Raw genomic sequence first — 70,683 nt, forward strand, 5'->3', positions numbered from 1 at the left:
GAAGGTTTCGTGGTCGAAAAGATCGAACAACACAAAATGTGTTAGCTGGCATTACTTTTGATGTAAAATTCACATATGTGTTAGCTGGTTGGGAAGGCAGTGCACATGATTCTCGTGTTTTAAACAATGCACTCACTAGGCCAGGAGGATTCAAAATTCCTGAAGGTAAGTATTATCTTGGTGATGCTGGTTATGGAAATCGAAATGGAATTCTCTCTCCCTATCGTGCTGTTCGGTACCATTTGAAAGAGTTTAGTGATCATTCACCTGAAAATGAAAATGAATTATTCAATCTTCGTCATTCGTCCTTAAGAACCACAATTGAACGAGGATTTGAAATTTTGAAGAGACATTTCCGTGTGTTGGATGCAGAACCATTTTGGTCGTTCGAAACACAAGTGGAAGTAGTTTTATCATGTTGTGCCATTCACAATCACATTATGGGTGTTGATCCTAATGACTCAATTATGGAAGAAGCTGTTTGTGATGTTGAATCTCAAAGTCAAAGTGGTAGAGTCTACCAAATAAGAAGGGAAGTTCAAGAGGAAAATAGAGAATGGACAATCAAAAGGGATGTAATATGTCATACTATGTGGGATGATTATAAAAATAGGAAAAATGTGTAGATTTTTTTTTTCTCGTATGGTTGATATTGTAATGTTTATTTCTTGAACTAGTCATGTTTAAAGACAATTATGTTTTTATTTTTAATGATTTGATTGTATGATATACATTTGATATTTAATCCAGCTTATGATATGAGTTTATTTCTATATTGCATTATGTTTTTATCTTTCATGAGATATTGTATATTGTTATCTTGCATTACCATTCATATGTTTGTGATTGTAGCAATGGGCAAAGGTAAGGAGAAGAACGTTGCAAACAAGCAATTTAGGTGGTCAAAACTTATGCATACTTTGTTACTTGAAATTCTTGTTGATGAGGCTGCTAAAGTAAATAAGCCTTCAAACACATTCAAACATGCGTCATTTGCACTAGTTGCGAAGTCAATTAGCGAGAAATTCGGAGTTGAATGTGTACCTGACCATGTTGACAACTGCCTTCAAACCATAAAGAGCATGTGGAATATCATCGGCACCCTCCATAAAAAGAGTGGCTTTGGATGGGATGAAAATTTGAGGATGATAACTTGTGACAAGAAGGTGTATGATGAGGAAGTGGTGGTATGAGACTTATTTTATTTATTATAGCAATTATATAGTCTTGAAGTTTTATTGAAATTCTATTATTTCTTTTAACAGGCGAATCCTAAGCATGAGCAATATTTAAATAAAAAAAATTGAAATGTACGATGAGATGGCCATAGTTGTTGGTAAGGATATGGCGACTGGGAGTTTTGCAAAGTCTTTTACTGATGTAGTGCAGCATGATAACATTCTTGATTGGGATTTGGATTTGGATTTTGATGATGTGTCATCAAAAGGAAAATATGTTGCTTCCTCCGATTCAGGTTCAACCAAAAGGTCACATAGGAAAAGAAGTCGTGATGATAGTGAAGATGGATATAATTTGATATCTGAAAAGTTGGGAGAGGTTGCATTAGCGCTTCAAGCTCTTAATGAGGGAGTCGACGCAGATCATCTTTATCAGGAGGTGATGAAGGTGGAAGGGTATGATGAGTTTATGCTTGCAACTGCATTCGACCATTTGAATGGAGATGAGAAGCTTGCAAGAGGATTTCTTGTAAAGAATGCTAAGCTTAGAAAGTTTTAGTTGGACAACTTCTTCAAAAACCATGGAAATTAGAATTTGCGTATTATCAATATGTAGTAAGATACTAATGAACTTGGATGGTAGTTTTTTAGCCAAAGTATTGTAATATTTGTGGTTGAATTTTAGAATTCATGGTATTTTTTTTTTTTTTTTTTTTCTTTCAAGCAAGATGAAAGCAATGTACTTGCCCTTTCATATATATCAATCTTCCTAGATGTGGAATATTCGTAATATTTATGGTATTATATTTTATAGGTAAATATAAAATATTTTAAAAAAAATTAAAAAATTGATTTTCAGTACAGTTGAATAGCTAATATTAAAATTAATAGTTTTTTAAAAATATTTTTAAAAAATAAAAAAATTGTTTTTGAAAATATTTTTTTAAAAAATTGATTTTCCGTGCACGTGGTAAACACCGTAAAATGTTTTAGGTGGAAAACATTTTTAGGAAAAATGACTTCCCTGAAAATATTTTCCAACGGAAACCATTTTACGTCGAAGTAAACGGAGCCTTAATTAGAACAAGTCCAGAACTGATTTTACAAGTTAAAACTTTTAGCAATATCTCTCAACTTGAGAATTTTCCTCCAGCCCCAAGAACTATTTTGAGGCACACCAAAAACTTTTCCCTTTTAGCAGATTTTCTTTAACCCAAGCCACCCAAATGGAATTTGTAAGCCTAGCATTCATCTATTATTTATAATGACTTAAAAAAAAACACGCTAGCTACAATTACGTTATCACCTCAAAACGAATGTAAAACTTACTATCCATGAATATCTTTATAAATCATTCATTTTATATGGGCTACTCATCTTTTCAATAAAGGACGACTGGGTGTTACACTATTACATTACATGAGTTTAACTCCATTTCAATTAAAATTGTCCACGTGTAGGAAGATATTTTAATATTTTTTTAAATTTCTAATTTCTGTACTTCTCTTAACTTTTACCGTATAAAATCTTTGACTTTTACCTTATAACACTTGGCTTGTCCCAAAAAGTTTCATTTTGCACCGTAACAAAGAATAAAATTCAATTTGATAATTGCAAACTCATTATGGTTAAGCCATCAAGCTCATTATTGGTGGCTGACGTTAAATTGGTTGAACAAGAAAGTTGTAAATCATGCCACTTGTGTGTATATATATATTGTTATTTATCTCGTTAACGTTATAAAAGAAATTAAAATACAAAAATAGCCGAGACCAGTCTCGTTGAAAAGTAAAGTTAATCTCAAATAGTATTAAGAGTTTTGTTTTTAGAAAGTTATAAAATATAGAAGAATGAAAAGAACATATTCGGGAGCATCCAATTAAGCTGTACCTGGTCTCTTCACATTCCATGCATAAACGAAAGCATTAAAAAATAAATAAATAAAAAAGAGGTTAACTTTCTAATGTAATTATTTATTTGACTTTCTTTCAAATAAAAAAAAAAAAAATTATTTATTTGACTTGCTTGTAATTTAATAACTATAGCCTATAGGGCATAAAAAATGACAAAAAATAAAAATAAAATATAAACCTGTACGGCCTCATATATATATTAATTTTAGGGTTGGACCCATGTCTTAGACGACAGAGAATTAATATATTAAACATATGCATGCGTCCTTTATGGTGGTACCACTACATGCATATATGTTCTATAAATTCCAAACAACTCCCCTCAAATCTTTACTCCTATATCACACAAACACAAACACACCAACTTCGCTCAAATTAATGGCGGAATCGGTCCCTTCTTCGCTTCAGGTGAGCACGGCTGGAGATGTCACAAAAATGGCGTCCGATGTACTCCCTGTGAATGGCGGCCATGGCAGTTACAGCTACTCCAAATATTCCTACTATCAGGTTTGCTTAACCCTACTTGTCTGTCCGATCTATCGATGAACACAAATTTTTTTAAAAAAAAAAAAGAAAAAAGAAAAAGAAAGAAATATATATATATGTATATATATCCCATATGATATTTTTTCAAACATCTTGATTCAGAAAAAGAAAAAGAAGTCTATCTCTGCTTTCTATCCAAAGTGTTCTTCTTTGGTTAGTGTCTTAATCGTATGCATGTTCATAATTAATCCTAGTGATCTATTTATGATATGATTAATGCTGAGAGATTTGCAGGCTCGAGATTGGAAATAATGATATTTTCAGACGAATTAATTTCCATGAATCTTTTCTCTCGTTATTTTTAATTTTTTAATTATTGATATGCTCATTTTTACTTTTATGTTTGTGGGCTACAAGAAGACATCTAGATCTACAGAGCTAAAAAGCTCTTAAGATCAGGCCAAGTACCAATTAAACACCTCAGAGTCTTCATGAGTCAATATTCATTGCAACTACAGTTAGAGTGAAAAGAATCTAGCTTGGAAGAATGGAATCTAGCCCCCTAAATTCTAATTTTTAAAATTATGTACAGGCTGTTTGGACAAATCTCTCTCTCTTAAGAAAATAATAATGAAATGACTAAATCTAACCCTTTTTTTTTTATTATTTTATATATATATATATATATATATATATATATAAGTTTAAATTTTTAGGGCAAGTACTAGTGATTTAACATGATATCAGAGCAAAAGCTATAAATTCAAACTTTCATCTTTTGTTTTAACTACTTACTTGTTTCTTTCTCTCTTGTAATAAAGTATTAATTAAATTACTAAATTAAGCAATTTTTATAAGCTTAAATTTTTGAGATAACTGATGATTGAATATGATATTAGAAAAAATATTCTAATTAAGCTTGAAACTTGTGTCCATCATTCATTTTCCATTTCAACCACGTATTACTTCACTTATTAAGAGTATTAGAATATTAATTACATTACTAAATCAATTATTTCTTATATATTAACTTAGACTTTTGAGACAACCGGTGATTTAACACTTTATTCTCGACCAAAGCTAACTATATGCTAAGGTGACTTGACCTCTAGACCTTATCTAGAAGCTACTCTACTCTTTTTGCCAGAACAAAAGTTCAAAGGTCTAGTCTTCGATTTGCCTAGATGGTTTGAACCAAAAAAAAAAAAAAAAACTCAACATGCATCATCGATAATTTTTGGTGAGAAAAATAAAATCAGACAAATCTGTGTATAAAATAAAAAGAAGATCTATTCAATTCAAAAGAAATGACTTTTTCTCGAAAATATTATCCGCTAACTTCTCGATTTGCTTCCTTTCTTGATGTATTTTTTCTTTGAGGTACGTAATCCCATACTTTTAGATTGTTTCCTTGGTAGCCTTGTTTTGATTTACTTCCTTCTTTCTCTCTTCCCTTAAAAAAAGTACAGAAAAAAGAAAATGGAAATAGCTAATTGTTTGATTTCGGCCCATAGGCATTTCAACCATGACAAACAAAGTTTGGATTTAAAAAAACCACTACAAAAAAATAAAATAAAATTATAAAGGATCTTATTATTAAGAGAAATGATAAAAATCATTTTTCATACAATCTTTCATCCACCTCCATATAATAGGTGAGTAAGAGAATGAATTCACCATGCACCTTCAGATCAAGAATGTGACTCATTTGAATTCAATCGATATTGAGAAAACAAAGATTTTTTTTTTTTTTTTTTGCTGGTAAATTTCTTAAATGTGACTCTCAGTAATTATAACGCTCTACCATTTTTCCTCAAATTAATTACCATCTTATTACTTCATTATGCTCCCCCTTGCACACCAATTCTAAAGGTGCATTTGACATTGTAATTTCATAGATAAAAAGTGTAATTTTAAACTGAATCGTAAAAAATTGATTGTTTGGAATTACTTTTTTAAAAATTACGATTTGAAAAAGCACGTACATAATCGGTTTTTTCATATTGTAGGTAAGGAGATATTTTTTTGAAAACACACAATTTGAAATGCTAAACTACGATTTTCGTGGCCAAATCGCGATTTTGCTAAACGCTTAACTGCATTTTTAAAAATCACATTTTCAAATCACACATTTTAAAATCACTATTTTTGAATCTCATTTTTTGAAATCACAACCCCAAATGAACATTTAAAGAATGTTAGATCACTATTTATCTCAAAAGATCTCATAAGTCATAGGAATGATAGACTCATTTAAGGAAAAAAAAAAATTTCAAATTAAATTGTAGGTGTTTCCTACAAACAAGCCTCTAAAAGTGACATGTATCATTTAAGCATATGATAAACACGTACTTTTTTACTAATGTTGTTAAAATAATGTTAAATCACAACTTATACAAAAAGCGTAAACATATAAAAATGATAAATCTTATCATTTAAATTATATTCCAACAAATAAAAATTTTAAATCTTGAACCATCACTTCATGTGTCACTACAAAAAATGGAATTTTTTTTGACAGGGTGTTTTTGATGTGTTAGGTAGTCTGACACGTCACTAAACTTTACTGGCGTATCAATATTGACATGTGTCGGGCGTTAAAAGTGAGGGTGTCAAAAACGGGAATTTTTTTGACGTGTAGTGAAATTTAAAGACTTTTTTTAAAAAATTTTGTAGAGGGAATAAGAACTACGTACGTACTGATTGATGTGATATAAATGTGAAATAATATTTAAATGTTTTTGAGAGAAATGAGGAAAGACCCTTTTCTTGTGAGTAAATGCTGGAAAGACATAAAATAACAATCTCAACTATTTTGCAGAGACTATCTGCAAGTGTGGAAAACACAAAGATTGATGAGGAAATTGCTGAGAAGCTTGATGTGTTAAACTTCTGTTCTACCACCAAAACGATTCGTATTGCAGATTTGGGATGTGCAACTGGACCAAACACATTTTTTGCCGTGCAAAATGTAATCAAAGCTATAATTCAAAAGCATCAATCCCTGTGCCCCACTTCTCCACCGCCAGAATTCCAAGTGTTTTTCAACGACCAAATCTCAAATGACTTCAACACTCTCTTCACTGCTCTCCCACCAGAGAGAAAATACTTTGCAGCAGGAGTGGCAGGTTCTTTTCACAACAGGCTGTTTCCAGAATCCTCTCTTCATTTTGTGCACAGCAGCTATTCTCTGCAGTGGCTCTCTGCGTTGCCTGAGGAGTTGAGTGACAAGAACTCTCCGGCGTGGAACAAGGGGAGAGTTCACTACACCAGTGCTCCTTACGAAGTGTTTCAGGCTTATTCAACTCAATTTGCTGAGGACATGAAGAAGTTTTTGAATGCTAGAGCAAAAGAGCTTGTACCTGGAGGAATGATGGTGCTAATCTTATCTGGCATTCCTAAAGGGATGCCTTATTCTCAGCTCCCTGCTGGTACCATGTATGACTTGCTTGCATTGATCCTCATGGATATGGCTGCAGAGGTAAGTTTGTTTGTCCTCTTATATGAAATTGAAGAACATTAAAGATTGTCTACGGAAAACAAGGAAGTTATTAATATAAGGATAGGAAAATTCTTCAAATCCGGTCTCTAAAAATGACATATATTCCTTAACATGTGAGAAACACTTGTTTTTCTTATATGCTCAACAAACACGTAGAATTTCTAATGATGGGGGTTGTTGAATTTCTACGACCAAATTCATCGAGAACATGTTTGGCAATTATTCATACAAATTTAACAAAAGATAATAAAAATAATGTGTGTGTATATATATATTGGATGAATTTTTATTTAAACACAAACAAAACACCCAAACACACCAGCAAGAAAGCTGAAACTTAGTTTTTTACATCAAACAACGAAAAACCAAACTTAACTCAAACAATTACAAATGATCTCCTATAAAAAAATCACAAGCTAAAAAAAAATACTACCACCCTTCAAAAGAGAAAATATATATATATATATATATATATATATATATATAATAAAAAATAAAAATAAAAAATAAAAAGAAAAAGAAGAGCTTCACCGCCCACTTTGAACCAAGATACTCAAAAGAATGCTTCAATTCTCACAAATCTTGACATTTTCAACATACTACAAGAATTTTATTTTTTTGTAACGGACCGTTAGTAACGTGTCAATGACGTGTCAAGGCTATTGGCACGTTACTAACGGGTAGTGACATGTCATTAATAACATGTCTGGCAGGTTAAAAAATTTGTCGTAACCACTGGGGATTTAGTAACATGTCAGGTTCTGACACATTACCCTTTGGTAATGTGTCAGAATTTGACACGTTACTACATGTATGGTAACGTGTTAATTTTAACACGTCACCCTTTAGTGACATGTCATATTTTAACATATTACCAAAGATTTAGTAACGTGTTAAATTCACACGTCACTACAAGGTGTTTGACACGTCACCACAAGGAAACGTGTCAGTATGACACGTTACTAAATCTTTGGTAACGTGTCCATCTAACACGTCACCAAAGTCGAGACGTGTCAACTATGACACGTCACCAGAGTAGTAACATGTCATATTAGACACGTTACCACTAGGGTAATGTGTTAAATGTTAACACGTCACCAATGGGGTGATGTGTGAAATTTAACACGTCACCATGTGGTGACATGTCACATTGTTGACACGTCACCAAATCTGACAGTATGCTTGAAATTTCCTTTACCCAGTTTTCCCATGATTCTTGTATTTATCTCCCAACAAGTAATTAAACTGTAATATTTGCTCATCAGAACTCACCCTGCTACAAAATTTAATACTATTCCGGTGCTTTCATATATGATACACAGTTGCCCCAAAAGCCAATTTACACACCGTGCATTGTAATTTTTTCCCCTTCCATGCCTTCATGCCTTCCCCCACCACCTCATCCCAATCCAGCCAAATAGGACTATCCAAACTTTTAAGCATCACTTCTCTCCATAACCTCTTACTCCAATCACACTCAAAAAATAAATGCTCCCTACTTACAATAGTATGGTGACAAAATAAGCATTTCATATCCCCCACCATACCCCAACTTAGCAACCTATCCCCAATATATAAACCCCCTCTAATATATAGCCAGTCATAGGAAGAAAGAGTGTCTAGGAATAGCAAAAGAAAACCATACCAATTTATGCCAACCAACTTTAGGAAACTTCTCTCTAAGAGCCTCCCATGTATCCCTACAAGAATATTTGCAGTTCTTTGAAATATTTTCTAAAGTAGGAAATAAGGGATATTGTTATTTCAGTCTTTAGAGTTGTCTTTCATAAAATGTATATATATATATATATATATATATATATATATATACACACACATTACATATATATCAACAATATCTATCTCGATAAATTGTGTCGTCTCTTAGGGCCTTATTGATGAAGATCAAGTGGACTCCTTCAACTTGCCTTTTTATGCTGCTTCACCGGAGGAGATGGCAGGGTTGATAGAGGGAAATGGATATTTCAGCATAGAGAGGATGGAGTTGACGAACCCAGCAACATGGTTGAAAGGCCCGGTTGACATAAGAACATGGATTATGCACGTCAGGGCTGCCATGGAGGGAATGTTCATCAAACACTTTGGAAGGGAGATTATGGATGAAATGTTCGAACGTTTGATAGCTAAACTTGCTGACTTTTCTGCCCACCTTGAGTCAAGATCCCAGGAAAGAGTTCAACTTTTTCTTGTATTAAAGCGTATATGACTTTGCTTTCTACTTCTTTGTGAGATGATCACCAGGTTTGGGACTTGAATAATAAATTAATGTTTATTTTTATTTTCATTTGTGTTTGGTAAAACCCAGATTATTTCAAGTGTAATTTGTTCGAGCATTTTCATTTGTTGCATCATAGTGAGAAATTAGTGTGGATTACTGTGTTTGGGTGAATAGATACATGCTCTATATTTATAGCAGCGGATTTGGTTTACAGGAGACCAGATTAAAAAGATAGATTTGAAAACAAAATCGATTAAAACTAATCAACTACTAAGCAATATAACTTTTTGATTAAAATTAATTCATATGGTAAAATTGTCATTTTAAGAAACTTAGGGGAGGGCTTTTTGATAAAGCTGCAAACTACGTGTGGTTGTAACTTAAAATTGTTTTCTATGGTAAAATTAAAACAAGAATAAAAAAATAATAATTAATTAACAACTCTAAAAATAAAATGAAAATGTTCAAACAAATCAATAAATTGAATGGAAAGAAAGCAATCACAACTTGAATCTAGCATGTTTTCTGTCCATAAAGATCTTATTTTGATCAAATTTTACTAAGAATTGAGTCATAGTTACGTTCTAGAGGAAAATACACTTTACCCCCCTCTGAACTATCCACTCATTTGCACTTTTAATATTAATGTTTAAAAAGTGACACTTTACTCCCCTCCCCCCCAAAAAAAGTACCTAACATTGACACTTTACCCTCATGAAGTACATTTTACCTCTTGAAGTATTTTGACCCCTCGAAGTAACTAAGTTTTGGGGGGGTAAAGCGTCAATTCAAAATATTTCAAGAGAGTAAAGTGTATTTCATGGGGGTCAAGTGCCAATGTTAGATACTTTGAAAGGGTAAAGTATTACTTTTTAAACATTGAGGTTAAAAGTGTAAATGAGTGAATAATTCAGGAGGGTAAAGTATCTTTTCCCCTATATTCTAAGCATATTGTTAGGCAAGGTTGGTTAAGTATGGTAACTTAGTTTAGGCCTATTATAGGAGTTTAGGACCTTAAGTGGTAAACCTAATTAGTAGAAGGTCTAAGTGGACTATTTTGAACCTTATAATTTATTAACAAATTTAATTAAGGGATTTTCCAAACAAAACAACAAGATTGATCGTTCATTCTCACATTTTGTGGGGGAATGGAGATCACCATCTGCTAGCAATTTTTCATCTTCTTCAACAATTTTCTTAGTTTTATTTATTTATTTATTTATTTTTTGAGCTATTTTCTCTTATATCCTCAAGCTTTCTTCTTGTTTTTCTTTGTTGCAAATGAGAAATACCATGCCTCTAGCTCGAACCAAGTTGAGCCACTCGAGTACTCTGCTCGCAATTGCCCTTGTAGCTAGGGTTGTAAATAAACTAATTCGTCTGACAACTTGCTCAGTTAAGCTCGACCCGAACCTGAGCTTGGCACTGTAGCAACCCACTCGTTATTGTAGACACCCCCTCGATTAGTTAGTGATATATATTCGACTCACTCGACAAAACTCGATATGAGCTTTCGAGCCTAGCTCATTTAAAACTCGATCGACCTGCTCGCCTGACTTGTTTATGGGCTTGCGAGCCTAGCTCGTTTAACGCTTGACTAACCCGCTCGCCCAGCTCACGAGCCTAATGACAACTCAAATTAAAAACATAAGTTATGTGTTATATGTTAGAACTAAATGATCAAATTATGCCATTAATCATATGGTATGATCTAATGACAATTTATATAATATAACATTATGACATATGATCAAATTATTATATAGTTATTAGATAAGATGATCTTATGATATAACTTATGTCATATAATTAATAATCATATATGGCATTGTACCATATCATAATTCATAAATTATAAATATATAATAACAAATTAAGCAATAACTTGAAATCTACAAGGATCGTGTTCTACCTCTAATCACCAAATAATAAAAACAATGAACTAAGCAAATATCAACTTAAAACAAGCATAGTGAAATATAAACAGCATCACAAACCTAACACAAGATTTGTTTACAAAGTGGAAAACCCTTTAAGCACCTCATGGCATTTTCTTGAGCATTCTTTAGGTTCCCACAATCAGCCCTGATGTGACCAAAACCTTGACACTAATAGCATCGAGGAAAACGAGTCTTCTTGTCTCTGTTGGATTAATCTCTGGAATCCTTCTGAGATTCTCCTTTGATAGCCCACTCCGATGATATTCTTCCAGTCCGCTTAGCATTTCTCAAATATTTCTGAAAGTTTCTAGTTAGCATAGCTATAGACTTTGGGTCAAATGATTCATCATCACTTGATTCTTCATGAACTAACTTCCTTTTCCTTCTTAGTGGTTTTCAATGCTATGCTTTTGGGTTTAGGGGAGAATCTCCTGCTCTCATAGGTTATGAGAGATCCCACCAATTCATCAATATCCAATGATTCCACATCCTTGTTTTCCTCAATAGTAGTTATTTTAGGATCAAAACGAGAAGGAAGTGACCGAAGATTTTTTTTCAATCACTTTATCTTGAAAAATTCTCTCCCCAAGTCCTCGCATGGAGTTCACAATCTCACTCAAATTGGTGTAGAATTCACCAAATGTTTCATCTTCCTTCATGTTCACAGTCTCAAATCGAGATGTCAACATTTGAAGTTTGGCCTTCCTCACTCCTTTAAATCCTTCATGGATCTTCTCAAGAATATCTCATGCCTCTTTTGTACTTGGTAGTTAAGCACGATATCTTTCATGTCTTTATATTGAGGTTCAAAGATTTTATTCGTATGGTTAATTTCTTTTGTCTTTGGATTGTACGCCTATTTGTTACGGTGGTGAGTAACGGTTGCATTTGGATTATCTAAAAGTAGTCAATTAAGATAAGTGTACTTCCGGCTAGGAAGTATAGCATCATGTCAAAGATACATATAGGCATGACTCCATGTGGAGCTACTTGTTTTGGTGAATTTAGGGGTCGTCGAGTTTGACGATGATGATATAGTGTGGGTAACATTGACTATGACACCCTTGGTGACTTACAAGTGGATTTGCTACAAATTTTGAGGATGCCGACGTGGATCACTTTATATTGGACGAAGGGGCCCAATGCCAAAAGAACGGATGGGATAAGATTTTTCCCAAGGATGAGCTGAGCACGAACCTTGTAAAACTACGAACGTTAAGGTGATGTTACTATTTCTTCTTGTATTTTGAGGCTACAAAATTTTGAGGATGAAATTTTTATAAGGAGGAGAAAATGTAGTGACCCAAATAATTAACTAAGCTTATATAGCTTAGTTAGAAAGTTAATTTGAACTTTGGGTCACTAGGAATAGTTGGAAGTGCATTTTAGAAATTTTGGACTTTCGGACTCAACGTACGCCCTGGGACCACCGTATGTACACTCTTGTTTTCAGTAAGGACGTACGTAGGGGGGACCACCGTACGTACGCTCTTGTGTGTAAGTGAGGACGTACGTGGGGGGACCACTGTACGTATGCTCTTGTCTTTAATTTGACGACGTACGCATGGGGAGCACCGGATGTACTCTGCCAGTAGTATGCCGTACTCTGCAATAGTACCGATCGTACGCTACAGCCTTTGGACCGCTGGATAAATAGTACCAGACGTACGTCCCAATAATACTGAACGTCTGCTACTTTTCTGAATAGTTGGTAGCGCCCTCTGCTTTTCTCACCTATAAATACCCCCTACCCTCAATGTTTAAGCTTCATTCTTGCCCCAAGGCTCTCCAAAAATTCTCTGTGTGAGTGCCTTTGTGAGTTTTGTGAGTCTTGGAGAAGGAGAGGTGATTTTTGAAGGTTTTTGGCTTCAAGGAGGTAATCTTCTAAGCTTAGCTTGTTCCTTAGTCGTTATGTTGTTTAAGTGCTTTTCATAGTTAGCTTAGTTGGTAGTTTGTAGCTTCTAATTATGTTGTTGCCCTTAATCTTGGTTTAAGCATGGGTTAGCGTTTAATTCTTGTTGGGCATATTTTCTTTTGCATGGGGGGGTTGTTTTGAGATAGGAGGTCTTAGGAATCCTTCTGGGTTGGTTGAACCAAATGAGGTTTTACCTAAACCTTCTGGGCGGACGTATAGCCATGAGACTGGACGTACGAGCCTTCTGGGCAAACGTACGGCCATGAGCCCGGACGTACGGTCAGAAGTGTTCCAAGGAGCGCCACTTTGGCCAGTCGTCCGATAGCCTCTGTTTTCATGTTCTAGGTACGTTTTTGTTAGATTTAGTTCTAATAATAGGTTTTTTCTCAGTATTTGAGGTTATGGAGCCTCAAGAGAATTTTGTGGAGGAGTCTTACGACCTGGGTGAGTACAAACTCACATAAATGCTTGTTGTAACTTTTCCCACATTGCACGTCAATTTTATATATATCAAACATGCATATTTTGCAATTTTTATGAAATACATTTTGGAACTACTATGAACCCTCTTTTGTGAAAACGTGTGTTGATTAATAAGATAACAATGAGGCTTGTAAAACTATGCATGTAAAAAACTAATAAGATTAATTGCATCGTATGACATAGTACACCGTACGTGCGGGATCTATCAACTTACTATACAGTTAACTTTATGGTCAAATGTGTGTGTGTGTGTGGGTTTTGAATCCAGTGGTTTCGTGACTAGGTGTAACCATTCCTTAATTGATGGTAACTATAGGACGTACATCATTAGCGGTGTAGGCTACCCGAGGTTGGACTCAATCGTGCCACTAATGGGATGGATGGTAGTGTACAATATCCGAGGCACCGGTATTGTATTACAAGTCCCTCGGGACAACGCCAATCCTGCTGAGAAGAGGTAATATCTCGGGTAAACAATACGGTTGAACAGTACTGTTACTCATGATTATAAGCATATATTATATCTATATTACATCCATGATAAACTGTCATCTCATAATGTTGCATGTACTTTATAAACAACTGAGATCACTATTTAATGACGGGTACGTCATGTGTATTTATACTCACTAAGTCATAAGACTTACCCTTATATTATTTCACTTTTTTTTTTTTCTCCATGTGTGCAATTATGCGGTTATAGATAGTTTAGCAGGGATGGATACTGTGAAACTTTTGGTTATTGTGGAGGATTTGACTCGGGAGATGCTTGAGAACTTATTATGAGCTTAGGCCGGTGCTCATGGTAATTAGTATGTTGCATTATGTTGTAGACTTAGAGCTTTTATGCATGTCTGCATAGTGACTTGTATAGTGTGCTTTTAGCTACTTTGATGTTCCTTGGTAGATGCTCTGGTTGTAATGATTAATATTTATAAAATCTTTTTTTTGTTTTCGCTGTTTAATATCCTCTTTTTTGAGGATTTGAGGTTCCTGAGTCTTGTCCCATGATGAATAAGGTTGGGAAACAAACTATAGAATTAATTACCAGGTAATTAATTTTCAGGGCGTTACAATTGACCCATGGTGGGTCATTGTCGTGGGTAATTTTTTTATTTTTTTTTAATTTGAAATAAATGGTAAATTTTTAATTTTATAAAAAAGTAAAGGGTATAAACATCATTGTATCACTTTCAACGTTTTAAATTTGACGGAGGGGTCAATTGACTCAAATTGAAAGTTTGGAGAGTTAAATTGAGAGTTTATAAAATTTAGAAGAAACTTCTCAAAACAAAGCGTACTTCGGGGGTCAAAAGTGATTTTTTTTTTGGTGAAGTATATACATGTATAGTAATATTATACATGAGACCATGGAGTAACCCAAGTCCCCAACCCCTTTATCAAACTCAGACGGCGCAAAACCCTTCCCATTCCCCCCGGACCCGTCCTTGCCGAACTGCCATCGCCGTTAACTTCTTCGCCGATCTGCATCGTCGCCGTCAAGCATCATCTCGTTCAGGGTGGGTTGTATCGTCGCTGTCTCACCTCTGTATCTGTCTCACCTCGTCTCTGCCTCGAGCTCGCCACATTGTATTTGGGGAGCTCGAGCTGAGTTTTTGTCTGACGAGCCGAGGCTTTTTCTTTTCTTTTCTTCCGTTTGTTTATTGATTCAGGGATCAGTTTAGGGCAAATGGGTTAAAGTAGTTCTACTTATAATTTTTACAAATTGTGGCGTTGTTGATAGCTATAAACGTTGCGAAATTTAGTATATAAAGAGAAACAAGTTTCTTTCTTTACAGTATGCATTCTTCTTCTTGTTCTGTTTTTCTTATTTCTAATTCTATATTTTCTTACATTCCTCAAAATGAGTGAATTTTGCATTTTACTGCAAAATGGGTGGTTTTGATGGGATTTTCTCTGTTTCTGAATATTCTTAAACAAATTGGTTATGGATTTTGGGGGGTTTCTAAATTTCTGCAATTAGAGTAAATGTAGATATTTTACAAGGATCTTACTATTAGAAGTTTTGACTCAGTTGATCTTACTTTGTTGGGCATTCCCTAGACCCAGGGCTGGCATCCATGTAGAGCTAAGCTTGAGTTAACAATTATGGCCAACCAAATAATTTTCTTTTGCTTTACTGCTGTCTCTGATAATAGCTGCTAATTTTTATTTTGGACTTGGATTCCTCTTTTTTTTGTTTTTGTTTTTCATCTCATTTAAAATTTTGGTCTCGACCATTCTCGGAGACAGTTTTGAAGTATCTCAATGCTTATCCATCATTTTCTCGTGCTGGAATAGTTTCTGATTTTTCTTCTACGTGTTCCTGTTTCTGCTGTTTTATTGTTTGCTGCTTGGAGCTGCTGCGTTTGTTTTTTCTTTTTCCTGTATTCGTAGAAGCCTTTGTTTATGTTTCTGCTACTTTTGTCTTTGCTGCTTGGATCTGCTTGGTTTTTGTGCAGTCAAATGATGGAAGAATACCTTGCATAAATGTGATAATGTATCTACTGCCCTAGTTTTGTAAAATTCCTTTGTTTTTTTATCATTAAAAAGTTCAAGTTCCATATTAATGCATATGCTTTTGAAGGCAGATGGCTTTGAGAGGTGCATGGCAACTTCAAAAGCTGATTGTGAGCTATTGTGATTGGGGGGGCAGTAGTAGGGGCATCAGGTATGCCTTTTTTAGCCTATCATTTCCTATATATTTTTTTATTCTTGCAAAATTTATTTCCCAAGATATACTGATTGAACCAAAAGATGATGCTTGAGGATGCTTTAGCTTTTAGTGCATAATCATTTGCAAGGGGATGCTGTAACTTGTTCTGTTATAAAATAAGATTGTTCAAAATTTTGTTAATGGATTGATCTATTGCGCTTGCTAGAAGAAGTTTATGCTGTGTTCCTTGCTTGCTTAAAAGCCATATGCTCAAATGGATGATTGTAATGGAAGTTTTTACTAGAAACAAAGAGATTTGTGTGACAATTCTTCTTCGTGACAGTGGATGTGTACCAATCAAACTTAATTATGTCGGATACATATAACTGCTCTGTTTTTGGTAGGGAAGGCTGTTTTAAAAAAAAAAGATTTATGCAATAGAAATTCAGCAACAACGACTATTTTTTTTTATTTTTTGTCTTTGGAAGTTAATTAGATCTACTTACTAGGGCTTTAAATGCGGGTGGATATTAACAGCATCTATCCGCATATAGAATGCAGATGCAATTAGCAAAAGCCACTGCAGATAGTGGTTTTAGGGTATACAACTGCAGTTAATAACCGCTATATTTAATAATAAATTCACCAAAATGACATCGTTTGGTGTTTAATTCCAAAATGATTTCGTTTTGGATTTGTTAAGGGCTGGCTGTTTAGGTTATGTTTAGGGTTTTTTTCTTTACCTAAAAAATAATGCTAAAAAAATAATCAATAGAGACCCAAAGAATGCCCAAAAGTCCAATTACCTCATATATAGATAGCAGATAATAACTGCAATAAATTGTGCGGATGCGGATAGTAATCGCATTATGCAAATGCGGATGTGGATATTGCTAATAATTGAATCCGCATCCTCATTTATGGCCCTACTACTTACTATCAGTGTGTTTAATGCAGGCTAAAAAAGGGAACCTAGGGGTGGTCTGAAAGTTGGTCAAGGAAAATGGCATAGACTTTATAACTCTCTCCCTGTATACTTCCTAGCAGATCACATTTGCATTCTTAGGGTAATGGGCTGAGTATTGTATGTTGCCGATGGCAGCTTTGCGGATAGTCCCAATTTATGGTATGTCAGAACTCATTGGGCTACATGCAGGGTTTTCACAGTTGCTCTTTTCTCTTTTCTAGAATCATGAGTGCTTCAGTTGACCTTCTGATAAGAATATTTGGTTAGAATATGAAGTTCCTTTAGTTTTGCGTCTGCTATTTGCAGGTAGAAATCCATAGACTTACAATGTTGAGTGGGGCAATAGCTATGTATCCCGTATAACTTCCTTATGGTGGGACCATCATGAAGTTATATTGGGATTGTAGATGGATGGATTGCAAATAACCTCCTTATATGCTTTGACGCTCTCTTTGAATTTTCTTGGAGTTATAAGTAGTACTTGGTTTTTAGGCGGTAAATTCACAGCATATTCTTTTAGATCACCCCTGTTCACCTTTTCTCAAGCTTCACTGCATTACAGTTTGTGACGACATAGTGATAATGATGGCATAATGGAGGCAATACTTATTTACCCAATTTCCCAATTCCAGCCATTTTCCTTGCAAAAGAGAAAGAAACTAGCTTGGGTCTTAGTGCCAAAAGTTGTGTCCCATCTGTTAATTGTGCCCATCTCAACAAAGTTGCTAGTACCCCTGTTACTTTTGAAGCATCTAGCTCTTTCCAGTTCCTAGACAAAACATAACAGGTTTATCATTTGTTTCAGGTAGTGGAGATCAATAATTGAATGCGTTGTGTGATTCTTTTTTATTTATTTTTGTTTGTTTGTTTTAGTGGGCTGGGTTGGTTATGCAAATTCTGCAAACTATTGATGGGAGCACGGTTTACTAGTATAATCACTTTCTTACTGACTATTCTTTGTAGGTTAGTTATTTTTGCTGACTACTTTTTGGTCAAGATCTCTGAATAATGCTGCTACAAGCACCATTGAGAACAATAGTAATGCCTAGAACCTGAGATGAGTCATTGGTTAAGATCTCTCTCAAGATAAAACTGGACGTTGGACAGGGTTCATTTTAATGAAATGGAACTAGATGCGGAAGATGGTCTACTTTTTGATTTGTATATTGCATTATTGTAGTCTCGAATTGGGGTTTTCCAAATTGTTTCGTATATATTATAAATCTGACATGCTTGAGAAGATGTATATTTTAACCAGTCCCCCCCTCTTGCAATTAGAGACCCCCTTTGTTTTAGTCTTGCCAGGGGTTGATGAATCTTATGTTGTATCATATATTTAGGCAAACTTCTCAAGTCCTATATTATTTTGTGAGCATTGGTATATATATATATATATATATATATATATATATATATATTTGTGTGTGTGTGTGTGTATCTATGTATGTATGGGTAGATGGTGTTTCCATTCCATTTTCTTGTTTAACGATTAACAATGAAGCAATCGATTTGCCAGGGCATTTATGGAGTTGCACCTGCCAGCATTTAGAGAAAAAAATCCTCAGCTAGAAGTTGTTGATGAACTCATTCGTGGTCAACATCCGCATTTGCAAGGCTTTTACCGTAAGACTCCCTCTCTCTGCGTTTACTGCAAAATGTCTTGTAAAGTTTAAATAAGGATTTATTTTGCCAAATGCACAGGGAACAAAAACCAACGGACGATATGTGTGAAGAATATGGATCCAGAAGACATACTTCTACATGCAACCAGGCTAAGGAATGCATTGGGAAGAAAGGTGGTGAAATTAAAGACAAGACATGTAACCAAACATCCTAGCGTTCAGGGCACATGGACAACAGCTGTGAAATTTTGAGGCACTAGAAATTGCTCCATGAGGATCTTCTATTTGTGTGTTCTTGTAATTCTGTTTAGTCTTAATTACAGGCCTAGTGGAACCTTGTAAGAGCTAATGATGATGATCATATGTGCAATATGGCTAATACTGCTGAATAATGACATGCAGAAGGGTATTCAGGATCTCGTGTTGTGGAGCACGTGTTGTGGATCGTATTTGTCCAAATAAATTTTGGGTTGTTTGGGGTTTGGCTACTTATTCGAACATGTGAGTCTTACATGTTTTCACACAATAACTAGCAATTTGGACAGTTAATTGTTATGAATCTTAATTAACTTAGAGGTGCTTATTGGACTTCTAGGCCCATATCGAGCACACAAGTGCAACTAGTTTCCCATGCTGTTGGATGTGTTTGCCCACATGGAGGTCATTAAGTAGTTCGAATGTCTATGACCAAGAAAGGGACAACTAGTCTAGTTCTCTTTGAGAAGAAAAAAAAATAATAATAATAATTTGGTGATATTATCCAATTCAGAGTTTTTGGCTGATTTGAACGGGTTCAATTACTAGGGTTGTAAATGAAATGAGTTGTTTATAACTAGTTTAACTTTGGCTCGTATAAGCTTGACTCGAGTTTGTTTCATTTCATAAACGAGTCAATTTTTTATAATAATTTAAACTTGGATGCTAAATGTGCCAAATTTCGATAAATTCAATTCGATTTGGTATAGGTTTGTGATCAATACTCATATAAACTCGACTTTTGACTCAATAAGTTTGTTTAAAACATGTTAATATGTATATGTTGGTACAATTGATAGCGTTACTTGAATCCAGCCAAGTGCACCTGCAAAGACAAATGAAAAGAAACAGGTAACTCAATAGAGAATACTAGCACAACAGGAAATACTATGAAAAGGGGGAGAAGGGAAGATCTAAATCTATAACTTCTCTCTTCTTGAAGTTCTTCTTGATTTTGTCTAGAAGAAAAAAGAGATGAATTATAGAGAGAAGGCACTTTTGCCTGAAAATTTGATCAATAACACAAACCCCTAATTCTCTGCTTGGTCAGTCTTCTTAATCGCTAATTATGACACAAGTAATAATAGCTTGAATGTGTTTTTTTTTTTTTTTTATTAAAAATAAGCACTATCATGTTATGTTATGTTCAATCTTGTATTTTATAGTTAATTTTGAAATATTTTGTAATTAGTGAAAAAAAAAAAAAAACAAATGGAAAATTAGTCTATTGGAAGACGGCTGGAACGGCTAAAGTAAAGCTAGAAGACAACAATTTCTCTATCGGAGCAAAGTGTGGACAATTCTTCAGCCAATTCAAAGGAGACTTTTTCTAAAAAAATCATTCGTCTAGCTTTTGTTAATGTAAAATTACCAATAAGAAATAGGAGTTGGTGTAAATTTATCCAAGTGCTGTCCCACATGTGAATGACTCAAAAAAGTCGTGCAATTTATCTTTTCTAATAAAACTCCTGAGACCATACACCATACCTTGCTAAGAACAGAATCACAGGGAAAGAAAGAGTTGAAAGATGATCAAAAATAGTGGCTCAGTCTCTGAATCTCATCCGATGAATGGCGGAGATGGCACTTACAGTTACACCAAAAACTCCTACTTACAGGTTTCGTCAACTCTTGCCTTTATTTTCCTATTTTCTCCATTACATGATCCTCCTCTTTTTTTATTTTTTATTTTTATTTTTTATGTTCAAGCCAATTTTCATAGCCTAGACCATACCAGTCATGGGTATGGCGAAAAAGATGGTAATGAAAACAGGGAAGACAAGATTCACATAGTTAATTAACCTATTATGTGCAGAGAGCAGCTACAAATGTTGCCAAGGCAAAGATGGAGGATGCAATTGCAGAGAAGCTTGATGTTAGTTCAGAGTGCACATTTCGTATAGCAGATTTGGGATGTTCAGTTGGACCAAATACTTTGATTGCTGTGCAGAATATAATAGATGCTGTGCAGCATAAATACCAATTATCCCAAGCTCCTGCTTCTCACACACCAGAATTCCAAGTGTTTTTCAATGACCATGCCTCCAATGATTTCAACACCCTCTTTGCCTCTCTCCCACCCAAAAGGCCATACTTTGCAGCCGCCGCGCCGGGGTCTTTCCACTTCCGGTTATTCCCGGAATCCTCCCTGCACTTTGTGCATTCATCTTATGCACTCCAATGGCTGTCCAAGGTGCCTGAAGAGTTGCTGAACAAGAACTCTGCATCATGGAACAAGGGGAGGGTTCACTACACAAGTGCCCCAGATGAAGTAGCTCATGCTTATACAACCCAATTTGCTGAGGACATGGTAGCCTTTTTAGATGCTAGAGCTAAAGAGCTTGTGATGGGTGGGCTCATGGTGATTATCATGCCAGCTATCTCAAATGGGATCCCTCATTCTAGGAGACCAGCAGGATTGATGGTTGATCTCCTAGGGTTCAGCCTGATGGATATGGCGAAGGAGGTAATATTGTCACCAATTAGGTGTTACTTTTTTGCATTGAGACTTGAGAGGTTTATAAGCTCAACTAAATTCATATATTCAGCTTCACTAAAAGTTAGCATACAAAAGATTAGTTCAAACCTTACAAATATCCACAATTATATAGAAACAAAATCTTTTTCATAGTCATCTTATTGTTTTACTGAATTGAATAGAAATTATAACGACCTAAGAAAAGCTCTACAACTTATATAGAAATGAATTTTAATAATTTAATTTATATTCTAATGCTTTCTCTTACATGTCGGCTCAAACTTTCGTTAGTCATTTAATCTATATTCTAAACAAATGTGACTAGCGCTTTTCTTGAGTCGTGTAATTGGCATCAAAGCCACCTAATAACTTAATGTGGTACTGGAGCATTACATGATGTGGCCCTGATAGGATGTTAGGGGTTTATGGGGAGCAAATTTTAACACTTTGGTCTCATATTGAGAAGATGAATAGTCCACATAGAGCGAGTGGTTTATAAACACACTTATGAGTAGTGCTAAATTCCACATTACTTACTATGTGAAACAGGGCTATATAAGTTATTCTAGAAAAGCTTAAAATTGACTAGTCATTTTAGGATAATAGTGCAGATGTGACTAACATTTTCTCTGGGTGTTATAGAAATTTGAAAAATAATGGTGGAATGTTCTCATCTCTCATAGTTCTGCATTGTGCATGTTCATGAACAAATTTTCATTGATGCATTTGAAGAAACCAAAGGGGCTCATCATCCTTTTTTGCAGGGATTAATAAGTGAAGCTCAGGTGGACTCCTTCAACTTGCCTGTGTATGCTCCCTCGGCCAAGGAGATAACAGAGCTTGTGGAAAGAAATGGGTGTTTCAGCATTGAGAGAATGGAGATAACAACCCTTACGTCGAGCATTGATGGGCCAGCCAGTGGGCAGGCATGCACGATGCACATGAGAGCTAGCACGGAGGGTACAATCACCAAACACTTTGGAGCTGAGATTATTGATCAACTCTTTCATCGATTCCATAAGAAAACTGAAGAGTTTTCGGCCATGCTGGAGTCCGTACACAAGGAAGGAACTCAGATCTTCATTGTTTTGAAACGAGTATGATGCATCCATTGAAGCAGACATAATACTCCTTTTTCTCACAAGTTTGCTTGTGTATTTCTTTTCTCCAGTTATGTTAATGTCGAAAGAAACTTAAAACACAAATGTTTTTTAAGTCGATAAATAGAGGTCTTAAGCTGAAATGAAGGGTATGGCAACAGTTATACCTCTGCCTGAGTCCTCTATTTTGGTGTTAGTACCGCTAGGGGTGCAAAGGCGGGCGGTTTTTAACCGACCGCTAACCGCTAACCACTATAACCGCCAACTGCCTAACCGTCTAACCGCCTAACTGCATTAACCGCCTAACCGCTATAACCGCCTAGCGGTTATTGGGTCTACTAACCGTAACCGCTAACCGCTAACTGCCTTTTTATATAATATATTTTCATAATTATAATTATAAAAATATTTATACATATAACATAATCACTTGATCATTAAATCACAATTTTTTTTTAAAATAATTAAATCACAATTTGAGTATTAATATATTATCACTATAATTTATATGATTATATCATATAATCACTTGATCATTAAATCACAATTTGTTTTAAAAAATAATTAAATCACAATTTGAGTATTAATATATTATCACTATAATTTATATGATTATATCACATGAGATTGATCATTAAATCATTTGATTATATAATAACAAATTATACATATATAATATGACATAACTCAAAAGTATAGCAATTCATACTAATACAACAATTAAATATCTAGAGACTTATTTCCAATGTATGTTATAAACTTATAAGTCTATATATGTTATAAGTCTATATAAGTCTACATATGTATATGAATAATATAAATGTATAATATCAATATTTAATTATATGATTCAATGACAATTCAAATACTTTATTCAAGACTTCAAGTGAATCATATTATTAATGTACAATGATGATATGATTCGTATAATATCAAATTAAGTAATTGACATTGGATTAAACAATGACCAATGTGTTACTTATAAACACAATTTAAGTATTAATGTATTATCGTTATAATTTTAGTAATTTATATATTACACTATAATTGATATGATTATATCACATGATGACTTGATCATTAAATCATATGATTATATAATAATAAATAATACATATATAATATGACATAACTCATAAGTCATAAGTCTACAAGTTAATCATATGATTCATGTACAATGATAATCACAATTGATTCAATTGAATTAAACAATATATTACATATAACTACAAGTCTACAATTTAATTAAAGCATTATTAGATACTTTAGGAATTTAGGATTTAGGAGTTTGAACATTACCATTTACCATTAGATATTAAGTTCCTAAACGGGCGGAAGGCATAGTGAAAATAGTAAAATCCCTTATAAAACGTTTGATGGACCAATACAATAAGTTTAATGCTAGTGAGTCGTCTACCATTCAGGCAAATATAGGAAGTTCAAGTGATAATTTGAATGTTGGTTGTGATGTCTTGGAAGATAGCGACTACCAATTTAGGAAGATGTTTTCCCAACACGTTGAGAAAGAGGATGATTTGGTATGTAAGTCTGAGTTTGATTGGTATTCATTGGATAAGTGTGAAAAAACAATAAAAGATTTTGATATTTTAGGTTGGTGGAAGGTTAATGCGTCTAAATACTCTATCACCGCAGAGATAGCTCGTGATGTATTTGCCATTCTTATTTTCACTGTTGCTTCTGAATCCGTATTTAGTACCGGTGGACGTGTATTGGATTGCTTTAGGAGTTCATTGTCTCCACTTACCGCTGAAACCTTGATTTACACACACGACTGGATAAAGAACCGCCTAAGCGATGCCGAGTTGGAGCAGTTTTTGGCAGAATTTGATGAGCTAGGTAAATGTTTATAAATTAGTTATTTGCAACTTCGTTTAATTTTCATTATTTATTAATTTATTATAATTATTTATTCATAGATGTGACTCAACCTTCAAGTTCAAGTGCTGCTTCATCTTTTGCCTAGAGGTTTGTTAATAACGAAGGTTATTATTTTTTGAATTGTCATAGTATTTTAATTACAATACAATTATATTAAGCACGTTTTGATATATGTACATACTTGTGCCTTAATATTATTATGTTTAATATTATAACTTTTCTTCTTTTGATGTCCACAGGATTTGCTAGAGGACCAAATGAGAGGATTGATGAAGTTTTAATGTTTTATTTGTATCATTTAATGTTTTATTTGAACTTATTTTATATGCTTTGTGTTGAACTTTTTTTATATATTTTTTTATATGTTGTGACAGTTGTCTGAATTTTGAACTTTTTTTTGTATGTTGTGTTGAATTTTTTTTTTTTTCTTTAAAAAAAAAGTTAACCGGTTATGATTTAATATTTAAGGAAATTTTTTTAAAGTACAAGTAAATGTAAATTTTGGGTCAAATATTTTTGATTTTTCAATATGGGCTCTTTTTATAGCAATTGAGCCCAAGAAGATATTAAAAATACAAGAAAAAAAAAATGAGGGTAAAAAAAAGCCCAAAAAGCCCTAAAGAAAGCCCAAAAAGCCAAAAAAAAAGCCCAATTTTAAAAAAGCGGTTAGCGGGTGGTTATTTATTTCGCTAACTGATAGGCGGTTAGCGGTTGCGGTTAGTGAAATCTACTAACCGTTAAGGCGGTTACGGTTAGCGGTTATTGCCACTAACCGCTAACTATAACTGCCTTTGCACCCCTAAATTGTACCGCTTTATGTGGCCACTTCTGAAAGGATCGGGTCATTTTTTGAATTATTTCTTACTTTAAGGTCTTTTTTTTTTTTTTTTTTTTTTTTTTTTTCAATGCACTGTAATTTTTGTTTGTTCCTTTTTTTTTTTTTTCGGATCATTAGTGGAAAAGATTCTCCTCACTTGTAACCTTTTTCTCATTCGCTTGATGAGAAAAAACAAAAGAAAGTCAGGATTTGCTTCTTTAATGGCTAAATTCAGGTGAATTTTAATTCAATTCAACATATACATTAAATTTGAATTCACTTCATTTTTTATTTTTATTTTTTTTGCTTCAAAGACAAGTCAGGCTACGTGAATCCCTGCCCAATTCAGATAGAGTGCATGCTTGTTCCTAATTTGAGTTCAAATGACAATCAGAGAAATTTAGAAACATGCTGGCACCTTTTTACTCTTCAGCAAGGGAAATAATCTTTTTGTGCTCAAAATCTATACGAGTGCGTTTGACATTGCGATTTCGCAGACAAAAAGTGAGATTTTAAACCAAATTGCTAAAAATATATTATTTGGGATTGTATTTTTAAAAAATTACCTATATATATTGCCTATCACCTGGCCATTTAGTTTGATGTAACACCTCCTAAGGTGGTTTCTTGGCCACACATTCTAAGTTGTTATTTGATATCATCCTTATTTCCTTTTTTCTTTCTTCTTCTTTTTTCCTTTTTGTTGTTTCCTTTTTTTCTCCGAGTTATATATGGGACATGCTGCTCATGATAAGCAACCAGGCTAAGGAATGCATTGGGAAGAAAGGTGGTGAAATTAAAGACCAGACATGTAACCAAACATCCTAGCGTTCAGGGCACATGGACAACAGCTGTGAAATTTTGAGGCACTAGAAATTGCTCCATGAGGATCTTCTATTTGTGTGTTCTTGTAATTCTGTTTAGTCTTAATTACAGGCCTAGTGGAACCTTGTAAGAGCTAAATGATGATGATCATATGTGCAATATGGCTAATACCGCCGAATAATGACATGCAGTTGGGTATTCAGGATCCTCTTGTTGTGGAGCACGTGTTGTGGATCGTATTTGTCCAAACAAATTTTGGGTTGTTTGGACTTTGGCCACTTATTCAAACATGTGAGTCTTACATGTTTTCTCACAATAACAAGCAATTTGAACAGTTAATTGTTATGAATCTTAATTAACTTAGAGGTGCTTATTGGACTTCTAGGCCCATATCGAGCACACAAGTGCAACTAGTTTCCCATGCTGTTGGATGTGTTTGCCCACATGGAGGTCATTAAGCAGTTCGAATGTCTATGACCAAGAAAGGGAAAACTAGTGTAGTTCTCTTTGACATAAAAAAATAATAATAATAATTTGGTGATATTATCCAATTCAGATTTTTTGGTTGATTTGAACGGGTTCAATTACTAGGGTTGTAAATGAAATGAGTTGTTTATAACTAGTTTAACTTTGGCTCGTATAAGCTTGACTCGAGTTTGTTTCATTTAATAAACGAGTCAATTTTTTATAATAATTTAAACTTGGATCCTAAATGTGCCAAATTTCGATAAATTCAATTCGATTTGGTATAGGTTTGTGATCAATACTCATATAAACTCGACTTTTGACTCAATAAGTTTGTTTAAAACATGTTAATATGTATATGTTGGTACAATTGATAGCGTTACTTGAATCCAGCCAAGTGCACCTGCAAAGACAAATGAAAAGAAACAGGTAACTCAATAGAGAATACTAGCACAACAGGGAATACTATGAAAAGGGGGAGAAGGGAAGATCTAAATCTATAACTTCTCTCTTCTTGAAGTTCTTCTTGATTTTGTCTAGAAGAAAAAAGAGATGAATTATAGAGAGAAGGCACTTTTGCCTGAAAATTTGATCAATAACACAAACCCCTAATTCTCTGCTTGGTCAGTCTTCTTAATCGCTAATTATGACACAAGTAATAATAGCTTGAATGTGTTTTTTTTTTTTTTTTATTAAAAATAAGCACTATCATGTTATGTTATGTTCAATCTTGTATTTTATAGTTAATTTTGAAATATTTTTTAATTAGTGAAAAAAAAAAAAAAAACAAATGGAAAATTAGTCTATTGGAAGACGGCTGGAACGGCTAAAGTAAAGCTAGAAGACAACAATTTCTCTATCGGAGCAAAGTGTGGACAATTCTTCAGCCAATTCAAAGGAGACTTTTTCTAAAAAAATCATTCGTCTAGCTTTTGTTAATGTAAAATTACCAATAAGAAATAGGAGTTGGTGTAAATTTATCCAAGTGCTGTCCCACATGTGAATGACTCAAAAAAGTCGTGCAATTTATCTTTTCTAATAAAACTCCTGAGACCATACACCATACCTTGCTAAGAACAGAATCACAGGGAAAGAAAGAGTTGAAAGATGATCAAAAATAGTGGCTCAGTCTCTGAATCTCATCCGATGAATGGCGGAGATGGCACTTACAGTTACACCAAAAACTCCTACTTACAGGTTTCGTCAACTCTTGCCTTTATTTTCCTATTTTCTCCATTACATGATCCTCCTCTTTTTTTATTTTTTATTTTTATTTTTTATGTTCAAGCCAATTTTCATAGCCTAGACCATACCAGTCATGGGTATGGCGAAAAAGATGGTAATGAAAACAGGGAAGACAAGATTCACATAGTTAATTAACCTATTATGTGCAGAGAGCAGCTACAAATGTTGCCAAGGCAAAGATGGAGGATGCAATTGCAGAGAAGCTTGATGTTAGTTCAGAGTGCACATTTCGTATAGCAGATTTGGGATGTTCAGTTGGACCAAATACTTTGATTGCTGTGCAGAATATAATAGATGCTGTGCAGCATAAATACCAATTATCCCAAGCTCCTGCTTCTCACACACCAGAATTCCAAGTGTTTTTCAATGACCATGCCTCCAATGATTTCAACACCCTCTTTGCCTCTCTCCCACCCAAAAGGCCATACTTTGCAGCCGCCGCGCCGGGGTCTTTCCACTTCCGGTTATTCCCGGAATCCTCCCTGCACTTTGTGCATTCATCTTATGCACTCCAATGGCTGTCCAAGGTGCCTGAAGAGTTGCTGAACAAGAACTCTGCATCATGGAACAAGGGGAGGGTTCACTACACAAGTGCCCCAGATGAAGTAGCTCATGCTTATACAACCCAATTTGCTGAGGACATGGTAGTCTTTTTAGATGCTAGAGCTAAAGAGCTTGTGATGGGTGGGCTCATGGTGATTATCATGCCAGCTATCTCAAATGGGATCCCTCATTCTAGGGTACCAGCAGGATTGATGTTTGATCTCCTAGGGTTCAGCCTGATGGATATGGCGAAGGAGGTAATATTGTCACCAATTAGGTGTTACTTTTTTGCATTCGGAGGTTTATAAGCTCATCTAAATTCATATATTCAACTTCACTAAATGTTAGCACACAAAAGATTAGTTCAAACCTTACAAACATCCACAATTATATTGAAACAAAATATTTTTCATAGTCATCTTATTGTTTTACTGAATTGAATAGAAATTGTAACGACCTAAGAAAAGCGCTACAACTTATATAGGAATGAATTTTAATAATTTAATTTATATTCTAATGCTTTCCCTTATATGTCGGCTCAAACTTCCGCTAGTCATTTAATCTATATTCTAACCAAATGTGACTAGCCATTTTCTTGAGTAATGTAATTAACATCAAAGTCACCTAATAACTTAATGTGGTACTGGAGTACTACATGATGTGGCCCTTATAGGACGTTAGGGGTTTATGGGGTGCAAATTTTAACACTCGGTCTCATATTGAGAAGATGAGTAGTCTACATAGAGCGAGTTGTTTGTAAACATACTTATGAGTAGTGCTAAGTTCCAAATTACTTACTATGTGAAACAGGGTTATATAAGTTATTCCAGAGAAGTTTAAAATTGACTAGTCATTTTAGGATGATAGTGCAGATGTGACTAACATGTTCTCTGGGTGTTTTAGAAATTTGAAAAATAATGGTTGAATGTTCTCGTCTCTCCTCGTTCTGCATTGTGCTTGTTCATGAACAAATTTTCATTGATGCAATTGTAGAAACCAAAGGGGCTCATCATCTTTTTTTGCAGGGATTAATAAGTGAAGCTCAGGTGGACTCCTTCAACTTGCCTGTGTATGCTGCCTCGGCCAAGGAGATAACAGAGCTTGTGGAAAGAAATGGGTGTTTCAGCATTGAGAGAATGGAGATAACAACCCCTACGTCGAGCATTGATGGGCCAGCCAGTGGGCAGGCATGCACGATGCACATGAGAGCTGGCATGGAGGGTATAATCACCAAACACTTTGGAGCTGAGATTATTGATCAACTCTTTCATCGATTCCATAAGAAAACTGAAGAGTTTTCGGGCTTGCTGGAGTCCGTACACAAGGAAAAAACTCAGATCTTCATTGTTTTGAAACGAGTATGATGCATCCATTGAAGCAGACATAATACTCCTCTGTCTCACAAGTTTGCTTGTGTATTTCTGTTCTCCAGTTATGTTAATGTCGAAAGAAACTCAAAAAATAAGCTGCAAATGTTTTTTAAGTCAATAAATAGAGGTCTTAAACTGAAATGAAGGGTATGACAAGAGTTATACCTCTGCCTAAGTCGTCTGTTTTGGTGTTAATACCGCTTTATGTGGCCACTTCTGAGAGAATCGGGTCATTTTTTGAATTATTTCTTACTTTAAAGTTTTTTTATTTTGTTTTGTTTTGTTTTTTTGTTTTGTTTTGTTTTTTTTCATGCACTGTGATTTTCGCTTTTGATCTATTGTTGAGGAGTCCACCCCTTTTGTTAGGTCTCCCGTTCTCTCTTCCTTGGATCATGAGTGGAAAAGATCCTCTTCGCTTGTAACCTTTTTCTCATTCGGTTGATTAGAAAAAAAAAAATAATAATAAAAAAATAAAAAAATAAAAAGAAAGTCAGGATTTGCTTCTTTAATGGCTAAATTCGGGTGAATTTTAATTCAATTCACATTGAATTTGAATTCACTTCATTTTTTTTTTTTGTTGCTTCAAAGACAAGTAAGGCTACGTGAATCCCAGCTCAATTCAGATAGAGTGCATGCTTGTTTCTAATTTGAGTTCAAATGACATATCAGAGAAATTTAGAAACATGCTGGCACCATTTTACTCTTCAGCAAGGGAAATGATCTTTTTGTGCTCGCAATCTATACAAGCGCATTTGATATTGCGATTTTACATACCAAAAGTGAGATACTAAATCAAATTGCTAAAAATATATCATTTAGAATTGTATTTTAAAAAAATTACGATTTGAAGGCAAAACTACGATTTTACTAAACATTTAACTACGTTTTAAAAAATTGCACGTTTTAAAGTAGCCCCTTGCGTGCTTTAGGAGGAGCCGGAGCCTATTCCATTGCAAACCCAAACGAACGGAAGAGTCATGGTTTTGGCCCCCTGCTGTAGCATCAGCAAACGGTTGCCTCTGTATTAAAATTAAATAAAAAAAAGAAACACACTTGCCTTCTTTTAAAGAGAGTAGGTGTTGGAAAACCCATAGACCTCATATGCCTAGTTCATCTTCTCCTAATAAAGCTGTGATGAATACCTGTTGTATCATGCCATCACCCATAACTTTTAACTTTTGGTCAGCCACTCCTTCCATGCATCAGCCTATAGAATCGAGCTGTTCCCAAACACAATGACAGCATCAAAACCATTTCTGCTCGTCACAGAACCTCAAGAAAAGCAAGAAACCATAGATTTACATCTGACTGAACTGATGGAATATGCACCAAGAAAAGAAGCAAATCTTACATACTTCAGTTAAATTATGTTCTTCCTATTCACATACTGACATACACATACTTGGGTGTAAGAAAGAAGAAGAAAAAAACACATACAGAGATCATCAAACGTTTCCAAGGTGACAACAAATGCAAATTTCTCAGCTCAAATGCAATCCATGACTGAAATGGTCCTCCAGAGAAGATAGGCGTAGAGCCCTTCTAATACTTGCTTTATCCTTCTTAATGAGGACCAGCTTGTCATAAACACACCATGGAAAGCTAAGAAAATGATCTCGTTCCATACCCTCATTGTAGCAACCCCAGTAAGTATGATGATATGTAACATAGTACCAAGCTGAGGCTTTGGCATATACATCATTGCCTCCAGAATCTAATCCACTTCCCTTCTCATTGAACCAGGCTCTAGCTTCCTTTCTCAAGGACTTGACAGCCAAAGTAATTGCTTCTGCATCTCTCCTCCTAGTGAAAGACTTGGCCATTTTCATAATATTCCCACTCAGTATTTCAGCCTCAGTTTTGATGCCATAATAGTCCATCAAGTTCCCCAACTTGTAATCGTAACTGCTTTTGTAATAGAAAGCGTCGTCGATGAAATCCTCAAAACCATCAACTTCCATGTCAGGGTCATATGACCGCCTTGCCCTATCCTTAGTGAAGGACATAGAAGAATTAGAACTTGGTGCAATTTCTCTCACCTCCCGGAAAAGCTTTCCAATCACATTGTATGACTCATAGGTGGGTTTGTCTGGCTTCTCCATGAAATCAGGATATTCTTTGACATGAAGAGTACGCGGTATTACAGCTGGTACGCCAGTTTTTGGAAAGTCAACAGCAATTGAGAATAGCTTTGCAAGCTCTATACATGGACTACTCATTGCTTTTGCAGGCTCTTTATCTGCATGAACAGTGTGGGCATTGGCAATAATTCCTAAGCTATCGTTGACTATGTAGTTAACAAAATACTCCTCCACTTCCTGTAGCAGAAGAAATGAACATCTGTTATATTGGAATTTGGGGGGAACAGAATCTTTTTAAGTTGCAATGCGTGAGGATTAAAAGAAAAATTGAACTGAAGCTTAAATTTGAATTACATTTACAGGTACATTATGATATGTACAGGAATGAAACTCATCGATTCAATGCTTTCAAGGATTTTAATGGAATTCCAATCAGTGCAATGCTGAACAGTTTAAGCTGCGATCGGCCAATCTATGCTGTTTTGTGTTTAAATTCTGCCCCTCTCATACAAATTTTCTACACATTTTATACTACCATTGAAATTAGGCTTATATCCGACCACAGCCCTAATACAATGTTAAGTAGTTCCCCTTTTAAATGACCATTAAAAGCAAACGAAGTAACAAACTCTGCACTAGGAAGACAAGAGACCCTAAAAGACATTTCTTTCCGGGAACAGGGGAGAGCCAATGGAGAAAACCGAATCCAAGACCCTGCCCCATGCTTGGAAGTGCCTCAATCCTCAGACCACCACGAAAGGAAACCACTGGCAAGTAGAAAGGCACTTAAATAAACCAACAACCAACATGTTAACTAAAGTGTAAGAATATGCCGCCATTCCATGCTCGGTTGCCTATATATATTGCCTATCACCTGGCCATTTAGTTTGATGTAACACCTCCTAAGGTGGTTTCTTGGCCACACATTCTAAGTTGTTATTTGATATCATCCTTATTTCCTTTTTTCTTCTTCTTTTTTCCTTTTTGTTGTTTCCTTTTTTTCTCCTAGTTATATCTAGGACATGCAGCTCATGATAAGCAAATCCTCTACTTAGCACTAGCATTTGGAATAGACCAATACTTTCTTTTCCTTCTTTTCAATCTCAAACATGAATATGTGCTTCGCACAAGGGCTCTACCTCTCTACTGGATCATGGCGATGAGTTCAATATATAGTTTCTATTTACAGAAAATTAGTTCTAAAAAGACTCAAAGTTTTGGGGCAATGAAAGAATCATGATAAGGCATTTCGAAGTAAGAAACTCACTCTCTTCATAATCTATTCATAAATGTCTTCAAAGGTGAAACATAAGAAATAAGATCAATAGGCCTACATTAATCATTTGCTATAAATCCATTCAAATGCGTCCACTAGAAAGAACTGATTGAAAACCATTCAATATGCAACTTAGTCATTTTTCATCATCCATTTGATTGTGTTCAGTAAGAACTGACACTATAATGTCAGAAAAGACTTGAAATGTAATCTTCACAAATATTATAATGTCATCAAGCCACACAAGGAGAGAGATAGAGATCATGATTAATCAAATGTAACGTTGAGATCAACTTCATTGCAAACAAAATAAGAACCTAAGGGCTTACCTAAAGAACAGAATAGAACCTAGAATAAACATTTCTTGTAAAAGAAAGTTCCCAAAATTACTTGAACATGGCAATATATTAAAGAGAGTAATACCTCAATGGTAACATCATGATCCAACTGGATAGTTTGTGCTGGGCTGTAATCCATTGGTTGGGCTTGCTTAGGTGGAATCAGTTCAGGATCCCAACAGACAAAGTAGATATCTCCATCCAAATCACTACCGGAACACTCATTTGGATGAGGTCTTAGATTTCAATTAGAATTTGATATCAGTATTCCAGGTTTACATGGAAAATTTTGTGAATAATACACAGCAATCAAGTAAAAGCAGCACTTCCGGTTATACCCCTTACATAAGAACAAACTACACTCCACCACATATAAATCAATTATTGCTTCCGCAAACAAAGCAAATCATATCTGATCTTTTGCATAAACAAGATAAGGACCATTATCTACCACTGAACCAAATCCCTAGGTGTCATATTACATGGATATAAATACACAAATTGGTTTTAATGTCAAATTTATCTAAACCCCAGTTTTAGAACTTCAAAGGGAAAGAGAAGTTTTTATGTAGCACAGTTCATCATCTTATCCACTGCAGTAAAAGTCACAGAATGTCATATCAAGAATGAATTCTTGCAGCCAATGGTTCACATCCCAAACCCATACCATGTCTTATCATGTTTTAACAAATGACAAGCATGCTTGACAGAAAAATAAAAGAGATATGACCAGCCTCCAAGTACTCAACTACTAAAATTTAAAGGACTTCACGTAAATTTATGGGCCGCAGTCACAGTCTCAGTTACAGAATGTCATCCCCAGACAATAATTTCTTGCAGCCAATTAGAACCTAGCTCATAAACAAAGATTAGCTATCTCAAAAAGACAGGAGAGAAGAAGCTTAAAGTTTCTGTCCTATAATTCAAACTAAGATAAAATTCTGCAGTTTAACTTTTAAATTCAACTAGGGCTCTAATGTATAGTAGGCAAAAACATAATTCACTGATATATGTCGCAGAAGTACTAAGAGATAAATTTACCTAGATCCTCTTTGAGGGAAAACAACACAATCCACCATATGGTGCAAAGCCGGCACATCAACAGCCCTTAAAACACGCACATCTCCTGGATGCAAGCAGGGGTTTTTGGCAACTACTACCTGCCCCTCAACAACAAAATGCTGATCTGATCCAGTGCCACTGAACATGATGGAATCATTGTAGAACTCCTTATATCTAGTGCCAGAAAATTGCACAAATACCTGACCATATCCCAAGGTTCTGGTTTCATCCAGACAACCCATCATTGCTCTTCCATCTGGAATAAAGATCCTTGTTTTAGTCCGCAATTCCAACAACTTTGATGCTCGGAACGTCTGCAGCATCATAGAAAGAAATGGTTCCGCATCAGGCATATAACCACATACGAGCAATTCCTTCAAAATGTTGGTATTCTCCCCCGGGGACATCATATCGAGAGCCTCCTGTGCCTTTAATGGATCTGTTAGTATAGCATCCAGTTGTTCTACAGCTTGTCTTTGTTTATTCTCAAAAACATAATCCTGAACACCAAGGGTAGACAAAAGTGTGATCAACTGGCGATTTAGATAACAAGGTTGAAACTTGCTATATGCCAAGACATCGAGTTTTGTGTTTTCTGATTCATACTTGGACATGCTCTTCCTTAATGATAATTTCAGTGATGAAGTTGGATCAACAGCTACAACACCCTTATACCCACCATATCGGATCTGAAAGGCAGATGGACTGGTTCTTTTACAGCCACATTTTGAAGCCACTTTCCGGGCAAATTCAGCAGATATTTTCCCAATTCCATCAGAGAAGACATACTTGACACCACCCCGCTCAACCTCTATATCAGGAATAATTTCCATTTCATGCCTACCAACATTAAGAGTTTCTGTGGATGAACCGAAGGATTGACCCAGTCTGGCAGCATATTTTGCCACATTTTTAATCGAATTAAAATTGCCCATCCAGTCTCTTATATCAGCAGCAGTTAGTCCATATCTTGAAGCAAACATCCATATAGAATTATCCCGCAACTGACTTGATGAGAATGCAAGAGTTTCAAACTTCTTACCAGCAATAACTATGCCGTTTCTAAGAATTGACAGAATTCTTTTGTAGATTCCAGTTCTCCTATCCTCGTTCACAGAAGACGTACGTAGAGATAAATCTGTTGAAAACATTTTATTGAACTCCTCATCAACAAATGAGACACGAAGAAAATTATCAATATCCTCAGAAAAGTGACGCAGTACACGGTTTGATACATTAATTTCTGGACCGCAGCAGTACACTTTACAAGGTGTTATCTGAACCCTGTGTACATACATCAACCCAGAGTCTAAGGATATAGCAGGCGGCTTTGGAGGATGCCTTGATGTGCGGTACTTAATATACTGCTCTTGGAGCCACCTCGATGGCTCATAGCAACATTCTTTTAAATGATAGAGGTTCTCAAGGGCATGCTCTATATGGGCAACATCAAACCTACGGGGATCAACCAAGCGATAAAAACTATTATCAAGTGTTGGCCCAGCAAGATAACCATTCTGAACCAACATGTTAATTTTAAACAAGATTCCATACGGTAAATCAACACCGGGAGGAGGACCAACAACAGGAACTAGATCCTCACTGCAAGAAAAAGTAGAACCTCTTTCCAAATCATATTTTCCTTCACTTTCTTTATAATAAGCAAAGTTCTCCTGAAAATTTGGAAGTTTGTGACCATGAGGAAGCTCCAAACATAGAGCAGAAGACTGCCCAATACAGCATGATGGAGTAAAATCAATTGCCCGGACCCATTGGTCATCAGAGATATCCTTGAAAAAATTGAGAAACAGATCTTCAGATACATGTCCTGAAGTGCGTGAATCTTTCTCATAGATCCGAGGAGCTCCTTGTAACTAACAATTCAAAAAAGAACATACATGGTAAGAATCCTTTTTTTTTTTTTAATTATCGGTAAGTTACACTCACTTTGGTGGGACATGAACCCACGACCTCACCCTCCACCTTGCTACAACAGGAGGAAGCATCAATATATAGCTAAAAACTATGCTAAAATTAAGCAGTTGCTTTACAGTACTAGATTTATTAAAATGTTGCACAAGATAAATAACAGATTTAAAACACTATTTTGCATAAATCATTCAATTTATATATGCATCACAAATGGTGAACTGATATGGTTTATCAGGAATAACTACAACTTCTTAGCAGAGAAGATTGCACAATGAAGTTAGAATTTCTGATTTTATGCACAAGGATTAGATGATAAAACAAGATAGGCTTAAACTAAGAACAATAATGAAAATGCAGAAGATAGAAAGAACAATTTAGGCTTATACCTTGCCAACAAGGTCCCCTCCTAGTAACTTCAGCTAAGACAAGCATTGATAACTCCAATTTACTAGTGATAAATACTCATTTGCTGTCTCTACAAGAAGTGCTCATTATCCACATATCCTTATTATGAAATTCATCAAAAACAAGTATTTTCTCATGCACTTGAAATGTATAGATTTGACCATTTTCTTTGAACAATGAAGAGGAAAAAAAAAAGGGATATCTCTCTCGCCAAAGAGTAGGGACTACACCTACAGCCCATTACCAAAATAGGTGAGCCCCCTCAGAATTTGTATTGGAGGCACAGATGGGCCCGCCAATAACTAACTCCAGTTCGTGTACCTTTGTTAGGTTGCTGTGATGCTTCTCAATCTACTTAAATTAGTAAAACACCAAAAATATCACATACAAGAGGGGTAATTCAATGTATAAAACATGAAATTTTTTGAATCTATGAAATGGACAATACAATGCTTTAATAATACTATTGTTATCTAGCTACTGATGCTGTAAAGAGAAGATAACCACGAACTTTTGGGATTAATCAGAAGTAGAATGAGCAACCTGAATCAGAAGATACTTTGCAGCATGACCACGTGGACTATGCAACTCAATTTGCCAGACATTCTCATAGGAAAGCTCAAGCCTGTAGTCCACATACTCATGGGACAGAGAGAAATGTAATTTTCGCATTCCAGTCCCAAAATCCACAGAAACATTCACTGCTTTCCACAGCATTAAAAATTTCTCCTTCGAGGTCTGACAGCCAAAATGCAAGGTAATGTTTTCTATTTGATGCAGAAAGGTTCTTGGCCTTGGTACAATATCATGATCCATTAGCCGTGCCTTCAAATAAGAGCGCCCATACCATAAACGTTGATTAGCCAAGGAGATAATATACTCAGCCTCTCTGGTGGTGGTGAATTGAATGATAGCATATGCTCTTGGACCCCCATTTGTGTTCCTAACCTTAATAGCATAAACACTTCCTGCACCTGTACGTTCCTCCACAAATACCTTAACTTCTGCGGCAGTCACACTCGAAGGGAATCCAGACAATTGAATTGTCTTACCCATCCAATCCAAGTGAATATACCTGGACTCTTTTCTGCCATAACAAGCCAGTCATTGAAAATACATAAGATTTTAATCTAGCTAGCATGTGTATAATATATTGTAAAATAGGAAAAGCTACAAGTCACAATTTTTATGAAGAGAGTCAACAAATCTACGCAAATTTTTAACAGAAACTGCCAACAAAATAAATATTTTACTTAAGGTAAGAGATGTACAATATTATATATAACATTAATATCTGGGGACTGAACACCCACTTCTAAAATGTTAGTCTGTAAGTCCTATAGCTAAACAACACAGCCAATTTATGGTGGTGCAAAAGCCACCCTTGTGATAAGTATATCGTCTAAAAGTTTATGGAGATAGGTTGAAGCCCATATCTAAATAATTTGTATAAAGGTTGAAAATTTTGAAGATGTTTAAACCTCAATCATTTCAAAAGTGAATTTGCCTTGTGGGACTTAAATGGAGGTTCACACATTAAAATAAAATATATTAAAAAAAAAAAAAAAAAAAGGTCTCTAAAAGACAGTTCTTATCCAGAAACCAAATGTTTCTACTACATTCTATAGTATGGATCCTACCATGGCAGAATTTAAACATGTCTACGAACTTCCAAAATACACTAATTAATTAGTGCATAAGAGTGTTGATATCTCGAACGAGAATGTTAAATTAACATTAAGGGTTTGGATATGGATCTGAGCTCCAAAATAAACAAAACCAAATCATTAGCCACTTTCTGCGGCATTCAGCCATATCAATCAATTCAATTCTGTGGCCTAGTCTCAACAGATTGTCACAAAGGTAGATAAAGAAAGAGGTTTAGGACTAAGTGTGAAGCCAGATATAAGGTTGAAGCTGGCTTAGCCGGTGAAAAAACATTTAAAAAATAAATAAAAAAATTAAAAAATTAAAAAAAAAATTAAAAAAGAAAGAAAGAAGAATCTCTTTGCTGAGCCGGATGTGAATGCTCTTAGGCATTGTTGTGGTGGCCTGCGATCATATTGTTAAAAGTACATACTATAACTTTGATCACCTTCACTTGCTAACAAAACACACAGACGCACACAGAAAATGGAATTTGTTGAAGATTAATGGGTCACCATCAAAATGAAGCTTGAAAGTCTCAATGAACAAGTAGGACAAAGTTAAATAGAGTAATTAATTCAATTCACTGATCAAGAACCCAAAAGAAACCCAGATGAAGTGTCTCACCAGATGAACAAAACACACAAAATGGAACTTGTCGAAGATTAATGGGTCACCATCAAAATGAAGCTTGAAAGTCTCAATGATCAACTAGGACAACAGTCAAAGAAAAGTAACCAATTAAATCCCTGATCAAAAGAACCCAAAAGAAACGCAGATGAAGAGTCTCACCAGAAAAAGCTCATGAAGAATGTGAAAGACCCAGAAAGAAAGAGAGCGACACCTGAGTCCTGAGAGTGAGAGAGCGTCAATTTGTCAGTCAATTCCTCATCAGACTGGTGTCCATGGTGTAAATAGTAGAGGAGTCGTCCAAGGCGAATAAGAAAGGCAATTAATTATTCCCTGCTTCACGGACTAAGACAATTACTGCTGACGTGTGAAGCTGACGTTGCCATGACCTCCGTCGCCGGCCTCGCCCAATGGGTTGTTGCTTTTCGTTATAAAACACGCTCAGACGTACGTGGTGCTGTCACGTTTCGAAATTTCATTGGTTGGTGAGGCGAACAAGTCACTATAGTTATTGGACTTTTCCCTATATTTCTGAAAACAGAGTGAGTTACTCTGTTCTCGAGCGTTTTGGATTCCAGCTCATTAAATGCGAACGACGAATCCAAAGCGCTCTATGATTTGTGAGTCTTTCTTTTTCTTTTATTAGCTTTTCCAAAGTCTCCGTACAGTGTATAATTAAGGAGCAGAAATCCGGTACAACAGTGATCACGCTTCACACCACTGAGGCCCAATGAAATGTGACCACGTTGGCCTAGAGTGGTCCTCATTCTGGGGGGAAGAAATAGAATACTCTGCCACTCTGGGTTGTACTAGTCCGCATGAAGAGTAATGTGATGCATTTGTTTATTAAATCTTCCTTAAAACATATATATATATATATATATGATCGGGAATAAGAGTTTTCGCAAAAGCATGAAAAGACTCGTGTGGGACCGACCACTTGGGACCCTCAAACGACAGAAAGAGGGGAAAGTGGGGTCCAAACTTGTTCACCAAGGTTTTGGACGGCCAATCATTCGCTACATGTTTTCTTAAAGCACCCGCCCCAGTTTCACGGACTGGTTTCAATTGATATTTTCTAAATTTAAGAAATAATTCCGTTTGTTATTAGGATAATAAATAGCCCATCAAACTATTAAAATGTGTCAAAAATAAAAATAAAAATATAAACTAAACTATTTTTTTTTTAAATAAAAAAATCCAATGGGCGAATAAATACACTTTTGTTTTTGAAAAAATAAAAAATTAGTCATTGCAGTTAGTTTAAATTATAAAACGCTCCTGCAATACAAAAAAATATGAATAAATTCAAAATCAAACCATGTGGTTAGGCTAAATCATAAATCGCTTCATGTCGTATGAAAGTATAATTAGAGGTTCCTAGGATATACCAAAAAAATAATTTAGTCCTCGGGAGTCAAATTTTGTTAAAAAAATTTGACAAATTCTATTAATTGTTACATCAATACCAATAAAAATGACGACACGTGTCATTACTAATAAACAAAATATAAATATATTAAACTATATATTATATATATAAAGGAGAGGGTTGGTTGCTGGTTGGGTATTATTTTAGTTTTTAAAAGAATAAGGGTATTATAAGAATATAAAAAAAAAAATGTGGCATTTTTGACATACTTTGATAGTTTAATGGGCTATTTTAGCACATTTTGAACATTCTATAGCTCTTTAAAAAATTATTGTTAGTTTCGGTTTTATTTATTTCTTTTATTTTATTTTTAATATTTTTCCCTTTATTTTTTATTTATTTTTATCCAAATACGTTTTACAATTATTATTATTATTTTTTTATTGAAACCAAAGCACAAAATACTCAAAATTTGTCTCACTTTTATGTCATACCACAACCAAAAAGCAAAAAATACCATTTAAAAAGTTTTATCAAATGAACTATATATTGCTAATTAAAGTTACATATTTTATTATATGTTCTTTTTATAAATTGATGTAATAGTTCACCTGAAATTTATTATATAAGTCACTAAATAATTAAACTTAGTTGTCAAATTTTAGTGCTTCATTTTTTTTTTTAACTATACCGTCACATGAGTTTTTAAAGAATTGTGATACGTATTCCAAGCATTTTCCTCCAAGACTATACGTTTCATCTCCCTTCTTTTTTCTTTTTTAATATATATATATATATATATCATTACATTACTGTAATTTTCCCCCCTTTGTTTATTTTGGTCCGATATCATCATCTGACTTGACTGACAATAATTTGCACATGCATGTTTGTGTACGTATGAGGTTAGACAAGGGCCAGCAGAGCCCATCTATCCAGGAGTACTATCTGAGCAAGCCAACTATGAAGGAATACTTTGCATTGTCTTTTGCACAGAAGAAGATAATTTCATGTGTCGTTTTCTATCTCCAGAAGAAAGAGATAGAAATACTTTGCCTAATCTGAACTATACCAAGGGTGTCAATTCGACATTGTATCCCTAAAATAAAACTTATAACCCCAAGAGATTAACTATCACAAAAGTCTCTAAATTCCATATATATATATATAGCTTTGATGCTCACAAAAATTCAGAAAACAAACTTTAGCGATCGAGTAGAAGATAATAAGATAACAAAATACAAACCACACTCTGGCCCCAAATGTCTGCTTGGAGCATATATATTATTACAACTTATATATTCTGGCCCCAAATGTCTGCTTGGAGCATATATATTATTACAACTTATATATTCTGGCCCCAAATATCTGCTTGGAGCATGTAATATAATATATCAATGACAGTAACCAAATGTAAAATAGGCCCCGAAGACTATAATTAAAGTTTTTGGCATGTGATGCTAAACTTGTTCTTCGTCTTGATCTGGATAAGCTTGTCCCCTATGCACCATGGAAAACTAAGGAGATGAGGTCTATCCATTCCCTCATTGTAGCGTCCCCAGTAGCTGCAATGATATGTAACATGATACCATGCTGATGCTTTTGCATATACAATATGATCAGCGTCTGAGTCTGAGTCACTAAAACCCTTGTTGAACCAGCTCCTAGCTTCCTTTATTAAGGACTTCACCGCATGAGTAATTGCTTCCACATCCATATCCCTCTTCTTATTGAAATATTTTGACTTTTTCAAGACATTGCCATTGAGTATTTCAGCTTCTGTTTCAATCCCATAATAGTCCATCAAATTCCCCAGCTTGGAATCATATTTACTTTTGTAATCAAAAGCATCGTTGATGTAGTCCTCAAAGCCATCTACTTCCATGCTGGGATCATAATACTGGCTTGCTGCTTCCCTGGTGAAGGGGTTTATAGGGCTACTACTGCATGATGCAATGTCTTTCACTTCTCGAAAAAGCTTGCCGATAACAGATTGTGATTTATAAGTGGGTTTATCAGGCTTTTCCATGAAATCTGGATATCTTTTGGGACGCAGACGATATGGTATTTCGACTGCTACACCACTTTTTGGGGAGTCGACGGCAATTGAGTGTAGCTTTGCAAGCTCAATGCATTTGCGACTCATTGCCCTATCACGCTCGCTATCAGCAAAGACTTTGTGGGCATTATCAACGATTCCTAAATTGTCATTCACCATGTAATCGAGGAAATACTCTTCAACTTCCTGTGGTGCGAAATTAAGTAACATGCTTTATTATATATGTAAGGCATTGAAGGAATGCATATGAAAGAGAAATGATATATATATCTTAGAAAAAAATACCAAAAAAAAGGGCTATCACTTAAAAATTTAATGGGTGCAGAAGCACATTTCAAGAGTAGTCCAACAGATGAAAAAGTTTGGTTTAAATATTAGGACTCAAGATATCAATGGTTGAGAAATAAAAAATGCAATTGAGTAGTACGTACCTCTATTGTAACATCATGATCGACTAGCTTAGTTGGTGCTGGGCTGTAATCCATTGGTTTAACTTGCTTTGGAGGAATAAGATCAGGATCCCAACAGACAAAGTACATATCTCCATCCAAATCACTCCCGGAACATTCATTTGGGTGAGGCCTGATAATGCAATTATTAGACCAAGTTAATCAACAATGTATACCTAGAGAATGTTGTGTACAACTTTGTGTGTTGCCAAGATAAGATAACAAATAAGACAAAGAAAGCAACTTTCCACTATGTGTATGTCTGGAAGGAGGTCAGGTATGCATAAATGCTGAATTTTCTGTTGCTCTAGGATTGTGTAAACACAGTTTGTCTATGTATATTTGTGTCTTTGTGGTTGTGTGCACACATATTAATAGAATTTCATGCTTTAGAAGTATCGATTATGGGATATCAGAGTCGTACCTATTTCCCTTTTGCGGAAAAACAACACAATCCACCATGTGTTGCAAAGCTGGCACGTTAACAGCCCTTAGAACACGCACATCTCCTGGATGTAGACAGGGGTTTTTAGCAACAACTACCTCGCCCTCAAAAATAAAATTATTTGGGTCTGAACTGTTGGGACTGAACTTGAGCGAGGAGTTGCTACCGAGCTGCTTACTAAAATGAGAAATCTGCACAAATATTTGACCATACTCCAATGTCCTGGTTTCATCAAGACATCCCATCATACATCTTCCACTTGGAATATATATCCTTGTTTTGTGCCGCAAGTCCATCAATGTCCATGCGCGTAATACTTGTAGCATCATAAAAAGAAAAGGTTCTTCATCTGGCTTGTAACCCGCAGATAGCATATCCTTTAGAAGGGTTGGTATCTCTCCCGTGAACATAAACTCTAGAGCCTCTTGTGCGCTTAACGGATCTGTTAATAAAGCATTCAGTTGAGCTATTGTCTCCCTTTGCTTCTTTGTGAAAAATTTATGTTTAACCCCGAGATAAGATAAAAGAGTGATAATTTGGTGATTAAGGAAACAAGGTTGATACTTGCTCCATGCCAAAACATCCAAGGTTGTACTCTGTGAATCGTACTTGCACATGCTCTTTCTCAGTGACAGCTTAATCGATGATGTTGGATCAACAGCAACTACACCTTTAAACCCACCATATCGAATCTGAAATGCAGATGGAACATTTCTTTTGCAGCCACATTTTGTAGCCACTTCGCGAGCCAATTCTGCAGATATCTTCCCTATGCCATCAGAGAAACAATATTTGATTCCACGCCTTTCAACTATTACATCAGCAATCATCTCAATTTCATTCTTGCCAACATGCATAGTTTCCCAAGAGGAGCTAAGAGATTGACCAAGTCTGGCAGCATATTGTGCCACATTCCTTATTTCACGAAAATCACCCATCCACTCCCTGATATCTGCTGCAGTAAGACTAGTTCTTGAAGCAAACATCCAAAGAGAGTTTTCGCGTAATTGACTGTTTGACGAGGCAAGGAACTCAAACTTCTTATCGCCAATAACTATGCCGTTTCTTAGAATGGATAATATCCTCTCATAAATGCTAGTCTGCTTGCGCTCCTCATTCGCAGAAGATGCTCGAGGAGATAAAACTGTTGAGTACAGTTTATCCAAGTCCTCATCAACAAAAGAAACACGAAGAAAATTATCAATATCTTCAGGATATTTGCGTAAGATGCGATTGGAGAGACTCACCTCTGGACTACAGAAATATACTTTAGATGGAGTTATTTGAACCCTGTGTACATACACCAACCCATCATCTAAAGATATAGCAGGATGTCTTGGAAGTCGCTTATCTGTGGCGTATCTTTTATACTGCTCTTTAAGCCACCCTATAGGCTCATAGCAGCAGTCTTTTAAATGATACAGTTTTTCCAAGGCATTTTCTATATACTCAAGTTTTATTCCTTTAGGATCGACTAACCGACAAAACTTGACATCAATTGCTTGCCCAGGAAGACACCCATTCTGAACTAAGGAGTTGATCTTGAACAAGATTTTATATGGCAAGTTGAAGTCTGGGGGTGGATTCACAACGGGGACAAGAGCTGAATTGCAGGAGAAATTAGACCCTTCCTGCAGAGCAAATTGGCCTTCATTTTCTTCATAAAGTGGAAATTTTGGAAGCTGGCTCTCGTGTGGCAGCTCCAAACACAGAGCAGAAGATTGGCCAATGCCACACGATGGAGTGAAATCGACTTCCCGCATCCACGGATAACCATTAGCACAAGAGACATCTTTCTTATGAATCTTAGGGGCAGCAAGTAGCTGGGAATAGAAAGACGATTTTATTAAGAAAAACTGATAAAAAAATTTCACTGTCGCATAAATCAGAGCAATTTCTACCAATTCAAATGAAGATATATATAGGACACTAGCCCAATATCATTTAAAAGCATTGTTTCAAAGCAATGAAGTTATACAATGTTGAGATGAGATCATGTGAAAGCAGAAATTTTATTCAAGTATCTAATCAATTGGTAAACCAACACAACCATGACAACAGGAGATGGTTTGAACTTGAGAAAGCGTGGAGGCAACAAAGTAACCTGAATGAGAAGAAACTTTGAAGCTTGGCCACGTCGTCGATGTAGCTTAATCTTCCAAATGCTGTCATAGGAGACTTCAAGCTTGTATTGTTCAGAGAGATAAGAAAGAAAGAAGATCCACTTTCTCTTTTTCAAATCAAACTCACCAGAAACATCTTGTTCCTGTTTCCAGAGCACAGAAAATGTTTCTTTCGAAATCTGATATCCAAAGTGTAACGCTTTGATATCCATGCTATGTAAGAACAACCTTGGCTTCGATCGGTACAATATCAACTGCACAGAAAAGAAATGATTCTAGGCTGAAAGGAAAGCACAAGTGTAAGTAAAAGAAACGGAAGGGAATGAGAGAAAAGAGTATTAGCACATAGAGAACTGATGTTGCTGTGAAAGAAGCAAGTGTCAGGAGCAACCTATATATAGACAAGAGCAGCTTCCTTAAACTTAGGAAATAATGCGGAGTTCTGATGATGTGGACCAACTTAGGAAATAAGTCGGAGCAACCTCCTTGCTTGGCAAGAACGCTGAGATGACCAAAGCAATTAACAGTAGAGAAAAAAAGTGTAAACTTAAAGCTTGCGCACCAAGAAGTTAATGGAAATGAAGGCTACCTGAAAGCATTGTTTTGAATCACATTTTTAGGACACATGGCCCACATGGGCCATGGCTTTTCATTCTGAAGCTCAATCTTGCTCTCGTGGAAAGTTGCCCTTTACCAATTGAGGTGCAAATATATATATATATATATATATATATGAATTGTGTGCATAGAAGATACTAGAAAAAACACATGCATCTGCTTTCTTCCCTTTGTGTGTAAGTAATATAGGACTATAATATATGGAGGTTATAGCCGAATTTAAGGTATGCTGGTTAAAGTGTTTTGAATGGCAATTAATCATTTCTCCCTTTCTTTTGGAAAATGTTAGGTGTTCTTCTAGTGTTTTCTTAGTGTCCTTCTAATTATGATGTGCTTTTTAAAATTATCGTTGAATTTGAGATTATCATTATTAACTTTTAATCTATTAGTAAATTTAAAAGTCACATCACAATTGAGAGAACACCATGAAAACACTAAAAATACATTTAACATTTTCCTTTTTTTTTTTCTTTTTTTTTTTTTTTTTGATATGACATAAAAGAGAAAATAATTTTTATATTTTGGAGAGTATTTTGACCTGAAGGTAGAAAACAAAACACACCCAAAGCTATATGTCGGAATTTACACTCACAGTCACTATAATGTTTCCGTTATATGTAAATTTGTCCACCGAAGATATTTATTTTTGTTAGAAAATAATACGAAACTAGCATGCCCTTGTTATTATATGTATATATATAATTTTGCGAAAAATTAAAGAAAGAAAAGAAATGCATGAAAAGGTATAAAAACTTCATTAAATTCAAGCAAGGGTTGATTTCTGCTTTAAGATGATGATAGGGTGGATTGAATTAAACCAATATTAAACAATAACAAAATGTTTGAAAAGTTTCGGTCTATTTGACAATGCAAATCACCCTAAAACCGTTTAAAATGTTAAATTCAGATACTGGAGTGGTAATAATATTATTTTTAGTTTATAATATAACAATTTTTTTTAAAAAAAAAAATTTTCGGTCGATGCTTATTACTGTCATTAGGATATTTGGGCTTAAGAGATTGAGTTCATTACCATCTAACTTAACTATTCAGCTCAGAAAAAATAAAATAAAAAAAACCCTTTACTATTCATCTTCCATCTCTCACGTTTCTTTTCAATGACTAATATTATAATTTAATTTTAAAAATCTTTTCGCAAAAAAACGTGTTAAAAAATATAAATTATAATAATGAAAAAGAAAAAAACAAACAAAAGAAATGTTGATTTCATTAAACTCAAACAATTGTTGATTTCTCTCCTATAGTGACGGTTAGGCCGACCATATTAAACCAACATTAAACAACAAAAGACAATCAGAAAATCCCACTTCTTATAGATTTAGCAACCATAAGACCATTTTATACATTAAAGTTGTGTTTCAACCTACTTTTTATTAACCATTGGTACTGAAATTTTTGCACAACTATTGAACAATATGCACCCAAGTATGAAATTTTTAGAAAGTTTTGGCATATTTAACAATTTTAGCCACCCCAAAACCATTAAAAATATTAAATTTTGGCTATTTGAGAGGTATTATTATTTTTTGTCCACTATTAAACAATTTTTTCTTTACTGCTTATTATTGTCATTGGAATGTTTGGGCTTAACAATATTCCTTTAGCTTCCAATTTAACAACTCATCTTTCAATGACTATAGACAGAAATAATTTTTACCCATATTCATATTGGAATCACTACAAAAAATCAATTTTTTGCTGGCACAAGTTTCCTGACGGGGCATTTTTTACGTGTTTCAGGCGTGAAGAATATAGGTGTCAGGAATGGAAAATTCCTGACGTGTTAAAATTGGCACGTTAGAAAAATTTTCTTACGTGTCACTTTCTGACACGTCAAAAAATTTTCTAACGTGTCAAATTTTGACACGTCAGTAAATATTTTTAATTGAAAAAAAAATCTAGAAAAAATTTAGAAAAGGAAAAATTATTATTTTTTAATAATTTTAAATTTCCTGACGTGTCAACCTGACGTGTCAAAATTGACACGTCAGGAAATTTAAAATTATTAAAAAATAATAATTTTTCTTTTTTTAAATTTTTTCTGGATTTTTTTTAATAATTTTAAATTTCCTGACCAAAATTGACACGTCAGGAAATTTAAAATTATTAAAAAATAATAATTTTTCTTTTTTAAAATTTTTTCTATATTTTTTTTTTAAATTAAAAATATTTTTTTAATTCTAAAACATTACGTTCTTCCGCCCCCCCCCCCCCCCCCCTCCCAGCTCTCTCCCTGATCTCTTCCTTCCTCCATTTTTACTCTCTCTCTCTCTCTCCTTTCCTCCATTTTCACTCTCTTTTCTCTCTTCTTTCCTTCATTTTCAAAAACCCAAACCCAAAAAATTTTTCAAAAAATCAAAAACCCAAATAAAAAAATAAACCTTATCCTTCTTCGATCTTCTTCTCTTCAAATCAAAAATCAATAATCTCTCAAATCAAATCAAAATAAACCAAATAAGAGCATGTGGGAAACAAAATCTTTTTCTCTGCTGCTCCTTCTCTTCTTCGATCTTCTCTTCTCTCTTTTTTTTTTTTCCTACTTCTCTTCTTCGATCTTCTGATCTTCTCTTTATTTATTTATTATTTTTTTTTTCTTCTGCTTCTCTTCTGATCATCTTTTTTTTTTTTTTTTTTTTCCTCCTTCGATCTTCTCTTCTCCTTTTGTTTTTTTTCTTCTTGATATGCTTTTCTTTTAGCAGCCGTCTAGAGAGATTGAGAGAGAAGAGGGAGATTAAGAGAGAGAAAGAAGATTTGGAATTAAATAAGAAAAGTAGATAAGGGGAAAGAATAAATAATAAAAGAAAGAAAGAAGAGGGAAAATTAAGTTGAATGTCCCGCTATTTTTTATTTTTTATTTTTTTTCTGACGTGTTAGTTTTAGCACGTCAGAAATTTTTGACATGCTAGTTTTAACACGTCAAAAATTTCTGACGTGCCAAATTAACACGTCAAAAATGTATAATATATTATTTATATATATAATATAAATAAACCTGAAAAAAAAAACAAAAAAAAAAAAAACTGACGTGTTAATTTCAGCACGTCAGAAATGGACAATATATATATATATATATATATATATATATATATATATATATATATTTCAGCACGTCAGAAATAGACTATATATATATATATATAAAACTAAACATGATATAAAAAAAAAAAAAAAAAAAAAAAAAAAAAAAAAAAAAAAATTAAGAAATATTGACGTGCTAGATTCAGCACGTTAGAAATGGACAATATATATATATAAAAGATATAAAAAAAAATTAAGAAATACTGACGTGCTAAAACCAGCACGTCAGAAATATATAATATAAATATTTAAATATTTATTTATTTAAATAAAATTTTTAAAAATTAAATTGTATTTAAATTTCCTGACGTGTCAAATTTGACACGTCAGGAAATCCTGACGTGTTGAATGTGACACGTCAATAAATGTTGACGTGTCATTTTCAACACGTCAAAAGAAAAATTGTTGATGTGCCACTTTTGACACGTCAATAATTACTGACGTGGCAAAATTTGGTTACTGTTTGCCACGTCAGTCATCATCCTATTTTTTGTAGTGAATTGGTGTTAAAAACTCCAATCGGATAATGTTTTGATTATATACGAGTAATATTGTTTATTCTCTGATTCTATTATTGAACAAATGGCATATACATTTATATTATTACATGGTATATGTGTGTGACAGTATATTTTCCTATTATATACATGTAAAGCTCTTAAGTTGCATTATATTTGACTATGGTGTGAGTAATGAAATTATCACACAGAAGATCTTGTAACTTATAAAATTATTGTTTGTATTTGTAAATGAAATTGTGAATTTCATCTAAATCATAACATGTCAACCTCAACGATTTATCTAGATTAGGAGAAACAGGTATGCTTCGGCTTGATATATTGGTGTAAGAGCAAGGTAGTGACATGCACCGAATGGACTACGTGAGTTGTAACGCCCCCAAAACTGACCTTGACCATTTTAGTTGAGTTACTGGTAATCCCTCAAGTCCAGTTAACTAGTAAGTGTCTGAAGATGTTGCCCATCAAGCTTATTGAGAGTAATTGTAATGAAAGGTGAAAATCACAAATCTGAGTTGTTTAAAATAAGTCACTATGCATGCATATGCTATCACCAATCATAGATTGGAGCTACAATTGAAGTATAGTTATTCTAATCAAACCTGGTAAAAGCATAATAATCTCCAGACTAAAAACCTTCTTAAAATAGATAATCTGATAAGACGCAAACATTACATAAGTCTAGGACTTTGTAAGTAAATCTTATAGTCGAGTATGAAATGAGCTTAATATTTATGTGTAGAAGTAAACATGTATTCATTGTAAACGAAAGAGGTGTATCCTCTGTTATTACACCCAAAAATATGGTTTTGGTTTACAAGAAGATTATGTGTAATTCCAATGACAATCGCTTATAAATTTTAATGGGAAAACTAATGCTTTAATAGGTTAGAACTATCAAGTATAGTTTACCTGAGATATTACCCCTTCTCAGCAGGGTTGACGCTATCCCGAGGGAGCTATAATGCAATATCGGTGCCCTGACTATTGCACACTACCATCCATAACTAGTAGCCCGACTAAGTCCGACCTCAGGTGGCTTACACTACTAATGATGTACATCTTGTAGTGACCCGCCAATCAAACATGGCTGTGCCAATTACGAAACAATCATTGGATCCAAGGCCCGTATAAACACCCACACATTTGACCATGGAATCGAGTATATATAATAAGCTCATAGCCATTATATAGTAACATTCGGTGCTCAATAGTCTTCTTTTGGTTTGTAAAACATTATTTTGTTTCATTTTGTTTTGATTTCCATTATGGTGGTGGCAATTTTGGACGTCAATTTTATTTATTATATTTTAGCACACGTTACGAATTCCTTTTAACATATAATTAATGTCCGATGTGTTTTGACAATTTTAATTTGCATAACTATGGTAACGTTTTGAAATTTTTTCGAAAAGAATTTGTTTTAAAAACTAAAATTTTGAGGAAGAAATTTTTATAAGAGTGAGGGAATGTAATACCTTGAAATAATAATATAAAATAAAAATTATTTAATGTGACTTAGTCAAGTTTTATAAAATAAACACTCGCAATTTAAAAGTATCCTAAACAATTTTTCCCAAAAAGAAAATCTCAGAACAGTCTCTAATAATTTTAAACTATGGTCAAAGATTCAAAGTTAACCTGGAACATTTGACAAAATCCTACACTTGAATGTTCAAGGATTCTTTGGAATGTTCGAGTAACACCTAGAGCCGTTAGTACAATATTACACTGAATATTCGAAGGTAGTATACTAAACGCTCGATGAAACCTAAAAAGCAAATTTAACCTATTAGCCACATCATTCGATCTTATCCACTCCAATCACTCTATGAAAACACCCCTCATGACCCTTGAGACTCCATTCATCCCCCATGCACATTACCCACCCAAAACCTAGTGAGAGAAAGAGATTCTAAAGAGAGAAGGAAGTGTAATTGGTGTTAACCCATCTTCATTAAGGTAAACTTTGAACCATACTTGTTTTTCATGTTACTTACCATGATGTTTACAAGTCTTAAGTATGATATCATAAATTTATAACTTGTTTCTCCTAAAAGCCAATGATTTTCCAAAAAAGTTACGAACTTACTCTTGTTTTCCCAGATGTATCATATTGATATGGTTTAACATGTTTTTATTGAGTTGCTAGAAGCTTTGGTTAAGGGTTGATACATGTTATCTAGGAGTTTAGAGTTTTGCATGCATTCTAGTGCCCATTGAATGTTCCATGGCTTTTGGTCGAACGCTCGATATCGAGGCCGAATGTTCGATAGTGCCCATAATTGATAATTAGGGTTTTTAATAATGGTTTAACTTTACGTACATAAGTTAGACTCGCAAAAAGTGTTGTTTTTAATGTTAGAATATGTTTCGCAATGACGGGAGTTCGAGATGTCAGAATTTATGGATGAGCAGATGAGATAAATAAACACTTACAGCTACTTAAATAAAAAGACGTAATATGTTATATATTGACGATAAGGTCAATATATATTTATTGTTTATGTTTGCCATTAGATCCAATGGGTGTTTTCTGATCGATTCAACCATGTTTGAGTGGTGGTTACTATAGACAGACGTCATTGGCAGCGTGGGGCACAAGAAGCCGAACTCGGTCAGGCTGCTAATGAGTGGCCAATATGCTATGATATTCGGGTAGTGGCAGAGCCAAAATTTTAGTTCAGAGGGGTTATATATCTAATTTAAACTAGAAATATTAAATAATATAACTAACAAAATAAATAAACAAATTAAACAAAATTTAATTATTGTTTAAAACATATAAATTTAACTTACCTTCTATTTTGTCACACTTGATGTTCATTTATTCAATTGTCCTCAACGAGTCATCGTATTTTGAAATCGTTTCATGATTTCTTTATTACTAATAGTCTTAAATATATCATTCTCAATATACTTAACCAAATAATAATTCATCCCTTGATCTCCCATTTAGTAACATAAACAATTTTTTATAATATTCATTGTTCAAAAATGAAAATGCTCTTTCAATAGTAGTTGTCACAACTAGCATAATCAATGACAGATTTGCTAAATCTACCTTGACTAGACATGAGCTCATTTAGAATATTCTCTTTCATGCTCTTTGGATCTGGTCTCAATCACTATGATAGTAATCATCCCCCCTTTTTCTTTTTTTCTTTTTTTTTTCTTAAAAAAAAAAAAAAAAAAAAAAAAAAAGGTAAGGGTCTACTTGTAGATTTGCTAAATCTACCTCGACAAGAGCTGATTTAGAATTTGATTGGAGCTTAATAAAATCATTATTGTTTTCTATAATCTTAGCTAACTACAATTATATATTCATAAACAATTAATTTGAAAGAGCAATCTAAATATAAAAGCTTAATCGATATAAAAGTTTGATTACATACCTGAATTTTTTTTTTTTTTTTTTTTTTTTTTTTAAAAAAAAAACTATGAATAAATTGATTTTAATTATTGAAAGCTTGAAGTAGGAAAAAATCGCAAATCGCAAATTGTTGAACTGTTGAACAACTTCTAATTCTGATTTGTCGTACTCACGGTAGATTGAATCTAAAATAGATGCAACAATTTAATTGATCAGTTTACTAGAGATAAATTTTCTTAAGAATTCTAGCGAGTTGTTCTATTTAGCAGTGGAGAATAACACTAAGGGCTCGTTTGATTTGCGGAATAAGTATTCCATTGGGAAAAGGAATAAGTATTACTGGGAATAGAAAATATTGGAATGGAATAAGTATTCCAATTCTTTAGTTTGGTAGCAATATATATTTTATAATTGGAATTGAACTAAAATAACTAAAAAGCCTATTTGATTTCTAATTTTTCTAAAACTCAAATTTTTTTAAAAAATAAAAAAATCAAATGGGTGGCCAGCTAGCCATAGCATGCACTGGGGGTGGCTCGGCCACCCTGGTAAGAATCGGGGTGGCTTAGCCACCCCTGATTCCCATCAGGGGTGACCACAGCCACCCTCGGAGGGATATTCCTCTAAAAAATGAGAGGAATAACTATTCTTGCGTGTAAGAGATTAGTGATTCTCATGAAAATCACAAATCTTAAGAATAGACACTTACCAAAAAAAAAAAAAAAAGACTATTCCATTTAAATAACCATTCTATTTCAAGGGTCTATTCCGCAAATCAAACGGATCCTAAATATTCCCTTTAGTCTAAAGTGGTGGAAAGATGCAGGCCTTCTTGTGTGGGTCGTTTATATCTTTTAAAAAGAAAAGAAAAACCAATTGTGAAGCAAAGTTGTCGTTTATTTGACGCTTTCAGATTTTTCTACTTTTGTCAAAATGGCTCACAGGTGTCGCGTTAAGCTTAAAGCCTTAAAGCAGACTTTTTTCTATGCTAAAGCCTTCAACAGTTAAACGAGCATTTCTCAACATAAGTAAAACGGCTCGTTTTGGTATAAAAAAAGGCTAGCCTAAACGATGTGTTTTGGCACAAAAATAAAAGGTTCGTCTTCAACCTTGTCTTCTTCAACACTGGTCTGGACTCTGACCTAATTTTCCAGACGACTGAAACAAAAAGAAATCACGCCAACGAGTTGTGAAATTAGCTCTTCTTAGAAAAGATTTGCCCCTTGATGAATAATTGAGGATGGGCAATGTTGAAATAATAAATATGAGGGAATATAAGTAGAAGCAATATAGAAAATAAACACAAAAAACTTTCGGGTGGTTCGGTGTTAGACACCTACGTCCACCACTCAGAATACTCCTAAGGGCTACATTGTGCTCATTAACTTAATTTGTCTACAATACAAAGGTCCCTATTTATAGGGTAATGTCTAAATATAAGTTTGGTAATCAAATTCCCTTGATTTGATTACAATCTCAATATATGATTAATTACAATTAACCCATAAATAAAGAATATTTCAATATCAGCATAATTATGGAATATATGGAAAATATAATATATTTTCCATATATTCTAACATCCTCCCTCAAACTCAAGGTGGAATATTCTGGAACCTTGAGTTTGAAATCCGAAACAATGATGACGGTGGTGGCGGAGGCCGAGAACAAGCCGTAGATGGTGGCGACTGCTGGAGGAGATAGAGGCTGGCAGGCGGCCAGTGACGGCGGCAAGTGGTTGGTGAATGCAGATTCAAAAAGGTCCGACAACGGGGCAGGGCTGACAAGGAGCCAAACTTCAAAAGGGGCCGACAACGGGCCAGGGCTGACAAGGAGCCAAACTTCAAAAGGGGCCAACAACGAGCCAAGGCTGATAAGGAGCCAAAAATAAAAAAAGGGGCCGACAACGGGCCAGGGCTGACAACGAGCCAAAAATAAAAAGGGCCGATAACGGGCCAAGGCTGACAATGAGCCAAAAAAAAAAAAAAAAAAAAGGGGCCGACTACTGGCCAGGGCTGACAATGAGCCAAAAATAAAAAGAGGCCGACTACGGGCCAGGGCTGACTATGAGCCAAAAATAAAAAGGGCCGACTTGGGCCAAAAATAAAAAGAAAATGAACCCACTTGGGTGGTTATCAGATCGGTGCACCGAATCTGACTGGCGCGTGGTGCGCGTAATGTGGTCCACTTGGACTGCTTCTTTTTTTTTTTTTTTTTTTTTTTTTTTTTTTTTTTTTCACTTGGCTGACACCATCTCTTTTCTCCCTTTTCTTTTCTTTCTTTTCTCTCTCCTCACCCCACGCCACATGCAGCACCTTTTTTTTTTTTTTTTTTTTTTTTTTTTTTTTTTTTTTTTTCACTTGGCCGAGACTTTTTCTTTTCTCTCTTTTCTTTTCTTTCTTTTCTCTCTCCTTACTCCACGCCACATGCAGCACCTTTTTTTTTTTTTTTTTTTTTTTTTTTTTTCACTTGGCCGAGACTTTTTCTTTTCTCTCTTTTCTTTTCTTTCTTTTCTCTCTCCTTACTCCACGCCCGACGCAGCACTCTCCTCCTTTTTCTTTTTTTCTTTTTTTCACTTTTTTTTTTTTTTTTTTTTTTTTTTGCAGAGGTTCTAATCTGTTGTGGGCTAATCAAATCCCCTTGATTTGATTACAATCTCAATATATGATTACAATTAACCCATAAATAAAGAATATTTCAATATCAGCATAATTATGGAATATATGGAAAATATAATATATTTTCCATATATTCTAGGAAATACAATATCAGCATAGGGCATCCGAAAATTTTTACTAGGAATAGGAAGAATTTTTGGAAGGTGATGGGGGGCATTTGACCTCTCTCGACCCCCCTCCCTCCGCCCCTGTATCCAGGACATAAGTCTCTCGGAATAGCGCTAACCTCACTAAGAAGTGGTGAAAGGCTTCAATAGACCATATGAAGAATAGCTATATATTTACTGTATACATATATACCTTATAGCATGATTTCCTTACATTAAAACATCGTGGTTGTTACCAGAATTATGCCCCATACTTCATTAAAATAAATTACATTTTTATGGCATAATAATGGAGACAATGCATGTTATATATGTGAAAACGAACGATACTATCTCAAGATATAAACTATCACTTATAGGCTTATTACATAATCAACTAATAATATTTGCTTACTAAGTCATGGATTTACATATATATTTTCCTTCCACTTGCAAAACACTTTAGTGTTTTTACGGTTTAGTAGGTTGCCCGCACATAGAGTGAGAAAGCCTTGAATGACTCGCATTATTAGGTCTTTTTAGTTATTTATTTCCATAGAATATTGCTAGAAGCTCTGGTATGTAATTGACGATAATTATGAATAATTATGTTTGTAGTAATCTTAAATAATATATTTCCACTTTTCATATATTTTTACTCTATTTTGTTTAACAGGTAAGACCTCCTGTCAGCTACTAGTTAATTGGTATGGAGGTATATGCCAGCAACCATTCCGAGATGGATTGAATTAATCGGTTCAATTTTTGAAGCGTTACATGGCCCTCGTTTGAGAGATAATGTGCCAAATGTATGTTCCATGTTGCACAATTACTTTGAATTACAAATATACCCTAAATAAATAATTTGTTTTTGACTTTTTAAAAAAAAAAACATTACTAAGGGTATATTTGTAATTTAAAGTATTTGTACCATGTGACGCGTACAATTAGCATATGAGATGTCAAATAGGAGTCATGTGATATTAATTGATTGGTTTGAAATGATATACTATTAATTAATAAAGGAAAAATTTCACTGAAGACCCCTGAACTTCCACCCATTTTGAAATACCCCCCATAAACTTCAAAATCTCTCAATTTAATCCCCTGAGCTTTCAATTGCTCTCAATTTGGACCCCTCCGTCAAATTTTAAACGTTACATGACGTTTATATCACTGACTTTTGTATAAAATTCCAACTTCCAAAACGTTTTTTTTATTTAAAAAAAAAAAACAAAAATTAGGGATATTTTGATCTTTTTTTTTGTATTTTTAACGGCTAAAATTGACGGATGGGTCCAAATTGAAAGTAATTGAAAGTTCAGGGGACTAAATTGAGAGATTTTGAAGTTCAGGGGAGTATTTCAAAACCGGTGAAAGGTCGGGGGTCTTTAGTGAAGTTTTCCCATTAATAAAATAATCCATTTATAGGGGGGGGGGGGCTATTTGAATATAGAAAAAAACCTAAGGACCTAATTGTTAAAATTGAAAACCTTAGGGTTGTAAATGAACAAAGCTACCTGTAAGCTCGCTTCGGTTTAGCTCGATAAAGCTCGGCTCATATGCAACTCAGTTATTAAATGAGTCGTTTGTGGACACGAAACTTTACTCAATTATTAAACGATACTTACTTATATAAAACCTTGACTCGCTCATTTAAAGTTTGTAAAAATACTCATATAAGGGCTCGGTTCAATAGCTTATATAGTATGTCTCATTTGGGAAGATGAGCATTCAAGTAAAGAATTTTTTTTTTTTTTTTGGGTTAAATACCTTTCAACCCCTTTTGGTTTAACTACTTTATCTTTTGCTCCCTTGGTTTCAATTCGTATCACAAATAGTACCTGGGTAATGAATAAAAACTGAAATAGTATTTTCGTCAATCTACCATTCAAAAACTTAACGGCAATCCATGTCACTACCACTAAGCCTCTTTAAAATGTCGACACCTGCCTTCTTCTTTTTGTTTTTCATGTCCCGATATATCCCCAAAAAAATCCCAAATCGCATGAACCCTAGGTTCACCTTATGCAAAACCTAGGTTATAAAATTTGGGGGAAATCGAAATGCTAGGATTATTCTGAAGAAACCTAGACGTGAGGGCTCTCCATTGTCGAATAGTTACTAAATCGGAGGGTGCAAGACTGTAAAATTACCGTAGCTTATGGGCTGAAAATTTATTCATGAAAACTCTCCAAAAGTTAACAGTTTTTTTTTTTTTTTTTTTTTTTTTCACATGAACTGCAGCAGAAAGAATCAGCACAAGAGGGTGGTGCAAGATGTGGCGGGGGAGGGAAATGGCTCAGATTTGTGGACAAGTCTCGACATTTTAAAGGGGCTTTGTGGTAGTGGCGTGGATTGCCGTTAAGTTTTTAAACAGCAGATTGACGGAAGTACCAATTCAGTTTTTATCCATTACCCATGTTCCATTTGAGATACAAATTGAAACCGATGGCATGGGACAAAAAATAAAGTTGTTAAACAACAAGGGGCTGAAAGGTATTTAACCCTTTTTTGAAGAAAAAACAAATCTATACATTTTGCTTCAGCCGAGCTGGGTGAGCCAAGTTTCGAGTACTCGGCTTCCATAGTAGGTGAGCTCGAGCTCACACAAGAAATTTTCCTTCGTGAGCTGAGCTGAGCTCAAATTTTAGTACTCAGCTCTCGTGAAAATTTTAAATTAGCCGAGCTTGGGTAGGCACAACTTGCCCAAGCTCGGCTCGTTTATAGGTATGGACTAAATTAAAATCACATGAAAACTTAATGATTGAGGGTAGAGAAAGAGACTAAAATTTGGAACACACACTTAATATTTAATTGAGATTAAGGAAGTATTTCATTCAGATGTTTAAAAAAAAATTCAATAGATATTTTTTTGAGAAAGAGATGAAACAAATCAAATCAAGAACAAGGAGACAAAATTGCATAGCTGCAAGAGCTCAAACAGAATTTTGAGAGTGAAAATTATGCAACCTATGTGAAAAAATGACAACGATCTATATATGCAGTACTAAAATTCACAGACAAATTATTTTTGACTAGTGCAAAAGAGATAAAAGAGAGGAATTAATTACCAAGCAATCAGTCTGAAACATACAAAGAGTGTCAACGAAATTGTATCCCTAAAAATAAAAGCATCTAAATGGCATACCTCTGATGCTGACAAAAATTGAAGAACCAGATTTTAGTAAGCAGAAGATAATAGATAGAGCTCTATGTTGAAGAATACAAACCACACATCTATTATAAAACAGAAACTACAACATATTCGGGCCCCAAACATCAGCCTGGAGCATATATATCTCGGTTATTGACAAACATATACCAATGATAGTAAGCAAATGTAAAATCAAAGCCACATCTAACTGTTTCCGTGATCACTATAGCATTTTTGAAATGTGATGCTAAACTTCTCAATCCAAATTCAATCCATGGCTGAAATGATGCTCCAGAGCTGATATACATGAAGCCTTCCTCTTGATCTGGATCAGCTTGTCCCCGATGCACCATGGAAAACTAAGGAAATGAGCTCTGCGCATTCCCTCGTTGTAGCGACCCCAATACCTATAATGATAGGTAACATAATACCAGGCTGAGGCTTTTGCATTTACAACATCAGTGTCAGAATCTGTGTCACTAAAACCGTTGTTGAACCAGGTCCTAGCTTCCTTTCTTAAGGCCTTCACCGCATAATTAATTGCTTCCATATCCTTCCTCTTATTGAAAAATTTTGACATTTTTAAGATGTTGCCATTGAGTATTTCAGCTTCTGTTTCGATCCCATAATAGTCCATTAAATTTCCCAACTTGGAATCATATTTATTTTTGTAATCGAAAGCATCACTGATGTAGACCTCAAAGCCATCTACTTCCATGTCGGAATCATAACATTGCTCTGCTACTTCTCGGGTGAAGGGATTTATAGGGCTAGTGCACGATGCAATGTCAATCACTTCTCGAAAAAGCTTTCCGATCACAGATTGTGATTTATAGGTGCGTTTATCAGGCTTTTCCATGAAATCTGGATATGTTTTGGGGCGCAGATTATATGGTACTTCGACTACCACACCACTTTTTGGGAAGTCAACAGCAATTGAGTGTAGCTTTGCAAGCTTAATGCATTTACCACTCATTGCCCTACGACGCTCCTTATCTGCAAAGACTTTGTGGGCATTATCAATGATTCCTAAATTGTCATTGACCATGTACTTGGGGAAATACTCTTGAACTTCCTGTAGCACAGAAGTAACATTCTTTAGTATGTATGGTATAGAAGGAATTTGATGCAAACAGGATAGATACCTATGAAAGAGAAATGATAATCTTAGATAAAAAAAGAGGCTATTAATTAGAAATTTGATGGGAGCAAAAGCACGTTTCAAGGGTCCAACACATTAAAAAGTTTCTTATGAATGCCTTACATATTAGGACTCATGATATTGATGCTTGAGAAATCAAAATTGCGATTGAGTACCTCTATTGTAACATCATGATCGACTGGCACAGTTGGTGCTGGGCTGTAATCCATTGGTTCAATTTGCTTAGAAGGAATAAGATCAGGGTCCCAACAGACAAAGTATGTATCTCCATCCAAATCACTCCCGGAACATTCATTTGGGTGAGGCCTGACAATGCAATTATTACACTAAATTAGTCAACAGTGTCTACCTAGAGAATGTTGTATACAACATTCTGGTGTGTTACAAAAATAAGACAAAGAAAGCAACTTTCCACTATGTGTATGTTTGCAAGGGGATCATGCATACATAAATGCTAAATTTTATGTCGCTCTAGGATTATGTGTAAGCACAATTTGTCTGTGTATGTTTGAGTCTTTGAGGGTGTGTGTGCACATATCAATAGGATTTTAGAAGTATCTATTATGGGATATCAGTCTTACCTCGGTCCCTTTTGCGGAAAAACAACACAATCAACCATGTGCTGCAAAGCTGGAACATTAACAGCCCTTAGAACACGCACATCTCCTGGATAGAGACAAGGGTTTTTAGCAACAACTACCTTGCCCTCAAAAATAAAATTATTTGGGTCTGAACTGCTGGGACTGAACTTGAGCGAGGAATTGCTACCGAGCTGCTTACTAAAACGAGAAATCTGCGCAAATATTTGACCATACTCCAATATCCCGGTTTCATCAAGACATCCCATCATAGATCTTCCATTTGGAACATATATCCTTGATTTGTCCCGCAAGTCCATCAATGTAGATGCACGTAATACTTGTAGCATCATAAAAAGAAATGGTTCTTCATTTGGCTTGTAACCAGCAGCTAGCATTTCCTTTAGAATGGTTGGTATCTCTCCTGGGAACATAAACTCCAGTGCCTCCCGCGCGATCAACGAATCTGTTAATATAGCATTCAGTTGATCTATTGTCTCCCTTTGCTTCTTTATGAAAACTTTATCCTTAACCCCGAGGTAAGATAAAAGAGTGATAATTTGGTGATTAAGAAAACAAGGTTGATACTTGCTCCATGTCAAAACATCCAGGGTTGTATTCTGTGAATTGTACTTGCACATGCTCTTTCTCAGTGACAGCTTAATCGATGATGTTGGATCGACAGCAACAACACCTTTAAACCCACCGTATCGAATCTGAAATGCAGATGGAACAGAATTTCTGCAGCCACATTTTGAAGCCACTTCGCGAGCCAATTCTGCAGATATCTTCCCTATACCATCCGAGAAGAAACAATATGTGATTCCAGATCTTTTTGCTTCTACATCAGGAATCATCTCAATTTCGTGCCTACCAACGTGCAGAGTTTTCCTGGAGGAGCTAAACGATTGACCAAGTCTGGCAGCATATTTTGCAACAATCCTTATTTCACGAAAATCACCCATCCACTCTCTGATGCCTGCTGCAGTAAGACCAGTTCTTGAAGCAAACATCCAAAGAGAATTTTCGCGTAATTGACTGTTTGAAAATGCAAGAAACTCAAACTTCTTATCACCAATAACAATGCCGTTTTTTAGAGTGGACAGTATCCTCTCATAAATGCTAGTGCGCTTGTCGTCCTCATTCGCAGAAGATGCTCGAGGAGATAAAACTGTCGCGTGCAGTTTATCCAAGTCCTCATCGACAAAAGAAACGCGAAGAAAATTATCAATATCTTCAGGATAATTGCGCAAGATGCGATTGGAGAGACTCACCTCTGGACCACGGAAATATACTTTAGATGGAGTTATTTGAACCCTGTGTACATATACCAACCCGTCATCTAAAGATATTGCAGGAGGTGTTGGAAGTCGCCCATCCGTGGCATATCTCTTATACTGCTCAGAAAGCCACCTTACAGGCTCATAGCAGCAGTCTTTTAGATGATACAGTTTGTCCAAGGCACTTTCTATATACTCGAGTTTTATTCTCGTAGGATCGACCAACCGACAAAAATTGATATCAATTGCTGGCCCAGGAAGACACCCATTCTGAACTAAGGAGTTGATCTTGAACAAGATTTTATATGGCAAGTTGAAGCTTGGGGGTGGATTCACAATGGGGACAAGACCTGAATTGCAGGAGAAATTAGATCCTTCCTGCAGAACAAATTGGCCTTCATTCTCTTCATAAAGCAGAAATTTTGGAAGCTGACCCTCAAGTGGAAGCTCCAAACATAGAGCAGAAGATTGGCCAATGCCACACAATGGAGTGAAATCAACTTCCCGGAACCACTGGTAACCTCCACGAGCACAAGAGACATCTTTCTTATGAATCTTGGGAGCACCAAGCAACTGGAAATAGAAAAAGATTTTGTTCAAGTATCTAATGAAATTGGTAAACCAACAAGCTATAGAAATGAATATCAATTAAGGTAATATTGGGGATTACAATGACATTAAATTGCCCATTAATTTCTGCAGAGAAGCTTACCCATCTTGTAACAAAAAAAAAAAAAAAAAAAGCGAAAAATCTGCAGAGAAGCTTACCTGTTCAGGGGCTTCCTCTCTGATATTTTCCGTTGTGGGACTGATGTGTGAAAATAATGACTTTTTTTTTTTTTTTTTTTAATTTCGCTTTCCATTATTTAAAAGGGTGAGGGTTAAAAAAAAAAAAAAAAAAGGCTCAGGGTACTTTTGTATTTTTGTATTTTTTAAATCAGGCTTAGGCTAATAGCAGCAGTCTTAAATTTGATACTTTTGTATTTTTTTACTCAAAATATCTTTAAATTTATTAAAAAAATAATCATTAAAAACACTTAAAAGGGTGACCTTTTTCATATTAGCCTCTTAATTTTATTTTTTATTTTTTCAAATGAGTGTATTTATATATTCTTAAATTTTATTTATTAACAACTTTAAGAGTATTTTGAGGAGAAAGATGTAAATTACCTATTTTGACAAGCAATGGTAGTATACAGGCTTCGATGTAATTTTTTATTTTTATTTTTTATGATTTTTTATCTTTTTAGGTTTTAAGGCATAATTATAAAATGAGTGATAATTTGAAAAGTTAAAAGGTATATTTTTCTAAAATTAAAAATTCTAGGTAGAGAGTTGGTCAATTTCTGGACTCATACTCTATGGGGTTGCATGGAAACACTACTGACATATGTAATTTTTTTAACGGTTTCAATTTAATTAATTTTTTGTTTTTTTAATGTGAAAAAAGAGAGAATGGTATTAAACATGAACGGTTAAGAAAACTAGAGCCTAATCATCATTTGACTCACAAACACAGAGGAGAGGATGTTACCAGTGACAACCATATACATATAGAAAATTAGAAATTAGAAAGTAAGCAACAAATTAACCTGAAGGAGAAGAAAAATTGTAGATTGGCCACGTGGTCGATGTAGCTTAATCTGCCAAATGCTGTCATTGGAGATTTCAAGCTTGTATGCTTCAGAGAGATGAGAAAGAAAGAAGAACCACTTTCTCTTTTCCAAATCAAACCCAACAGAAACATCTTCTTCCTGTTTCCAGAGCACAGAAAATGTTTCTTTCGAAATCTGATATCCAAAGTGTAACGCTTTGATATCCATGGTATGTATGTAAGAACAACCTTGTCTTTGGAAGAAAAAAATGATTGTAAGCTGAAAGGAAAGCACTGCTGCTAAGTAAGAAGCAAGTGCTCATATATATAGTCTATAGACAAGAGCATGCTGCAGCTTCCTTATACTTAGGAAATAAGTTGAGGGAATCACAACGTTGTTACTTGTCATTCCTGTTTCCTAAATCTGAATTTCTTTTACTATATTCCTTCAAGTCCCGGTCTCTCATGTCGTTGACGAGCAAAGGTCACAGAGTTCTGATGATGTGGACCAATCATAATATAACGTCATACAGCTCCCCCACACTGACAAGAAACTAAACAGAAAGAGAGGGATCCTACCATGTTGGGGATATATTCCTCCTTGCTTGGCAGGCAAGGTTTAAAGTAAAAGAGTGATGAAATTGAGATGACCACTTCTTGACCAAAGCAACGATCGACAAAGAAAAAGTGTTGACTAAAAAACTTGGTCACCAAGGGGATGAACAGAATGTTTGGATTGTGATTGCCCAAGGCCACTTCACTTTACCAATCACATGGGCCACGGCTTTTCAATCTGAAGCTCTCGTGGAAAGTGCCCTTTACCAATTGGAGTACTGGAAAACTTATTCAAAACTTAAGCAATGCCCGTATGAATTGTACAGCATCAACAACCATTCTATTTATCTCATTTAATATTTCTTTATGTGCATAGAAGATACTAGAAAAACACATGCATTAATTCGCTTTCTTCTCTTTGTGTGGAAATAATATAAGTCTATATAATATATGGAGGTTAAAGCCAAATTTAAGATATGTTCGTTGAAGACTTTAAGTGTTTTGAATGCCATTTTTGTTTTTGGTTGTTTTCTTATGTGACATAAAGTGAAAGCAATTTTTATATTTTGAAGAGTGTTTTTCAATTTTGGGTTTTTGTTAATGTCTTTAGTCTAAAAAAAATAAATAAAACCGAGAAAACAAATTAAAGTCGTCAATAAATATGAGCTAGGGTCATGTTTACTCCAGCGTGCAGGTGTACTTAGATTAGGAAAATTTTAGGTGTTCTCTTCACTTCAAAAAACAGGGGGTTTTTTGACATGGCGAACAGTAACACACTTTTTGCCACGTCAATAACTATTGACGTGCCATTATGACACGTCAAAAATTATTGACGTGCCATAATGGCATGTCAATAATTATTGACGTGCGGAAACGCCACGTCAATAAATTATTGACGTGCTATTTTGACACGTCAATAATTATTAACGTGGCAGTTTGCCACGTTAAAAATTTTTGATGTATTACAATGACACGTTAAAAATTTTTGATGTATTACAATGACACGTTAAAAATTTTTGATGTGTTATTTTTGACACGTCAAAAATTATTGACATGCCATTATTTCACACGTCAATAACGGAATTTCAATTATAATTAATTATAATTAATTCAATCATATTAATTATAATATATGTGTTTGAAAAAAAAAAATTAGGTAATAAAATTTAATTGGTATATATATACACGTATAATTATACTTGATTCAAAATTTTATCTTGATTTCTTGAAGAAAAAAAAATATATAGTGCATTTTAGCTAGAAATCATTCTAGTAATATTAATATAGCCATATTAATTTTTAAAAAATAAATTACAAAATACATTTATTTTATACAACCCGCAAACCCCACATGAACCCAACACGAAATATGTGTTTGTTGTTATTTCCAAGCGCCAAAACAAAAAAGAATCAAGAAACCCATCATGGTATGATATATACTACCATTAATACACTATATGCCAGAATATTAAAGAAACGAAAAGACAAAGAAACAACAAGCAGGAAGCAAGCAATTATAAGGAAGGGAGTACCAGTTTCTTGTCGTGAAGGTAGAGAGGGGATGATCTTGAAGAAGTGCGAGGGTGTCGTAACTGCCATCGAACTTGACCTCCGGTTGTGCACCACTCTAGTCCGGCGAGTCCTTGACTTATCTCGATTGTTCATTGATCCCACGATGGAAATGCCTGGAAGCATAGCTCTGATTCTCGGTGAGTTGAATATTGAGCCATCACAAAAAAAAAAAAAAAAAAAAAAGGATTTTATTATTAACAATCTAGAATATTATTTATTTGTTCTCTAATTAGTCTTAAGTATATTGTATTTATAAAAAAATATAAAAGAAAAAAAAATGATATATATATATATATATATATATATATATAAGTCAGTTTTTCTGATCTAAACCGTACTAACAGAATGGAAAGGCCCCCTTTATTAATCAATGAAAGAAGAAATTCTTTTGCTAGCTCAACCACCTCAAAAGGTCTCAGATGAAGAGACCAAGATGTTGACAAATTTCTTGCTCACCCTGATTTAAAATTAAAAGGTGTCTCTGATGATTCTCAAGTTTCTTCTGTTTTTTACACTGCCAAGCAAACTCCTTCTCCTACTCAAGTTGATGATGATGGAGGATCTTTGTCTCCATCCACTTCAGATTTTAATGCACCTCTTCCTCATCCTCATCAATTAAATGTCCTTCATGCTCCTGTTAAAGATTTCTTTTCCCAAATTGATTGGCCTGCTTTACAAAAAGATTTTTCTTCAAAAGAAAACCAAGCACTACGACATTCTTATCGCTCTAATTTTTCTGAAAAAGAAAGATCCATTATCAAAATTCGTTGGACTGAAAAAATGATTGAAGCACAAAAACATATCCTGTTTTTTGATTTTCTTCAAAACCATTACCCCAGCAATAATGTTTGAAATGTTGTTAAAAAATCTTTTGTTAAAGAAGATAAAACCACTATTAAAGCTTCTCACCCACCTCTTGAAAATTTGTTAATCAAGACTTATGGAACTGATACAACTATTAAAGCTTCCCCTTTTAAAACTCCTGATGCAGCCACTACTCATAATGAAACCAGAAAAATCATTGAACAAAACAATTTTATAAACCAATCTCTTCATGTTATTGGCCAACAGTTAGATCGGATTGAAGACAAAATTGATTCTCCCACTTCCTCTAGTTGTAAAACTGAAAAACCAATCATTTCTCTTCCTGAAGAAAGGAAAAATCTTGGATTGAAAACCACTAACCAAAAAAATGTTGACAGAATTGACAAAATGTTGAAAGATCTGAAAACTAGTCAAGCTTCTGGCTCTGGAAAAGCCTGTGTTGTTCAAAAAATCAATGAAACATCTGATTCAGACGATTCTGAATATTCTGAATATTCTTCTGATTTCAACATTAAAATAATTGAAGAAAATTTTGGTCCAGATCAAAAACTCCAAAGAATTTTTTATAAAACCAAACCCATTAATCTCACAAAAAACTGGTATTCAAAGCCCACTCCTCCTGATTTACAGTTTGAAGAAAGATTTTTTTCAATCCCAGTTTTCTGCTTCTGCTGATAAACTTTATGAATGGAACATTGATGGTTTGTCTGAACAAGAAATATTGAATAAAATGAATCAAATGTCTATGGTTGCTAATGCTTATGTTACTAATCACAATTTAAGCCAATCAGAAATTGTTGATTTGCTTTCTACGGGTTTCTCTGGAACTCTTTGGAATTGGTGGGATAAACACCTCACTGAAGAATCTTGAGAAAACATTAGAAAAGATGTCAAGAAAGATGAAGATGGCTTACCTCTATTTGATGAGCAACATGGCATTGGTGAACCCAATAGTGTTAACACATGGATTTACACCATCATTAAGCATTTTATTGGAACACCTTCTAACATCACTTCTCGCATTTCTGATTTCCTGAATAATCTTCGTTGTCCTACTATGTCTGATTATAGATGGTATCAAAATATTTTTCTTTCTCGAGTTATGGTTAGATCTGATAGTCAGAAACCTGATTGGAAAGAAAAATTTATTGATGGATTACCTTCATTATTTGCTCACAAAGTTAAAGATGAACTCATTAACTCTAACACTGGATTAATTGAATATGAAAACTTAACCTATGGTGATTTGTTTTCTACTGTTAAAAAACTTGGCATAAAAATGTGCATGATCAAAAAATGATAAGACAATAGTTGAAGAACAAAAAGAAAGCTAAATATGAAATGGGTAATTTTTGCGAACAATTTGGGTTACCTCCTATGGCTCCCTCTCAGAAAAATAGAAAGAAACCTGGTAAAGTTTTCAAGAAAAGACCTGCTTCATATTACAATAGTTACAAGAAAAGAAAATTTCATAAACCAATTAAAAAATTTCCAGCAGCTAACAAATCCAAAAAGAATAACTCAAAATTTGATAAATATTTTTCTAAAGGAAAATGCTTTAATCCTGGGAAATCAGGACATTTTGCTGATAAGTGCCCTAAACCACCAAAAAAATTGAAGAAAGAAATTAATGCATTGAAAATTGGTGACAATGAAAAAGAAAATCTTTTTAGAATCCTACAATCAGTAAGTTCTTCTGATTCATCTGATTGTGAATTTTTGACAACTTCAAGTGACTCTGATTACCATTCTGCCAGTGAATTTTTGATAACGATTTCAAAATTGGTTGTAATGATTCTTGCTGCAAAAATGTGAAAACTTGCAATGTTATCTCAAAAACTGAAGAACAAGAAAATTTGCTAATCACTTTAATTTCAAAAATTGAAAATCCTGAATTAAAAGAAGACTACCTTAAAAAACTCAACAATACCATGATTAAAAATGCTAATAAACCTAACAACACAAAAATCTCTCTTGATGAAACTTTGGAACAATTTTCTAAACAAAAATCCAAAGAAATTACTATCTCAGATTTGCAGCATGAGATTAGTAATATCAAGAAAGAAATTGCAGATTTGAAAAATGACCTCTTTACTGTTAAAACTGATAATAATGATTTAAAACAACAACTATTAATACTGAAAATCCAAAATTGTTTTCAAGATCACAATTCTGATAATGAAAATGATAAGCAATCTGAGCATTCTGATGAAGCAGAATCCAGCAATAAAGTGATTTTCAATGAAGTCAACAATGAAGTCAAGATTATCAGTCTTATTAACAAAATTGCTCCACCTAAATGGTATTCTAAAGTTCATATTGTCAATGGTCCTAATTATGCATTCGATACCATTGCTTTGATTGATTCTGGTGCTGATTTGAATTGTATTCAAGAAGGAATAGTTCCCAGCAAATATTTTGAAAAATCCACTGAAAGACTGAACTCTGCCAGTGGAAGCCGTTTGCAAATCAAATACGAATTAAATAGTATACATGTTTGCCAGGGTGATGTCTGTTTTGATACTGCTGCTGTTCTTGTGAAAAATATGACTGAAAAGGTTATTCTTGGCCTTCCTTTTATTTGCATGCTTTATCCTTTTTTTGTTGATGAAACTGGTGTTTCAACTATTAAAATGGGTGTTGAAGTAAAATTTTATTTTGCTAACAAATTTGAAATTGATATTAGCCATTTTAACATTATCACTGCCAAAACTAAACATTTAAACTTCTTGAAACAAGAAGTTAAATAGAAAAAGATTGCTGAACAACTTTCTAATAAATTATTGCAATCCAAAATTGTCTCTTTTAATACTCGTAACATTGATCTTGTCTGTTCTGATCTTCCTGCTGCTTTTTGGCATAGGAAGAAACACACTGTTTCTTTACCTTACATTAAAACTTTTTCTGAAAATAAAATTCCCACTAAAGCCAGACCCATTCAAATGAATGCTGAAACCTTAGATTTTTGCCAAAAGGAGATTGTTGATTTACTTGCCAAAGGAATCATTCGTAAGAGTAAATCTCCTTGGTCTTGTGTTGCCTTTTATGTTATGAAAAAATGCTGAAGTCAAAAGGAGAACCCCTAGGCTTGTAATCAATTACAAACCACTCAATGATGTACTAGAATGGATCAGGTACCCCATTCCAAATAGAAATGATTTAGTTAGTCGCATCAGTGAGGCTATAGTTTTATCTAAGTTCGATATGAAGTCAGGATTTTGGCAAATCCAAATTGATGATAAAGATAGGTATAAGATTGCTTTTACCACCCCGTTTGGACATTATGAGTGAATTGTTATGCCTTTTGGTCTAAAAAATGCTCCCAGTGAATTCCAAAATATCATGAATGATATTTTCAATCCTTTCAGTCACTTTACTATTGTTTACATTGATGATGTTTTGATTTATTCTAAATCTATTGATGAACACTGGAAAGATTTGAATTTGTTTCTAGAAATAGTCAAACACAATGGACTTGTTGTTTCTGCTAAAAAAAATCAAGCTTTTCCAAACCAAAATTAGATTCCTTGGTTTTGATATTTCTGAAGGTCGGATAAATCCCATTGATAGAGCCATTCAATTTGCCGATAAATTTCCTGATGTTATCATTGATAAAAATCAGCTCCAAAGGTTTCTAGGTTCTTTAAATTATATTGCAGATTTCTACAAAGATCTGAGAAAACACTACAAACCTTTGTTCAACCGTTTGCCAAGCAATCCTCCCCCTTGGAGTGACACTCATACTTCCCTTGTTAGAGAAATTAAAACCTATGTCAAAGCTTTATCCTGTCTAGGAATTCCTTCAGACAATGCTTTCAAAATCGTTGAAATTGATGCTTCTGAAATTAGCTTCAAAAGTATTCTAAAACA

At 34.5% G+C, this 70,683-nt stretch overlaps 7 protein-coding genes and 1 pseudogene across 9 annotated transcripts in view; 5 read left to right on the top strand and 3 right to left on the bottom strand.

Annotated features, from left to right (window-relative positions):
- LOC132178143 (loganic acid O-methyltransferase) overlaps positions 1-9,306 on the top strand; it is a 9,318-nt gene extending 12 nt beyond the window's left edge. Inside the window, exons 1-4 of one of the 2 annotated variants that reach the window (XM_059590597.2) lie at positions 1-4; positions 3,516-3,598; positions 6,399-7,058; positions 8,968-9,306. The exon at positions 1-4 is cut by the window's left edge and continues 12 nt beyond it. In XM_059590597.2, coding sequence (XP_059446580.2) covers positions 3,527-3,598; positions 6,399-7,058; positions 8,968-9,306 — 1,071 coding nt within the window. In that variant the 5' untranslated portion in view covers positions 1-4; positions 3,516-3,526. Of the gene's footprint in view, positions 5-3,409; positions 3,599-6,398; positions 7,059-8,967 lie in introns of those variants that run through there. The other variant, XM_088515929.1, reaches the window with a different exon arrangement.
- LOC148586385 (uncharacterized) lies at positions 1,083-1,770 on the top strand (annotated as a pseudogene).
- A 5,707-nt stretch (positions 9,307-15,013) lies between the features above and the next one.
- Positions 15,014-19,393, top strand: LOC132178752 (mitochondrial ribosomal protein L51/S25/CI-B8 family protein). Its single transcript, XM_088515819.1, has 4 exons — positions 15,014-15,176; positions 16,244-16,327; positions 18,796-18,902; positions 18,981-19,393. The coding sequence occupies exons 1-4, from the start codon at positions 15,019-15,021 to the stop codon at positions 19,151-19,153; spliced, it is 522 nt and encodes a 173-aa protein (XP_088371945.1). The 5' UTR covers positions 15,014-15,018; the 3' UTR covers positions 19,154-19,393.
- A 1,083-nt stretch (positions 19,394-20,476) lies between these two features.
- Positions 20,477-22,828, top strand: LOC148586386 (loganic acid O-methyltransferase-like). Its single transcript, XM_088515867.1, has 3 exons — positions 20,477-20,775; positions 20,973-21,623; positions 22,400-22,828. Exons 1-3 carry the CDS (start codon positions 20,686-20,688, stop codon positions 22,736-22,738), a joined length of 1,080 nt encoding a protein of 359 aa, XP_088371993.1. The 5' UTR covers positions 20,477-20,685; the 3' UTR covers positions 22,739-22,828.
- Positions 22,829-27,704: 4,876 nt separating this feature from the next.
- LOC132178658 (loganic acid O-methyltransferase) lies at positions 27,705-30,040 on the top strand. Its single transcript, XM_059591140.2, has 3 exons — positions 27,705-27,938; positions 28,136-28,786; positions 29,555-30,040. Exons 1-3 carry the CDS (start codon positions 27,849-27,851, stop codon positions 29,891-29,893), a joined length of 1,080 nt encoding a protein of 359 aa, XP_059447123.2. The 5' UTR covers positions 27,705-27,848; the 3' UTR covers positions 29,894-30,040.
- A 1,127-nt stretch (positions 30,041-31,167) lies between these two features.
- On the bottom strand, positions 31,168-39,574 carry LOC132179789 (RNA-dependent RNA polymerase 1). Of its 2 annotated transcripts, none has more exons than XM_059592566.2 (6): positions 39,485-39,574; positions 39,268-39,351; positions 37,537-38,080; positions 34,636-36,530; positions 33,680-33,830; positions 31,168-32,217 (listed from the first exon to the last, which is right to left on the bottom strand). In XM_059592566.2, the coding sequence occupies exons 3-6, from the start codon at positions 38,047-38,049 to the stop codon at positions 31,381-31,383; spliced, it is 3,396 nt and encodes a 1,131-aa protein (XP_059448549.2). In that variant the 5' UTR covers positions 38,050-38,080; positions 39,268-39,351; positions 39,485-39,574; the 3' UTR covers positions 31,168-31,380. The 2 variants fall into 2 exon arrangements, with proteins under 2 accessions (XP_059448549.2, XP_059448546.2); XM_059592563.2 differs by having other exon boundaries at positions 39,433-39,550.
- A 2,277-nt stretch (positions 39,575-41,851) lies between these two features.
- Positions 41,852-46,173, bottom strand: LOC132177772 (putative RNA-dependent RNA polymerase 1). Its single transcript, XM_059590220.2, has 5 exons — positions 46,110-46,173; positions 45,700-45,998; positions 43,575-45,418; positions 43,133-43,283; positions 41,852-42,887 (listed from the first exon to the last, which is right to left on the bottom strand). Exons 2-5 carry the CDS (start codon positions 45,928-45,930, stop codon positions 42,081-42,083), a joined length of 3,033 nt encoding a protein of 1,010 aa, XP_059446203.2. The 5' UTR covers positions 45,931-45,998; positions 46,110-46,173; the 3' UTR covers positions 41,852-42,080.
- Positions 46,174-59,290: 13,117 nt separating this feature from the next.
- Positions 59,291-64,099, bottom strand: LOC132179674 (putative RNA-dependent RNA polymerase 1). The gene is made up of 4 exons (XM_059592429.2): positions 63,860-64,099; positions 60,991-62,840; positions 60,565-60,715; positions 59,291-60,322 (listed from the first exon to the last, which is right to left on the bottom strand). The coding sequence occupies exons 1-4, from the start codon at positions 64,088-64,090 to the stop codon at positions 59,504-59,506; spliced, it is 3,051 nt and encodes a 1,016-aa protein (XP_059448412.2). The 5' UTR covers positions 64,091-64,099; the 3' UTR covers positions 59,291-59,503.
- Positions 64,100-70,683: the final 6,584 nt, after the last annotated feature.

Source organism: Corylus avellana, chromosome 4 (genome assembly GCF_965113065.1).
Source record: "Corylus avellana chromosome 4, dhCorAvel1.hap1.2, whole genome shotgun sequence".
Taxonomy (NCBI): Eukaryota; Viridiplantae; Streptophyta; class Magnoliopsida; order Fagales; family Betulaceae; genus Corylus; species Corylus avellana.

What these genes read in the sequence shown, in the direction of transcription:
- LOC132178752 (XM_088515819.1), top strand. Translation starts at nt 15,019, where the DNA reads ATGAGACCATGGAGTAACCCAAGTCCCCAACCCCTTTATCAAACTCAG. An exon ending in CAAGCATCATCTCGTTCAGG is followed by an intron (nt 15,177 to 16,243) that starts GTGGGTTGTATC and finishes ATGCTTTTGAAG; the next exon opens with GCAGATGGCTTTGAGAGGTG. An exon ending in GCATTTGCAAGGCTTTTACC is followed by an intron (nt 18,903 to 18,980) that starts GTAAGACTCCCT and finishes CCAAATGCACAG; the next exon opens with GGAACAAAAACCAACGGACG.
- LOC148586386 (XM_088515867.1), top strand. Translation starts at nt 20,686, where the DNA reads ATGATCAAAAATAGTGGCTCAGTCTCTGAATCTCATCCGATGAATGGC. An exon ending in CCAAAAACTCCTACTTACAG is followed by an intron (nt 20,776 to 20,972) that starts GTTTCGTCAACT and finishes TATTATGTGCAG; the next exon opens with AGAGCAGCTACAAATGTTGC. An exon ending in TGATGGATATGGCGAAGGAG is followed by an intron (nt 21,624 to 22,399) that starts GTAATATTGTCA and finishes CCTTTTTTGCAG; the next exon opens with GGATTAATAAGTGAAGCTCA.
- LOC132178658 (XM_059591140.2), top strand. Translation starts at nt 27,849, where the DNA reads ATGATCAAAAATAGTGGCTCAGTCTCTGAATCTCATCCGATGAATGGC. An exon ending in CCAAAAACTCCTACTTACAG is followed by an intron (nt 27,939 to 28,135) that starts GTTTCGTCAACT and finishes TATTATGTGCAG; the next exon opens with AGAGCAGCTACAAATGTTGC. An exon ending in TGATGGATATGGCGAAGGAG is followed by an intron (nt 28,787 to 29,554) that starts GTAATATTGTCA and finishes CTTTTTTTGCAG; the next exon opens with GGATTAATAAGTGAAGCTCA.
- LOC132179789 (XM_059592566.2), bottom strand. Translation starts at nt 38,049, where the DNA reads ATGGGTAAGACAATTCAATTGTCTGGATTCCCTTCGAGTGTGACTGCC. An exon ending in CAAAGTATCTTCTGATTCAG is followed by an intron (nt 36,531 to 37,536) that starts GTTGCTCATTCT and finishes TTGAATTGTTAG; the next exon opens with TTACAAGGAGCTCCTCGGAT. An exon ending in TTCCCTCAAAGAGGATCTAG is followed by an intron (nt 33,831 to 34,635) that starts GTAAATTTATCT and finishes TTGAAATCTAAG; the next exon opens with ACCTCATCCAAATGAGTGTT.
- LOC132177772 (XM_059590220.2), bottom strand. Translation starts at nt 45,930, where the DNA reads ATGGATATCAAAGCGTTACACTTTGGATATCAGATTTCGAAAGAAACA. An exon ending in CAAAGTTTCTTCTCATTCAG is followed by an intron (nt 45,419 to 45,699) that starts GTTACTTTGTTG and finishes TTCTATTCCCAG; the next exon opens with CTACTTGCTGCCCCTAAGAT. An exon ending in TTTCCGCAAAAGGGAAATAG is followed by an intron (nt 43,284 to 43,574) that starts GTACGACTCTGA and finishes TTGCATTATCAG; the next exon opens with GCCTCACCCAAATGAATGTT.
- LOC132179674 (XM_059592429.2), bottom strand. Translation starts at nt 64,090, where the DNA reads ATGGATATCAAAGCGTTACACTTTGGATATCAGATTTCGAAAGAAACA. An exon ending in CAATTTTTCTTCTCCTTCAG is followed by an intron (nt 62,841 to 63,859) that starts GTTAATTTGTTG and finishes TTCTATTTCCAG; the next exon opens with TTGCTTGGTGCTCCCAAGAT. An exon ending in ATCATGATGTTACAATAGAG is followed by an intron (nt 60,323 to 60,564) that starts GTACTCAATCGC and finishes TCTGTGCTACAG; the next exon opens with GAAGTTCAAGAGTATTTCCC.